Source organism: Arachis stenosperma, chromosome 3, assembly GCF_014773155.1.
Source record: "Arachis stenosperma cultivar V10309 chromosome 3, arast.V10309.gnm1.PFL2, whole genome shotgun sequence".
In the NCBI taxonomy this organism is placed as follows: domain Eukaryota; kingdom Viridiplantae; phylum Streptophyta; class Magnoliopsida; order Fabales; family Fabaceae; genus Arachis; species Arachis stenosperma.
The window spans coordinates 158,960,157-159,031,472 of NC_080379.1; the positions used below are offsets into that span (position 1 = coordinate 158,960,157).

At 35.7% G+C, this 71,316-nt stretch overlaps 7 protein-coding genes and 1 non-coding gene across 9 annotated transcripts; 4 read left to right on the forward strand and 4 right to left on the reverse strand.

The window, feature by feature from the left end:
* Positions 1–2,240: 2,240 nt before the first annotated feature.
* LOC130967734 (glutathione S-transferase DHAR3, chloroplastic-like) lies at positions 2,241–5,506 on the forward strand. Its single transcript, XM_057892723.1, has 6 exons — positions 2,241–2,572; positions 3,079–3,169; positions 3,285–3,428; positions 3,675–3,792; positions 4,529–4,669; positions 5,096–5,506. Exons 1-6 carry the CDS (start codon positions 2,362–2,364, stop codon positions 5,180–5,182), a joined length of 792 nt encoding a protein of 263 aa, XP_057748706.1. The 5' UTR covers positions 2,241–2,361; the 3' UTR covers positions 5,183–5,506.
* Positions 5,507–5,603: 97 nt separating this feature from the next.
* TRNAK-UUU (transfer RNA lysine (anticodon UUU)) lies at positions 5,604–5,675 on the reverse strand. Its single transcript has one exon. It is a non-coding gene; the product is annotated as a tRNA-Lys (tRNA).
* An 8,176-nt stretch (positions 5,676–13,851) lies between these two features.
* On the forward strand, positions 13,852–14,543 carry LOC130967755 (histone H4). The gene is made up of 2 exons (XM_057892752.1): positions 13,852–13,895; positions 13,992–14,543. The coding sequence occupies exon 2, from the start codon at positions 14,029–14,031 to the stop codon at positions 14,338–14,340; it is 312 nt and encodes a 103-aa protein (XP_057748735.1). The 5' UTR covers positions 13,852–13,895; positions 13,992–14,028; the 3' UTR covers positions 14,341–14,543.
* A 2,528-nt stretch (positions 14,544–17,071) lies between these two features.
* Positions 17,072–20,235, reverse strand: LOC130967074 (uncharacterized). The gene is made up of 6 exons (XM_057891895.1): positions 20,107–20,235; positions 19,964–20,013; positions 19,411–19,565; positions 18,934–18,948; positions 18,044–18,219; positions 17,072–17,830 (listed from the first exon to the last, which is right to left on the reverse strand). Exons 1-6 carry the CDS (start codon positions 20,233–20,235, stop codon positions 17,072–17,074), a joined length of 1,284 nt encoding a protein of 427 aa, XP_057747878.1.
* A 2,071-nt stretch (positions 20,236–22,306) lies between these two features.
* On the reverse strand, positions 22,307–25,009 carry LOC130967075 (putative F-box/LRR-repeat protein 23). The gene is made up of 2 exons (XM_057891897.1): positions 24,642–25,009; positions 22,307–23,289 (listed from the first exon to the last, which is right to left on the reverse strand). The coding sequence occupies exons 1-2, from the start codon at positions 25,007–25,009 to the stop codon at positions 22,665–22,667; spliced, it is 993 nt and encodes a 330-aa protein (XP_057747880.1). The 3' UTR covers positions 22,307–22,664.
* A 25,789-nt stretch (positions 25,010–50,798) lies between these two features.
* On the reverse strand, positions 50,799–51,392 carry LOC130967076 (putative F-box/LRR-repeat protein 23). The gene has a single exon (XM_057891898.1). It carries the CDS (start codon positions 51,390–51,392, stop codon positions 50,799–50,801), a length of 594 nt encoding a protein of 197 aa, XP_057747881.1.
* Positions 51,393–54,441: 3,049 nt separating this feature from the next.
* LOC130967627 (HMG-Y-related protein A-like) lies at positions 54,442–55,979 on the forward strand. 2 transcript variants are annotated; one of them, XM_057892572.1, is made up of 2 exons: positions 54,442–54,662; positions 55,132–55,979. In XM_057892572.1, exons 1-2 carry the CDS (start codon positions 54,612–54,614, stop codon positions 55,636–55,638), a joined length of 558 nt encoding a protein of 185 aa, XP_057748555.1. In that variant the 5' UTR covers positions 54,442–54,611; the 3' UTR covers positions 55,639–55,979. The 2 variants fall into 2 exon arrangements, with proteins under 2 accessions (XP_057748555.1, XP_057748556.1); XM_057892573.1 differs by having other exon boundaries at positions 54,448–54,662; positions 55,144–55,979.
* A 6,658-nt stretch (positions 55,980–62,637) lies between these two features.
* LOC130967142 (HMG-Y-related protein A-like) lies at positions 62,638–64,233 on the forward strand. Its single transcript, XM_057891962.1, has 2 exons — positions 62,638–62,892; positions 63,423–64,233. Exons 1-2 carry the CDS (start codon positions 62,851–62,853, stop codon positions 63,900–63,902), a joined length of 522 nt encoding a protein of 173 aa, XP_057747945.1. The 5' UTR covers positions 62,638–62,850; the 3' UTR covers positions 63,903–64,233.
* Positions 64,234–71,316: the final 7,083 nt, after the last annotated feature.

Sequence of the window (71,316 nt, forward strand, 5' to 3'; positions counted from 1 at the left end):
AATTTGGATATCACTTTTAGAATTATAAAACTTGAACAATCTAATTATTCAATTAGTTTAATATTAATTAAAAAAATCTAATAATATATTTATTTAAATTGATGATATATTGCTCTTTATCTTTTATTATTATTATCATATATTTATAACATTTAGAAGACTTTTTAATTTTTTTCTATTTTTTAAAGTTTTGCTGAATTTTATTTTCAATCAAATACCTAATTAATTATTTATTTAAACTGATTCAATTCGAATTTAATCAATTTAGATTAGTTGAAGTCTCTTCATATCCTATCCCAAAAAATATAACCAAACCCAAATGAATAAAATCTCATTTAAAAAATTCAACTATGGCTATATTTTCCTGATTTAGTAGAAATTGGGCATTACGATGGCACTTCAATCTTACTTATCTGGATAAGTAACTAACTCCTAAGATATCTTCTATCTGTCTAGAAGGAAAATTTTAATAACTTCTTTAATAAAAGGGAATGTCCATCCACCATCAAAGATGGAACTACTCTTTAATTATCTTTTTTTTTTTATAAATACACTAACACTTTCAGGTATATTTAGAATCCAATCTACTAAATCTATTAAAAATCGAAAAAAGCTCTACATCCATGTAAAAAATACATAGGTGTTATCCAAGTAACTTTCTCCACACACGCGTTCCCCCACCCCACAGTCATTTGTTATACACGGGCCTCATATAACATATCACGTTTTCGTTCTTCTTCTTCTTCTTCAACCTAATAAAATTTGTCGTTATCCTCTGTTCGCGTTTTTCTTCTTTGCTTGCATTCTTCATTATTGATCTGCATTAAATTCAACGTGATAAGCTCCATCATTTTTTTTTCTTCTTCGTTTTCTTCTTCGATTTACACTTCTAAATGGAAACAATGAATGATTCAACTTTAAATCAATTGAATGAGGTTATTACATTGAGACAGTTAGGGAATGATTGCTGCATGCTATCACAATAATCTTAAATATTGAATAAAGTAAAAAGAGGCCACCGAACCGAACAACATTCATTTGGTGAACCAAAATCACAAAGGCCACCGAACCGAACAATGTACATGTGGTGAATAAATGGTGATCAACTTTTAATCAACAAAAATAGTATTTCTCCATATAAAACGAGGCCACCGAACCGAACAACATTCATTTGGTGAACCGAAATCACAAAGGCCACCAAACTAAACAATGTACATGTGGTGAATAAATGGTGATCATCTTTCAATCAACAAGAATAGTATTTCTCCTCCTCTTCCTCATCCTCCTCCTTCTTCTTTTAAATTTGCGCTCGTAGGTTCTTCTTCTTCTTCTTCAGTTCAGTGGATAGTGTAACTAGGGCTTTGAAATTGGTTGTTACTCTGTTCAGTACTTCTTTTGCATGGAGAAATACTATTCTTGTTGATTGAAAGTTGATCACCATTTATTCACCACATGTACATTGTTCGGTTCGGTGGCCTTTGTGATTTTGGTTCACCAAATGAATGTTGTTCGGTTCGGTGGCCTCTTTTTACTTTGTTCAATGTTTAAGATTATTGTGATGCGTTTCGGAAGAATAATCCAAATCACACTCATTCAATTGATTTTGAAGTTGATTCATTCATTGTTTAAATTCAAAAGTTCAGATCGAAGAAGAAAACAAAGAAGAAGAAGAACCACAAAGCTAATTACGTTGAAGGCAATCCAAATCTATAACAAAAAACGTGAGTAGAGAAGAAGAAGAAGAACAAGAAAGAAAACGCGAGCAGAAGAGAACGGTGAAGTCTATAACGCGAGCAAAGAAGAAGTAACGTTTTTTCATAATGAGCGGGCGCGTGTTTTCACTCTCATTAATGCGCGTGACTCTATTTAGGTCAATTTGGTTACATGGTTACATGGATGTGTAGCGCACCCCTTAAAAATCTGCCTAAAACATTTGTTAACTTAAGTATCGGAACCTCTTATAAGTACCACTTCTCACCTCTTTACAAAAAACTCAAACGACAACACATCGACACAAATCGAATGAACACTGCTTCAAAAAAAATCTAAATCTCATATCCAAGCCCAAATCACCGTTTTACGTCACCTTTAAAACAAGTTCCACTAAAAAAAACCCTCAAATTCAAATCAACCCATACCAAGTAAAATAGAATCAGTTCGGGGTTTTCCAAATGAAGCCAAAACCGACCCGCAACACTTAATTTTGGGGGTGATATGGCAATTGGCACGTAAAAGGTGAAACGTGACACGTAGTTAGACTTAGAACATTTGGCAGAAAACAAAAGAAAACGCAACCTCATCATCATTCTTCTCCATTCTTCTCCCTTCAAATTCCAATAATTCAAACTATATCAGCTTCCAATGTCCACCGTCAGAATCCAAGCTTCGGCGTGCGCGCTCTACTCCACCTTCAACCACCTCCGCCACCGCCCCAACTCCGTCGTTTCGGTCAGCAGGAACGCCAAGAATTCTAGCGCCCTCAAAGTACTCTCAATGTCTTCTTCTCCACCTTCTGTGCCCTTCGAAATCTGCGTCAAAGCTTCCATAACCACTCCCAACAAGCTCGGAGACTGTAAAAACACCAACTTTCACTTTATTTTAGCTTCCCATTGCTTTGCCTGTTCGGAAAATTGAAATTAAATGATACATATTCAGGATGCACACAGACATGTGCTGTGATTCTCCATGACTTGAACGAGCTTGTGTGTTGTGAATAGTGCTGCTTTTGTTTTTGGTTTAGGAGCTTAATTGCATCCATATTAAGCCTTGGAATTGGATGGTCATTGTAATGTAACTTATTTTCGAATTCTATAATTTTGATGAAATTATCTGAGTCCTAGTTCTGAAATAATAAAGGAGGAGTTCAGTTCTGAAACTGTGTTTACTAGAGTGGAAATTTGATGCCTTTGAAGAAAATGGTAGTGGCGTTATCATGTGTTTCGTTCAGTTTGTGTGTCTGGAATCAGTAATTATTCATTTGACTTCAATTGAGGGAGGAAAATATTTATGTTTGGTTTTGACCTTTGAACTTGAGGTTCCTATAATCAATTAGTGACGGTTGTTTGAATTGCCTTTCAGGTCCCTTCTGCCAAAGGGTGTTGCTGACTCTTGAGGAGAAACATCTTCCTTATGACCCCAAGTTGGTAGATTTGACCAACAAGCCAGAATGGTGATCTTCTGGTTCATTTCTTTTTGTTAAGTTCTTCCTTTGTACAAGAGTTTACAGTTTGTTGTTGTTGTTCTTGTTCCTTATCCTTTTCTTATTGTTTATGTTACTGGTTTAGGTTCCTTAAAATCAATGCTGAGGGTAAAGTTCCTGTCATAAAGCTTGATGAGAAGTGGGTATCTGATTCGGATATCATTACACAAATTCTGGAAGAGAAGTATCCTAGCCCACCATTGGTAATCCCACCCGAAAAAGCTACAGTGTATGTATCTATCTTCTAGATTTCCTGATCATTACTAGATACTTTTGTGCTATTATTATGTGTTTCTTGTGCTTGATGTACATGGCTTGGAATATTTAGAGAGAAAAATGAAGCATGGTTGCTGCAAATTAGACAAGCCTAGCAACATTTGCTTTCTCCTCTGTCAGCTTTTTATTCTTAAATGTTAAGTTGAATATATTAGATGTCCTCCAAATGACTAATACAGGCATGAATTTTTGTATGTAGTGGGTCGAAGATCTTTTCTACATTTATTGGATTTCTCAAGAGCAAAGATCCCAATGATGGAACAGAGCAAGCATTGCTAAGTGAACTGAGCTCTTTCAACGATTACCTTAAGGAAAATGTACGGCTTATTTTTGCTTTTCTTTTTCTTCTATTGTTTGCATTCTTTATTGGGTCAGTAATTTGTTGATAAAGTCATAAACATATTTACCATCTTCTATGGTTCTCCTTGATGAACCAAAGTTTGATCTTTGTGCCGTTTCTGTGTATATGTCATGGAGTTATTATGAAAGCTCACATACCCATTCATGATATGCCAAAATCTATTTTTATCTTTATTCTTGTAGACATTCGCTGTAAAATGTACCACTGATATTTTTACTCCCTTTGCATAAGACGTCTGGGATTTGAATTGAGTTGATTGTTGAATTGGAAGCAAGTAGTCCAGAACTTACTCCTGAACTAGGAATCTGTTGCTTGAATCAATCCTGGGAGGTAGAGACATAAGCTAGAATCTCTCAATTCTTTCCCGTGCTCCAGTGTAAACTCTAATGTCATTTCCAGCACATTACTTAGACAAACATAGAGAAACAAGTTGTTTGACTAATCTAAGGGCCCTTTGTAGGCTTGTACTCCCATATAAGTCATTTAGGTTATCTGAGAGTGATTATGGAGAACTCGATTCATAATATTTGTATAGCACCCTTTGCCATTAATGTCACATCTTGTGTGCCACTAATTCACCATGCTTAACTAGCAATTACTCTTTGGTATAATTTGAAGTCTGTAAATTAAAACTTGTGCAGGAAACTTCCTGTATTTTCATTTAACGGATGATTCTTGCAATTTTCATATAGGGTCCTTTTGTCAATGGGAAAGACATATCTGCAGCTGACTTATCTCTTGGACCAAAGCTGTATCATTTGGAGATTGCTTTGGGGCATTATAAGAAGTGGAAAGTTCCTGATTCACTTCAATCTTTGAAGTCTTATACGAAGGTATCTTAAAGCTGATTCTGCCGTCTCAACTTCTATCATTTATTTGTATTTGAGGAAAAACTCTAGAAGCTTCATTAACACCAATAGTTAGTTGTTACCATTTGTGCAAATCATGTGCAAAAAGTATTATGCTGTGATTGTCGAAAAAACCGTAGGCAATGAACGAAAAAGCAATCAATCAGGATGAAGAAATACTTGATCCTTCTATTCAGAGTTCGAGTGTTCACACTAAGTGAGATGCTCTCTCATTTTGATATATAAAATCTCTTGTATGCCATTTTGAGTTTCATATATCATGGCAATGAATCCTTTTGCTAAAATTCACTGAAAGGTTGCAACGAAGTTTGTTGTTTGGTACAATTAACAGTGTATTAAAATGTGTTGGTTCATCTTGTTTGCTATAATCTAATAATGCTGAACATATAGGATATTTTCTCGAGGGAGTCATTCATTAAAACACGTGCACAACCCCAGGATGTGATTGAAGGTTGGCGTCCAAAAGTTGAGGGCTGATGATATGATGTTGAATAATTTCCATGAGACATTGAGGTTCTATGTATACATATAGCAATCCTTAAAGAGTTCATAACCTCTATCCTTTTTTTGTATTATCCTAGGTAATTAAATCACTATCAGTCTATCACTTGCCATATAAGGTTAGTTGGCCACAGATTGTAATATGTTTGGTACTTGGTAGTTGGTAGAGAGGCCAAGAGCCTTGCATGTAAGATTAAAATAAATGTATTCCCAAAAGGAGTCAGCATTACATTGCTTGTTTTTCCTTTAGCTGTGCACCGTTTTAAGAACTGAATGTGAATGCTGGTGGGTTAGTACTTAGTAATATTGACTCCTGTAAAAAGATATATTTTGTAAACAATAATTGAAGGTAAAGCATATAAGGGAAAAACTTATTATAAGAAAAGGTAGAATGAAACGCTGTCTGTGGGGATCGAACCCACGACCACGTGGTTAAAAGCCACGCGCTCTACCGCTGAGCTAAGACAGCTACTTGTTGATTTGTTTGATATAAAAAATATATTGATGCATGACAAAACACCATTTAAAATACAATTTCAAATATAAAAAAAAAAAGATTTATATTCTAATAAATTTTATCATAACAAATTAAAATTAATTTAATATCCATACAAAATAAATTCACAGTTAATCAATAAATTTCGAAATCAATTATTTTGAGAAAAAAATAACACTGTATTATAGATATAACATGTGCAAAATTAATGATGCTATGTTAGAATAGGTATATATTAAAAATTGGTCATCAACTAACTACTATGTGTAAGAATTTGTATTTGACATCTCATAAGTTTTTTTAATTATATTATTATAAATAAATTTAATTAATTTTAGATTGGTTTTTACGAGTTCAATCCAAGATACAAAGAGGGTATAAATACCTCATCTTACACTAATTATCTCTTTGACAATTCTATAAAAGATAAGAGTATTGCTATACATATAAGTTTTTTTGGCATATAAGTTATATAAGTCACTTACATAATGCGCGCATGAAATCACGTTCTTTCTCTTTGTATCCCGTGTTCCTCCTCCTCCTCTTCCTTCTTCTTCTCCTTCTTCTTTACATTTCTCCTCTTTTTTCTTCGTGTGTTTCATCTTCATCGTTGGGTTCTTTTATTACTATTATTATTGTTGTTGTATTTTTTTCTCATCCTCTTTCTATAGATGTTGCAGCATTATGTATTTTTTTTTATGTTTGATTTTTTTCTCCCAAGAAGAATTATGAGAATATGAAATAAGAAGATGAAGAAGAAGAAGCAGCAGAAAATGAGGAGGAGGAAGAGAAAGAGTTTTGAATTATGCAAAACTTATCAGTACACATACACTAAAAATTCTTAAACAATACACTCAAATATTTTCGTGTTACACCCAAATTTGCTGCAAATACAGAAAAATATTTTTTCTAATGCTGTATTTTTTTCTTCTTTTTTTTCTTATTTCTTTCTTTTTTTTAGTTGAATGAATGTAAGTTCATCATCTTCCAAGTAATTTTGTAGCATTATGTGTTTCTTCTTATTTTTTGTTTGATTTTTTTATTTTTATTCTTGTTAAAGGAGTAAAGCAAGAAGAAACTTGAGACGGTAAAATAAAAAGGAAAAGATGAATAAGAAAAAAAGAAGAAGAAGATGGTGATGATGATGAAAAAAAAAAGAAGCAGCAGAAGATGAGGAAGAGGAAGAGGAAGAGTTTTGAATTATACAGAACTTATCAGCACACATACACCGAAAAAATTCTTAAATAATACGCTCGAATATCTTCGTGTTATACCCAAATTTGCTGCAAATACAGAAAAATGTTTCATCTAATGCTGCATTTTTTTCTTCTTTTTTTTCTTATTTCTTTCTTTCTTTTAGTTGAATGAATGTAAGTTCATCATCTTCTAAGTAATTTCGCAACATGATGTGTTTCTTCTACTTCTTTGTTTGATTTTTCTTGTTTTTATTCTTGTTAAAAGAGTAAAACAAAAAGAAACTTGAGAAGATATAACAAGGAAAAAAAAGATGATGATAATGATGATGACGAAAAAGAAGAAGAAGAAGCAGTAGAACTTGTCAGCATACATACACCGAAAATTCTTAAACAATACACTCAAATATCTTCGTGTTATATCTAAATTTGCTGCAAATACAAAAAAATATTTTCTTTAATGCAGAACTTTTACATTACATTCAATTCAAACCATAAACGATGAAATATTATCCACTTACAGAATCATAAATTACTAACGAACAAATTAACTAGAATCGAACCACAACTCAGCCACTTGATTGGATTCAAAACAATAATTAATTTTTTTCTGGTTTAATTGATAATCTAAACTTGAATTATTCATTATCTTCAATAGCGAGATAACTGATGATGGAGGAAAATGAGAAAAATAAAGGAGGAGAAGAAATTCTAATGAAAAAAGAAATATGAATAGGAGGAGGATGAGGATGTGGTATTGGTGACGACGATAACGAAAGAGAAAAATAGCGAAAAAGAAGAACGTTCAAGAAGAAGAAGAAGAAACGTGCAAGAAGAAGAAGAACGTACAGTAACAGCACGAATAAGAACGTGTGCGCGTGAATATAAATGACTTGTTTATTGCCAACTGCTATCAAACAAACGCACATAACACCCATTTAGACGCTTTGTTTAGTGCCAACTGCTGCCATTGGTTCTCTGCCAAGAAACTCATACAAACGCTTTGTTCAGCCTATCAAACAGACGCACATACCACGTCTCACCTTTTGGTCAAGTTATATCGTCATTTTTCTTTGTTGATATCCACTTTACCAAATGCACTTTCCGTTCTACAACCCCAATCTTCACTTCGTTTATTTTTGGGTCAGATGTATCTGTTTTATCAATTTTTAGCAAATCGATGGTGGTTTGATTCTAATAATCTGGGAGTGAAACCTACTCCTCTTTTGCAGGTACCAGTTTTTTATAAGTGCATCAAAGCACCTCGAATTAGACGAGTTTTGAAATAGATATTAAATTAAGATTTGTAAGAGAACAAAATAAATTAAAAATAAAGTTTTCGAAAAATAAATTGACTAGAATAAAAAAAGATTGCATTAAAATTAAACAAAGCGATAAAATGCCTTCGAGTGAATTAAAGGATTTTCGACATGGAAATTAAAAAATGCTAAAATATAAATTTGACAAGGAAATTAAAACTGCTTGAAAGGTAAATTGAACATGGAAAGTAAAGTTCTTGCATAAATTGTCAATTGAAAAGATAAAAATATAGAATGAACCCTACAGAAAAGAGACTCGATCGCAGACTCAGAAATTTGCTGGGGGATATAAGTGTGCTTGAGTGTTTTCTGAAGTAAAGTTCCAACCCTTATTCCCTAAAATTTTCTAGTATTTATAGTCTACTTCTGCAACTAATAATTAATTACATGGTGCAGTCTTGTATGCGCACTCCCTGATAACCGTTTCCGCTCTTTGGATAATAAAACGTTTACTCATTAATTCTTCACGTGGTGGAAGCCCTCAACTCCTCCACTTATGTAACCGTTCGATTCACTTACTCCGAGCGTCCATTCAATTTTCCCTTCGAATATCCATTCGACTAGGCCTACTCAATTTAGTAATGTGTCCAAAATCGAACTTGTGTCGAGTAACTCTCAACTTATACCTGCACGTGCACTTTTCAACATTTCGATCTAATTCATTCCAATCAAAATATTTTTCGACCAACAAAAATTGTCCCCTTGGATTAATGAGTTTGTTTTCGAAATTACTTTTGAAAAACGAAACACTTCATCTAAATTCGATTTCAAATCCCAATCTCCCGAGTCAGTAATAATTACCATTTAACTTCCCATTAATACTGACTCGTTTGACACATCTCCCGTGACTTGCGCTTTCTCTCTCCACCGCTTCACATTCTTCGCAAAGTTGCCTCATTTCCCTTTGAATTCCAAACTGCGATAACGACTACAGTGAAATTCCCTTTAAATTCAACACTTCTATCTTTGCTAAATTTTCTTGAACCTTTATTCTCTCGATTTCTCTTGCATTCATCATTCTCTTACCAACTTCACTATTCAAACTTCACCCTTCTTTGTTTTGCAATGGCCGCTTTATCATCTCATGCCGCTGCTCATGACAAAGGCAAAGGTCCTGTGGTGACACCACCAGCTCTTCAACCCTCCATGTGTTGAATCAAGTCAATGATGAGGTCATTGTCGACCTAGAACTTCAAATCAATGATACCAGAATCCTAATCCCATTCATAGTAGGTGAAGATGTTCATTGCTTCATTGAACCTGTTGAACCCCTAGAAAGGGCAAACAAAAAACTTCCTTTCTTTCCCAGTGCTCAAGGGGAAGATTTGTTGATCAACCAAGCCCTCGAGGGACTGACTTCACAGTCTGGCATCAGCGCGTTGCCCCTACAAAATGCGCTGCTTGGGGGGTTCTGGGGATTCAGGAACTCTTAAGGCTTTCCCACTTCTCACCTTCAACGCTCCCTTGGATGTTTGGAGCTGTAACCTGTTTTTGGAATAGTACAACCAACAATTTCCACCTCCCTTGTGGAATGATTGGTACGACTCTTTTGGATGTAGCCGCTATTACAGGGCTTCTGATAAATCCTCCAGATTGTACTTCTGACATGCAACCCAAGCACCAATACAATATTGTCTCCACCAATTCTTATAGTGATTTCATTGCTCATGACATGGGTGCAGAGGGCACTGCTATTATAGATGACGAGCATGTAGCCTTTCTGTTCTATTGGCTAAATGCAATTATTTTCTGTTCCCGAAGTGTTCAGATGTCGAAGTTTTTCCTTCCCCGGCCTGCTCTGCTTCATGAAAGAAATACTCTCAATTTGGCCAAACTTCTTCTAGGACATATTTTTGAAGAGCTTGGTCAATTTGTACATTGTCTCCGAGACAATTGTCTTATCAGTACTGGTGGCCCTCTCTGGCTTCTACAACTATGGCTTAATACCGTTTTCGAAAAATATATGACAAAGTCTGGAGGTGGTGCAACTGACAAACAACACATTGAAGGCTTCCGATTGGCTGATTATAAGCCAAACTTCCCAGATACACAATCGGACGAAGACCGATTTTGGGCTGTTTTTTCTCTCTTCCATTCATGTAAAGACTTTTACAATGAAAACCTCAATTTTGCTCCTGTCATGCGTCGAAATTGTGGCCCTACATGGTTTGATCGCTTACTATTTCCGAATGACACCGAGAAAAATGACCTGGCTAATCGAAATTGGGCGAATTTACTGGCGGTTCAAGTAATCCCTATAGGGCTGCCCGAACACAAAAAAGAAAGGTTCAAGGTGACCCTGTACGCCCTTCACTTTACAGCAAGGCAACTGGGCTTCTCACAAGCCTTTCCAACCCCTCTTTCTCAAAACAACAAATTATTTTGCCACATCACTCTGACTTCTCAAAGTGAACTTGATTTTTGCCTCTTACAAAATCAACAACAAAAGGAACATTTCAATTTCCTCATGTATGATCGTAGCTCATATATCACCAAGTCTTGCTTCGAATGGTGGACTGCTTATTATTCTAGGTACAGTCGTACTTTATAGAAAATTCAGCAATCTGTCATTCGAACAGCCCCTGCTGCTGAAGGTTCTCCGAAAAAATCTCAAAAAAGAAAAGCTGACACCACAACTTCCTTACAACAACCACAACACAAGAGTCGAAGGACTCCCACAAGAACTTCCAGAAGGGTAACTATTTCTACATATACCTATGCACTTTAAACTGAAATACTTCTTAATCACATTTACTTAACAACTCTTGATTTCAATCTTTTCATCAGTTACGGTTGCAACCATCGAGTAAGAGCTCTGATGGAAGTGAGCAATCCATTTGAAACATCCTTGCTGCGTATTCTCAATTGGAGGACACAGCTGATTCAGATTCGGGTCCTCAATTCATTCGAAAGCCAAGACTCATTCTGGTAACTTTATCATTTCTACATATTTCGATTAAGTCATAATAAATCTTAACTTATAACTGTGGACCTTGTGTGTTAGCCCACTACTACTGCTCAATCAACTACCTCACCTCTGGCACCTACTTAGCCACTTCAACAACAATAACCTGACCAGGGACAATCCACATCTCATGATTCAATCCAAGCCACTGAGTTTGATCAACTACTACAAGATGCTTTTCCGCTTCCCATCAGGACACAAGTGATTGATTTAACAAAAGAACAAACTTAGCATAAACCAACATAGACTCTGATCCTTGGACATGCCTCCCCGATCAATCAAGCTGCACTTTCTGCTGAATATCAAGTAGCCCCTGACTCTAATTCCCTCTCTCGAATCGCTGAAACCACTACTTCCGATTCTCCTCCATCCAGAGTCCCGGAGACCTTTCCTTCTCCTCCAAGAGCATCTAGTTCTCCCTATAAAGCTGAATTTCAAACTCCTCCTGATCAAGGACTGGGTGTTTCTTCTAAACCTACAAGCGCCACTTGGCTAGCCTGATCTCAATCTTAAATCAAGCCATTCAAGAATACAAAGTGCCTATTCCTGCCCTGGTACTCCCCAGACCTTCTACATTTAGTCCTTTATTCGAGTTTAGTGTTGATACTCGAGAACAACTTTGGTCACTTTTTAAACTCTTGGATCATCCACCTGCTGCATGGATCAATGATGCAATTCTCAACCAGCTTTTAGCTGATCTATTGAATTTTTCCTTTGAACTTCTGACTTCTACTCCATATTCTGCCATAATCCACCAATTCAAACAACTGGCCAACAACAGCGTAACTTTCCAAAATAAGCTCCAAGAACTCGAACACGAGGAAGCTGAAATCAAAACTGAAGTGGAAGGCTATACTGCAGCCCTTCAACCAGTCAAAGCTTCCTGTGAAGAGTTCGATTTGAGAATTTTCCAGACCATCTCTATCCAAGCTCATTATGACAGGGAAGAGATAAAACTTGTAGCAGAATTGGCCCAAATTAATGAAAAGCTTACTAAAATTTGCTAGAGAAGAGCTGATATAGCCACACCCCTGACTACTGCACTCATCCAAGAAATTGTTTCTATTGAGATCAAGCAAGAAGAATGTGGAAAACAACTTGACAACGTCCAATATGAAAAATTTAGACATATTGAGGCACTTTCAGCTCTGGACAACGAAAGGGCAAGGCTAAGCTCAGACTTGGCAAAACTCTTGGCACCTTGAATTTCTGACATCTACTTCCCCTTCCTAAATATCTATCTTTTCACCCTATCTCTTTTTTTTATCTCTTCATTATGCAATCACAACGAATGGTATTGTTGAACAATCATACAAAAATACTCTTTGAAACATCTAGGAGTAATAAAAGAAATAATAAAAATATTACACAAATAGTTGATGGTAGCACAAAATTATCACTTACAGTAGAGATGAGTTGAAGGCAATGAAACCACCAGAGCTTCGTTCGAGTCAACAATATTGGTAGCAAGAAATCAAATCACGATCTCAGGTAGATGAGGATGCAGAAACCCTTGTAGATGTTGGAAAGGAGTTTGATTGCGACATGTATCTAAAGCTAGGCGATGAACCAGAGGCAATGATGTTGGACTGTGGGGACTTTGGAGTAAGAGGCGATGACAATCTATTTGGATACGAGGACTATCCGTCGAGTTTTGTTCCTCATTTGAGGCGGAAGGGAGAGGGAATATTAGACTGAGCGCAGGTAGGGGTGGCAATGGGTAGAGTAGGATAGGGTTTGGAGCCAATCCTAACCCTACTCACGGATTGAGAATTTTATATAAACTCAACCCTATCCTACCCTACCGCGGGTTACAAAAAAAGATGGAACATTATTATATAACTTGATGATTATTTAAAATAAAATTGACTTTTATGTAAAAAAAAAGTTTATTAAATTATCAATTAATGATATTCTTTTAATGATTAAGAATCTTTTGCATTTAGTGAGAGGTCTTTGGTTCAAAATTCACTTAAAACATATTTTTATATAAATATATAATATATACATATATAGGATGTGGATTGATCGGGTAGGGTTGAGACTCAACTCGTATCCTATCCGACCCACACGAAAATCCTACCCGCACCCTACTTTACCCGTTGCGGATCGGGTTGGCAACCCTACCTGTGGAGTCGGGTTAGGTACCCGCAGGTAAGGTACATGTTGCCACCCCTAAATGCAGCCTCGAATTGAAGGTTGAAGTTCAAAAGAGGGGATATAGATTAACACTTTTAATAAAAAGAAGAAAAATTAATTAATATTAATTTAAATACAAAATAAATGTAATAAAAAATATTGTTCAACGACTACTTTTATTTATAGCCTTTTTTTTTGGGAATGAATGTTCAGTGTTTGGAATTAGGATTTAGGACTAAGAAAACAATTTCGGAATTTTGTTAGTATTTGGCGGCATAATTCCCAAAAGGTTTAAAAATCCCGCGAGGACCAAAATACCCCAAAGTGCATTGGCGCCAACGTCACGTGCATCTGAAGTCTGAACCACTCGCTCATCTCAACCACGTCATCGATCTGCAACACACTCGAACTTCGAATCCAGACGGTCCATCAATAGATCAATCAACCGTCCAGATCGCCTGATCAAATCATCCCGCGGATCCACGTTCCTTCAACAAAACCCGAACACCACACATATAAATACAACACACATCACAATTCATAATCATTGCGTAGCTTACTCTTCCTCTCTTACTTGGTAATTATCAATTTCATTATTCTTCATCCCATCCTTAACTCTAACTCAACTCCAATATTATTCTAAGCTGCTGTTTTGTTTCTAATTGTTGTGCAGATTTTTGTTTGTGCTAATTGGTTTCTGAGACAGCAAGATGTCTGGTCGTGGAAAGGGTGGCAAGGGATTGGGAAAGGGAGGAGCAAAACGTCACCGTAAGGTTCTGCGCGACAATATTCAGGGTATTACGAAGCCGGCGATTCGTCGTTTGGCTCGTAGGGGTGGAGTGAAGCGTATCAGTGGTCTCATCTATGAGGAGACACGTGGAGTGCTCAAGATCTTTTTGGAGAACGTGATTCGTGACGCCGTTACATACACGGAGCACGCTAGGAGGAAGACCGTTACGGCCATGGACGTTGTGTATGCCCTCAAGAGACAGGGAAGGACTCTTTATGGATTTGGTGGTTAGGACTAAGAGGGCTTTACTCTCCGGTTTAGGGGTTAGAAAGTTTATGTGTATGTTCAGCAAGTTATCTACCTAAGTTTCAATGTCAATTATTCTGGAATGTAATCAGTAACTACTCATTGCAATGTATTAGCATGCGTTTTCCTTTACTAAGTTAGGGGAATTGAATGCGGAATTATTGAAACAAGTAAGCCCTTTTTATCAAAGTCAGTTGCTTTCGAATATATAAAGCCACTCATTATATATACACGTCACTACGTATATGCGACCACAGCAGGGATGAAAATTTCTTGAACAACATATGATATGGTTCATTTGCTTGCAACTGCCGATTCACTGAAAACGAGATTTGAAATGTTCCGACAATGTAGAAAAGATTCCTTAGGGTGCTTACGCATTGATTTAGAAAAATTAAGCAAACAAGTGGTTAAATCGTTGAGAGCAACGAATGTCAAGTTGAAAAAAATGCAAAAAGGCAGCTTTGAGCGATTGAGTCCAAATAAAACGAGAAAACAGAGTTAGTGTAAAGGGTTAACTACAGAGTAGGTAGCTCCCTGTTAAAAGGGATTCGGGTACCCTTATTATATAGGTGCTCCTATGTCTCTCTTAACATTAGTTTTTCCATTACTTTGGGCTACTTTATCGCTGCTGTTCAGCAGACTCACCCTCAATTCTTTGATGATCAAATAAACAGAATGGAAGGGTCGCTAAACATAATCTGCTTAACAAAATATGCAAAATATGTACGGAAAACATTTCGGATTTTAATAGCACGGAGAATGATAATGTAATTCACTTGTAGCGAAAGAAGTTTCAAACACATGTTAGTCTGTTGAATCAAAATGAATTTCTAGCAAAGTAGCAATAATCTTAAACGGATTCCGAATGCATGATTAGTTCACTCAAACCTTGCACACAAGTTTGTTATTGACAGTGGATGAAGTGTGGGGAGAGGGAATGTGAACACTGAGCCTCATGAGAGGGTCCACGGAGATGCTGACCAGTTTGAGACACCCTACGGTTCCAACATGTTCGAGAATCATGCCACTTCGGGTCGCTGTACCCTATGCCCGTGGCCATCGAAATTGACGCAAGATTTATATAATTTGACATGTTGAAACCCAAAGGGAAAAAGGCTAATGAGTGTTGAAACTTGAAACACGTTTCAATGTTTCTTCATCGACTCAAAATTGACATTACTTTTATTTATTTATTTATTCATTTTAGCCGTTTTCCCTTCTATTTTATTTTGTCATACCTTATTGAAACAGAGGCTTAATCTTATCTTTTTTTTTTATTTTTTATTTTTTGTGTGCGCGCGTTATCCTTTTTTGTTTGAGAAACATTAGAGCAATATAACCTTTTGGAAAGAATGTTAATCATTTTTGTTAGAATCAAGCAAAGGCTATATATGTTCAAGTTACATTTTTTCTCTAATTTAAACGACTCGTGTATAGCATTGAATATGTCAAATTGAAAAGTTTGAATAACAATTCTCTTCCACCTAAAATCAGTTTAGAGATATGAAATTACTAATACCAAGTATCCCCTAACGTTGAAGATTATGGAATAAAAATGTAAAATATACTATACCTTCCATGAGTCAAGAAGCATGTCTCAAGTTGCCGATATTCATTAACAAAAAGACATACACAAATCTGATGAACACAAAGCCCAAACGGCTGTTGCATGTTTACCATGAGTATCTATTATGGAAAGAAGTCAATTCCCATCTCCATAATAGCATTCAGCAGAAAATCAACACGAAGAGTAAACTCATCATCACAAGATTGAGCAAGATATTCGTAACGAAACCGTAATTCTTTGATTTGCTGAGCAGATCTTTTCCACAAACTAGTCTCATCCAAGTTAAGGTTGAAACAGCCTCTAAAGTCAAGCGATTTGAGGCGAGAGCATCCATTAAGAATTAAAAATCTCTCTTTAACAGTAATTTTTCAATTACTTTGGGCTACATTAATATCAAACAACTACTCGAATGAAAATGGCAAAAACATCTTTTTATAAAGATGCTTTGTTCTTTTTTGGGTGACTAAATAGAAAAGAAAGAAAAAAAAGAGACAAAACCAAATTAATTGGCTAGGGTCATATCTAAATTTATTAGATGTTGAAGCTCACTCCATGGTTGGTTCCAATTCGAGTGAATGTCCGCGACAGAAGCAGCTGCTTTAGCCATACAATCTGCAACACTATTTGCAGTCCTCTGAATTAAAAGAATAGAGACTCTCCAATTTCAATTCATAACCTCCTGAATATGCTTTGCCAAATCCCATTCCGGAATATCCTTACTAAGCTTTCTTTGGTTTACCAAGAAAAGAGCTTCTAAACAGTCTGTTTCACAAATAACCTCACGAAATCCACTCTCCTAAGCAAGAAGTAAACCTCTCCAAATTGCATACAATTCAGCAAAAAGAACACTGCACACTTCGACTTTTCCAGTGCAACCATTCAACCAACATCCATCAGGATTGCGAATAATACAACTAAAACCAGCATAGCCAGAAGGAGCAAACCAACTAGCATCACAATTCAATTTAATAGAATGAACTGGAGGTGGAACCCAATGCAAACAAAGTGAAGGAGGAGACAGAGATTGATGCATAGCAAAAATAGTGTGAAACTCCCTTACTGAACTACGAATCAAACTCACCACTTTACTAGCACTCCATGAATCATCTATATTAAATAAGTCATGATTCCTGCTTCTCCAAATCCACTAGATGGTCGAAAAGAAAAGAAAAGCATCTCCACTCCTTGCACCTCTATAGAGCCAATCATGTAAATTCGAGTTATCTGATACAGGCCTAAAGGGTCCAGACCTCCTTGGCACTAGGGCACTCCGAAGACAATGAAGAATGGATTCAGAACCATTCTGACACCGATGACAGGTGCTAGATAAAGCTAAACCACGACCCAAACGAAACTCTGCCGTAGGAATAGCATTATGAAGACTGAGCCAAATCAAGAACTTATACTTCTCAGGAATATGCAGACGCCATACCCACAACCAATTATCATGCTTATTCCAGTCAAACTTTCCTTTGGCTAGCCAACTGTACCCACTCCTAGCTGAGTAGAGTCTAGAAGATGCCACACCCCACGACCAACCCGAACTCTCTCCAGCATTCAAATCCGGATTATAAGCATTCAAACGCTGTTTGACATCTTCTGGAATGATAGAGAAAATATCATGGAGATACCATTGACCATCTTTCCAAACGTCTCTAATAGTTAAATCAGAGTCAGATATATGTACAAAAGGGACATCTTGAGCAATTGGGCCCTCAATACTCCAATTGTCAAACCAAAAGGATTGATCAAGTGACCCAACGCACCAAGAGAAGGCATCCTTAAGAGCACCAAAAGCCTTTGAGATACTCTTCCAAACATGAGAAGCATTGCAAGGGACAGGGCCATCTAAAACTCCCTCATTCCTCAGATACTTCGCCATCAATAGAGCAACCCAAGGCTTGTCCTGACAATGAAAAAGTTGCCACACCAATTTACCAAGTAAAGATATATTAACACACGTAGGGTCTCTAACACCCAGGCCACCAAATTTTTTTGGAGTGATCACGGTCCTCCAATTAACAAGAGAAAGACCTCTACCATCAATTTGACCCTTCCAAAGAAACTGTCTCATCATAGAAGATAATTTATCGCAAACCCAATTTGGAAAAAAAGATACCTGCATATTATAGACAGGAATGGATGCTGCAACAGAATTGATCAGGCAAAGTCTCCCTGCTTTATTTAGAAGCCTTCCTTTCCAATTAGCTAATCTTCCCCTCATCTTTTCAATCACCGAATGAAAAGAAGCCCTACTGGTACGGGAATGATTAAGGTTAACTCCAAGATATCTTCCTAAGTCCAAAGCAAAACGTATTGAAGAAACACTAATAAAAATATCTCTTCTACGAGCAGTCACATTTTTAGAACAAAAAGTTTTAGACTTTTCAAGATTCACTTTCATGCCAGATGCCTTGCAAAAAATGTTAAGAGAATGCATGACCATTTAGACCTGACTTTTTGTAGCCTGGCAGAAGAGTAAGAGATCATCTACAAACATCAAATGAAAAAATTTTGAGCCACCCCTAGTGACAGAAAGACAATTATAAAGTCAACTTTGTAATATCCACCTTAATATTATTGCTGTAGTTCTGCTCACCTTCAACTCTTGAAGCAAAATATATTACAGCTGCTCACTCTAATTTTAAGTTAGCAAGGCCCTTTTGGAACCCAAAGGGAAAAAGACTAATGAGTGTTAGAGAGTTGAGACACGTTTTTCGTCGACTTAAAGTTGATTTTATCTTTTCTTTTATTTATTTATCTTCTATTTTCTTGATGAAAAGTTTAAATATTATGTATAAAATACTAAAATTAAGACATTAATCTACCATAGTTTATTACAATGTCTTGTAATTTTTGCTAGAATCAACCTAGGCAAAGGCTATATATGTTCAGCTACCTTTTTTTCTCTAATTTAAACAACTTGTCTATAGCATCGAATATGTGGAATTAAAAAGTTCGAATACCAATTCTCCTACACCTAAAAGTAGTTAAGATATATGAACTTACCGATACTAAGTAGCCCTTAAAATTCAGTAACAAAAAGACAAAGCACAAATCTGATGAACATGGCATACAGCAGTTTCTACTCAAGAAAGAAAATCACTTGCATCATATTACCCCAAAGTTAAGACCATCCAAATCAATATTAAGTCAGGCTCATCATCAGAAGATTAAGCAAGATACTCATTTGAAAGTCGTAATTTTTTTATTTGCTCAGCAGATCTTTCCCACAAACTAGTCTCCTCCAAATTAAGGTTTAAACAGCCTCTCAGATAAGGGATTCCAAATGAGGGCATCCTTAAGAATTGCAAGCTAAGTCAGCATTAGTGAGCCTATTTTTCAAGAGTATGAGATGCTGCAGATTTGGCATAACTTTTGGTATTGCCAAGGCATAGTCATCACTCATCACACTCAATGCCTTCTATTTTCTTCCTTTTCTTGACACCTTTAGAAGAGGGCAGCTTTGGCCTATAGTTTCGATACAATTCATAGAAAGATCGGCACCTAAAATCTCAAACTCCTCCAACACTGCAAGTTTCTTTGCAGCTTCTCTTAATCCATCATCTGATACACCGGGGTAAGTACAGATAAAACTAGGGTAGCAACGTTCTAGCCTCATACCCCTTAAATTGCTTCCACTGTGAAATACAAAACACCAAGAAACAAAAAACTTAGATTAAATAAATGGAAGGGATAAAAATAGATTATGCTACTACTCATCTACCATCTGATCAGTTCGTCAACGAATTATACCGTTCTTGTAACCAGGCATCAGAATTTTTCCATAAGATTATTGTTTGATCAATTATTTATTATAAATATTATGTATACCGAATTTCATTAAAATTAAACGTTAAAAGCTGTAATTAAAAAAAAAAAGAATTAAAATTGTAGCGGAACCATAAGATTTAGGGTTTATGCTATAACATGTATACGCTTGAATAATTTAGTAACTATATCTGAAACGATTAAATAATTTTTTCGGATGGAATTCACTACTATTAAATATCGGACACAAAGAATTGTAATAATGAACATGAAGCCTGAGAAAAGAATAATGGTACTTGTTAGCAATGCGGTGGAGCACTGATAAAGTAGGCCAAAGCTGAGGATTTATAGAGATGCAGTGCCACTGAGTGCACAAAGCTGAGCATTCTTCATAACGTTAACGAGTCTCACCATTTGGAGAATCTTGCTGGTCAACTCCGTTGGAAAATCCAGCCAGTTTGGCGATTCTGCTGCCATGGTGGTTTCTTCCACTTTTGCTTCGCTAACTTCCCCATCAACACCGGCTGACGTCGACGCCATTTGAGGGAAACCAGTTCTAAGTTGTATTCAGAGCGAGAATGAATTGTATTCAATGAAACCGTTGAAAACTATCTCAAAGTAATACGATACATGAGGAGCTATAAGCTCTTAACAGAAAACAGAATTTGTAACTAACTTCTGTCAGTTGACTAATTCAAGAAGCAGTCTTGAGATAATACAATTATCTTGATCTAATCTTGATCCATTCACTATTATCATTCTTCAAGTATGTGTTCACTTCCCTTTAAAATCCAACCTCTGAATTTTTTTTAACAATTAAAAGAATAAGATGTGATTTTTTACTATTAATTTTATTAGTGAGACTAAAAATAAATATAAAAAAAATAATAAAAAATAAAAAATTATATTTTACATTCTCAATTTTTTTTAACAATCGAGAGAATCCATTATTCTTTTCTTTTGCGTCTCTCTTAAAGGCGGAGACCAATATCAAAACACTTTTCTAACATTTAAATTCCAAAGAACATTAATATTAATAATAACCTTTTCAAATTCTATATTTTCATAAATATCTTTCTAGTCACTTAATAATATTTTTTTATTTGCATAATTTTTAAAATTTTCTAATAGATGTATTATAAAAGTTTTGAAAATTTAAAATTACAAAAAATTAATTAAAAAATTAATTATTTATATAAAATATATATTAAAAGAGTAATATTATACCATCGTTATAATTTATTTTTTTTTGTATATTAGTTAGCCGATAATTTATTTATCATGTGCTTAAGCTGAACCCTTAAGTTAATATAAGGTATTTGTTACGGTACGATGATAAATTCATACGTACCAATACATTTAAAATATAGACAAATAATAACAAGACATGTGGAATTTATTTTTTACGTTAGCATTTAATTTATTTTTAAAATATATATTATATCACCACTTTTATTAAAACACTCCTTTAATTAAATAAAAATAAAAAATATTTATTTTTTTAATTTTACAAAAAGACTTAAACATCCTTTCTTTATTTGATTAGACAAAATACTCTTTTAAATTAATCAAATTTTAGAATTCAATTAATCCTACTTTTATAGCTTCAAATAATTGAAACAACAAAACAAAAATATATTAAAAAAACAAATAATCAAAATTGTTCTTCATCTATGTTAAACTTATTAAAAAACAAAAAATCAAAATTATTCTTCGTCTGTGTTCAGAAACTCTCTCGTTCACACCTATAAATATTTAGGGTTTAGAATTTAGAGTTTCAGTATTTTTCATCTTCTCTTCGCAGAGAAAACAGAGAGAGAGAGGATAGAAAGAGGATAATTGTAGAGCTATCGACAACATTGCGATCGCCGGTGATAATTATCTGGTTGATTCCATCTCCAACTAGCATCAAGTGTTTCTTGTTCTTCGCAATGCACACATACTCTTCATACACACCTTTCTTGATGAAAACAAGGAAGTAGCCATAATTGGAAGCCGTGTTATATGGCTGCGTTGATGGTGAAGTTTTCACTTTCGTCCTTGCTAATAATCACCATGTCCCTTACATCTATGTTTTGCGAGAGGGTTTCTGAACTTCATAAAGAATAATTTTGGTTTATTTTTTATTTTTTTTAATATGTTTAATACGGATGAAGAACAATTTTGATTTTTTGTTTTTTAATATGTTTTTGTTTTGTTGTTTCAATTATTTGAAATTATAAAATTATGATTAATTAAATTCTAAAATTTGATTAATTTAAAAGAATATTTTTGTCTAATCAAATAAAAAAAATATTTAAGATTTTTTATAAAATTAAATAAATAAATATTTTTTATTTTTATTTAATTAAAAAATATTTTAGTAAAAGTGGTAATATAATATATATTTAAAAAAATTAAATGCTGATGTAAAAAATAAAATTCATATAATTTATTATTACTTGTTCATATTTTAAATATATCGATATGTATATATTTATTATCGTAGCGTTGCAAATAAAATAATAAGCAGAATTACCGTATTTGTTTTAAGTTGCCACATGTTACAACAGAAAATATCATGATTCAATAAAAGCTGTGTTTGAAAACTTAAGGCAATATTTATATTCAGTAACGAAAAGGGGTGAGGGCATAAATAACTTCCATATAGATAAGGTTCCTGGTGATGTTTACTAGTTCACAACTAAACATATAGCCTTAGACATAACTCTACTAAAATAGGAGCTTTTAAAAAAGGGAAAATAAAAGCCTTAAAAACATTGCAGCATTGTAAAGTAGTCACAACAAATCATTTAAGAACATTGCTCGCAACTACAGTATTACATAAAATTCCACCACCATTCTAAATGCAAATGCTTTATCATCTTCACTTGACTCTGAGTCCACAATCACAACACATATCACAAAAAATGTCGGCATATGGATCATCCTTATCATCAGAAGTTGCTTAAGTTAGGTACCAGGATCGATCAAGATACGTACTCATCCGGACCCTGAAACTCTTCCCCAATTGATGACAACAATTCTTCCTCCCAAAAATCACTTGATTCTTCTTCCATGAAGGGAACAGCAGGATTCCGAAGATCCGTTGTAGTAATGTCAAACTCATTGTCAGAAGATTCAGCTAGATACTCATGCGGAAGCCGTAATTCTTTGATCTGCGCTGCACAGCTTTTCCCCAAACTGGTGTCCTCCAAGTCAAGGTTGAAACAACCTCCCACGTCAAGAAAATCAAGGTGAGAGCATCTATTAAGAATGGCAAGCAAGCCAGCATTAGTAAGCCTGTTTCGCAAGTGTGTTAAATGACGCAGATTCGGCATAGATTTCGCTATGTGGAAAGCCTCTTCGTCGTCACACTCAATGCCTCTGATATTCTTTTTCCTCTTGATAATTTTCAAGACTTTGAGAAGAGGACACCTTTGGCCTATAGTTTCAAGACAACCCATAGAAACGTCGGGATGTAAAAACTCAAGCTCCTCCAACAGCGGAAGTTTCTTAGCAGCTTCTAGTAATTCACGATTTGATAAACCAAAGTAAAAACAGAATGAATTAGGCGAACAACGTTCTAGCCTCATACGCCTTAGATTCTTTCCACTGTGAATTGGAATACACCAAGAAAAAAAAAATGCTACATTAAAAGAAAGGGAACGGGAAAAATAAATAAATAAGTCATGTTAGCTGCATCAGTTCGTCTACGATAATCATACCAATTAGGGGTGTAAGTTATCGAACCGGACCGAATTTTACCGCAAAATCGAACCGAAATTTATAACAACCGAAAGAAAAATCGAAAAAATCAGTTTTTTTTGGTTTTTTTCGAATTAAACCGATCAGTTCGATTCGGTTTTCGGTTGACTCAGTAAAAATCGAACCGAACCGAACTGAACCGAACCGAAATATTAGTTAAGAAACCTTGTTTTTACACATTTATCCTTTAACCTTGTTGTTTTGCTAGACATTTTTAATTGTCTTTGTTTTATGTTTAATTAAGTTAAATTTGTATTGGATTTGGATGTGATAAATTCTTGTTTTTCTAGTTTATTGAAGGTTTTAAATTTTATTTTATGGCATTTTAAATTCAGATAAATAGGTGTAAAAAAACCGAAAAACGACCAAATCAAATCGCTGTTGGTTCGATTCGGTTCGATTGCTCAAACTGCAGCCAACCGAACGGTTGATCTCTTTGAAGAATCGATCAGGTCGGTTCGGTTGGTTTTCGATCCAAAACCGAACCGAACCGAACCGATTACACCCCTAATACCGATACCGTTTTTGCAATCGGTCATCCAAATTGACCCAAAATTGAAACCAATAAGTTTGTTAAAATGAATAATCATTTCTACAAAAGTGCCCTTTTTCATTATTTTCCATAATATTATGTCTTAAAATTATAAATATAACTTATACCAATTTCTTTGAAATTAGATGTTAATAAAACTGCAATTTAACATTCGACATTCATATATTTTAAATTTTTATATTATCATTAGTTTTAAGTTTAAACAAGTATGTTATTCATATCATCTTAAAAAATAATAAAAAATCTCCAGAATTTATTTTTATTTTTATTTTTAATCATCACTTCAATTCCAATCTAACAATTATCCTAAACATCAATGTTAACGTCGGATTAAAAATAATAAATTTTTACGGTCCTATAATAATTTTTAATAATCTTACATATTATACTAAATTACTAATACCTTACTATAAAATTTTAATAATCTTACATATTAGTACTTCCGACTTCATTAACAGTTGAATGCAGGAAAAACACTTAAATGGTAGAAGAATCATAAGATTTAAGTTTTATGTTATAACATCGATAAGTTAGAATTATTTATTAACAACTCCTAACCGATCACTTTCTTATGCTGGAATTACTACTAGGGAAAACCTGACACAAAGAATTCTACCAATGAAGCCTGACAAAAGAATAATGGTACCTGTTAGAAATGTGGCGGAGTATTGATGCAGTAGGATAAGCAATACTAATGTCCTCCAATTGACTACAACTTCGATTAATGGCTTTAATAGCATAAAAGCCATGTTTCCCGACAACGAGGTCGAGGTAGGTTTTGGGAGCGGTTACGCGAATAGTGCGCCAGAAGAGGGGATCCATAGAAATACAGTGCCACCCAGTGCATACAAACTGCACACTCTTCAGAACATCTACGTGTCCCACCTTCTGGAGAATATTGGCAGTCACAGCTGTCGGAAGATCAAGCCAATTTGGAAATACTGCCGCTATGGTGGTTTCCTCCACTTTGGCTTCGCTAACTTCCCCAGCAACACTGACTGACGTCAACGCCATTCTTCAAGTATGACTTACAGAGTTACAGACTCATACTAATTCACTTCTCTTTTGCGTGTATATAGACGTATCTCTGAAAGGCGGGCCGGGGACGGATATCAAAGAACTCTTCTAACGTTTAAGTTCCAAATTAACCTTTTCAAATTCTATGTTTTCATAAATATCTTTCTAGTCACTTAATAATGTTTTTTTTTATTTCTAAAATTTTCTAATGAATGTATTATAAAAGTTTTGAAAATTTAAAATTTTTACATTATTAATAACGATCATCAAGCTTTATTATTGTTATTATTATTGCACTCTGTATTTTAATTTTTCCCAGAAACAAATAAAATAGTAATATTTCAAAGACAGTACTCTAATCAAATTAATATTCTTTTTTTTTTTATAAACATCAAATTAATATTCTAATTCAAGGAGTTTTTTGTTGGGGAAAAAATATTTAAGACTTCTAAGCTTCGATGTTTTTTAAAAAACAAAAAGGATGAATTTATAACATCCCTAGGTCTAGTAAGGCTGTTTGGCTCAAACAATTAGAAGCCACTAAGATAAGACCATGCATTTTTCGCAATGAACTCATCTTAATTTTTATTTATAATTCAACTGTCTTAGAAAAAAAAATTATATTTATTTTTATGTCATAAACAATAAATAAAAATTTAAAATATTTTTTTTATTGAAGAAAAATAGCTTTAATTTCTTTTGTAATCTCACTTAATAAATTAAAATAATTAAAATTAATGTAGCTACTATATTTTTTATAATAATATTATTTAAATTTATAAATTAAAAAATAATTTATTATTAAAAATATTAATATTAAAAATATTCATATATAACAATGAGATACAATATATAATTTAAGATTAAATTAATTTATAAAATTACTTAATATAAAAAAAACATAATTAACTTTTATAGTTGACGACAAACATTGTGAAAGTGGCATATGTATTCAATCAAATCCTCTTTCAACTGTCTATGCTGCTGTTTAGGGATTGGCAAGCGGGAAAGCCCGCCCCGCCCCGCCGCGCCAGAAGCCCGCTCCGTCCCGCCTAGTGAGATGGTCCCAGAATCCCACCTTGCCCTGCCTAACGGCTGGCTGGCGGGCTTACCAAATACCTTCTTTTTTTTTTTACTTTTAATTATTAAATAATATATATAAAGGTATAAAAAAAATTTCTTTATTTTTTACTTTTTTTTTTACTTTTAACTATTATAATTTCTAAAGATATAAAAAAGTTATAATTTTTATATTCACAAACATTAAAGTCTTTGTAATTATAAATATCTAATAAATATAATTATAAACTAAATTTTTATCCAAAACATAATTATAAATATTGTCTCCAAAGCAAAATAAACATAATCCAAAACATAATTATAAATATTGTCTCCAAAACAAAATCAACATAATCCAAAACCCTCAATTTTCATCTTTATTCTCTTGTAAGTTGGGTTGGAAAAAATTGGATTTTGGCAAAAAATTACAAAAATACCCCTTGCCAAAAAAAATACTAAGCCCGGCAGGAAAGTCCATCCAGCCAAAGTCCGTCAAAGCCCTCTTTTTAAGTGGTGCAGGTTATGCGGACTTTTACTATTTGGCGGTCCCAATTTTTCAGCCTAGCCCACTTTTTTTAGCGAGTTACGTGGATCGACCAGCGAGTTTAGGCCCGTTTGCCACCCCTACTGCTACTTATTTTTTTGGTGAAATTGTGAGTATGATGCAAAATCTTCCTCTCCCAACTGAGGTTGTGATAAGCCGTTTTCGACATCGCCATACTCTAAGTTTTGAGCAAAATTTCCTGCATAAGTGTCTCTTTCATCCTCAACAATCATGTTATACAATATAATACAAATTTTCATTACGTTTGCGAACTTCTTCTTTTTCGAAAAGCGCGTTAAATCACGTATAATTACAAAGCGTGCTTGGAACACCCTAAATGCTCGCTCCACATATTTTCTTTGTCATTCTTGATATTGTGCAAATAACTTACGTTTCTCCCGTTGTGGCTTTAAGATTGATTTGACAAATGTAGTCCATCCAGGATAAATATCATCTGTTAAATAGTATCACATGGTATAATTATTACTATTTATAGTATAATTTACCTTTAGAGCACAGTCATTTAAAATATCATCAAATACTGGTGAACGATCTAACACGTTGATATCGTTATTTGAATCAGAAACTCCATAGAACGCATGCCATTTTCAAAGGTCTAAAGATGTTACAACTTGAATTACTATGGTTGCAACCCCATGATAACTACTCAGATACATGTCTTTTCATGCCTTTGGACAACTTTTTTTATTGCCAATGCATGCAGTCAATGCTACCCAACATACCAAGAAAGCCACGACCCTCCACCATTTGTAGCAGGCGTCGTACATCATTTGGATTTGGTTTTCGCAAGTATTCATCCTTGAACACCGAAATGACACCTTCATAACGTAATAACAATAACATAGTAACGACTAATTTTAAATGGCTAATTTTATAACAACTAGTTTTGCAACGGCTAATTTTATATATGGTTAGCATTTTAAATTTTATAAATAAAAATAAAAAACCCATCCAAAAATTATTTTGTAATGTATAATAATTAAATTTATTTTTTCATGTAAACAAACTTATTAATATAATTTTTTTATATTAATCATGATTTAATAATTAATATAAATTATTAATTAAATAATTAAATCATAATTAATTTATTTATAATTATTAATTAATTATAATTTAATATAATTATTTATTTTAAAGATAACTTATCACATGACAAATTATCATTGGACATCATAAGTCCCTCTGAGGAGGAATTTCCTCTCCTCGATCATCAACCATCATAAATATAAAATATATATTAAAAATAAATTAAACAATAATTTTTTATATAGAGATTTCTATTTTTTTGACCAAGTTTTCTTTTCAACAATTTACCTAATTTTTCAAACACAATCTTTTAGAATATTTGGATTATGACTTCTTAAATACATTTTCAACACTTCACTTCAAAATTTTAAACAAAATCTTATATTATTTTCTAATATTTCTTAAGATTTCTTCTAATAAAATAGTTTTAAAAACTTAAGCAACTTTCTTAGGAAATCTGTTCCATCCAGTTCAACAAAAATTCTAGTTTAACTATGGATTTTCGATCTACCAAACCACTTGACCTAAATTCAAGGGTGACCCGTGTGCCACCTCACGTCCTGCTAAAAAAACTTGAACAGTTAGCAGAAGCTTCCAGGCAGATGGGTCCAAGCGAAGGGGCCTACCTGAGTTCAGAGTATAAATAGAGAGGGACATTTTTCTCTTCAGAGGTACGTCACTTTTTTAATCTAATTACTGTCTTTTGGTACAGACAATAACTTAAGCATTAAAATGCCTTGCAGGTTGCCCCATGTAAATTTCATTAAATTAGTAAATAATTAGTTAATAAATTAATTTTTGATAAAAAATTTGAAATGTGAATATTATATTAAATTAGGATAGAGCTCATCAAAACGAGAATTTTGATACTAATTTTGAAGAAAACGGCCCATGTTTGGGCTGAACGGGCCAAATCGGTTGAACCGGGCCCAAAACTGGGCCCGAGAGTCCAACCGGCCAGCATTTAAGTGAACCCAAACCCTCTTCTCTTTCCCAATTCAACGGTGCTTCTGCTAAAAGCCAACAGGGTAAGGAGAAATGAAAATTACCCTAACCCTTACGTCAACTTCCAATCCACGTATCTCCTCCGTCCGAGCTCCGATCACCGCACTGTTTGCAGTCACGCGACCACCGCGTCGAGCTCTACGTTTCTATTGGAACAATTTCATTGGTAAGTCATTAATCACTCCCAGACACTTTTTTCCCCCAATTTTTCAAAAATTGGAAGAGATGTTGAATTTCTTTGATTTTTTATATTTTAGGATCCATTAGCTTGAGAAAAATGTTCAATCTTACTTATGTGAAGCTTGTGTAAGGTGAGGATACTATAATTCTATTTTAATTTTACTGAAATTGAGCTTTGGATATTAAATTGGGTATATATGTGTTATGAATGTGTATTAGGTTGTGAATAAATAATTGGAGCTTGAAATTGTGGATATTGGAACTTGGAAGAAGCTAAACACTAGAGTTTTGTTGAGGTTTTTGGGGCTGTGATTGGTTTTAATAAGTTGCCTTAATCATTACGAGGAAATCGGCTAAGGTATAGTTTAGGTTTCTTGCATTTAATATATAATGTTCTGTGAAAACTTAGGTTAGATGACCATAGGATAAGTTTGAACGTATGTGTATATTGTGGTTTAGTATCTTGATGTTACATTTGGATTGGTATGGTGCTGATTAGTTGAAGGATTGGTAACTTGTTAATTATTGACTTGAAGATATTATTATGTGATTTGTAAGCTATGGTTTGGTTGTGAAACTTGGCATGTATATATGATCATTGTTGGAGTATTTGGCATGTATATATATGCTTATTGTTGGAGTGGAGAATGATTTTCATGGTGGTTGTTGTGTCGAGGGAGAAGGAGCAATTTGGTGCTTGTAAGTGTAAGAGGTTGTGTTGGTATCATGGGGAATGTTTGAATAAAAAAGAGGTTTTAGCAAGTTTATGAAATTTTGATTTTAGGCTAAACTTCGGCGAGCTATAATTTGGCTTTCGGAACCCCAAAATAATTCCAACTTGTTTTAAATAAAAATTGGGTTCGTGAAGTTTATGCCGTTCGAAGAACGGAAGAAAAACGATTGAGTTATGCTTGTCGGAAATTTTGTTGTGGAATATGTAACCATGCAGGGGGCACTTTATGATTCTGCAGCTTTGCTACTGAGTCTGCTTTATTTAAAAGAATGTACGTCCACGCGTACGTGTGACATGGAATTTTGGCGATGCGTATGCGACTGGTCCCATGCGCACGCGTGACATGGAGTTTTCACCCACGCGTGCGCGAGCTGCAGTTTCACACTCCCACGCGCACGCGTGGCCTCTGTTCTAGCAAACATGATTTTTTAGTTTTAAACTTTATTTCAATCTTCTAAACCTCTATTTTCATTCCTTTAGTCAGGAATAATAGTATTAAACCTGATAATCAGATGAAGCTAGAAAATGGGGATAACTTGGAGATGAAGTAAAGCTGAAAAGTGGTGAATTGATTATGAAGTGTTACGGATGATTATGTATGATACTTGGATTGGTAATTGAATGAATGATAATATATGATACTTGGCTTGAATGATTAAATGATCTGAGATACGAGATTCCTTGGATAAAGTACCGTCGCTTGCCACCACGTGTACCAGGTTGAAAACTCGATACTCTATTGACCCTATGACGTAAGGGTGACCAGACACTTATAAATTCCCGGGAATGTTAAACGCCCATTGAGTAATATTAATTATTTGAGAAAAAGCTATGCATAGACTCTTGGGGATGCACATCGAGGGACATCTAAGGTTTTCAGACTTGTCGGGTTGGCTGGATAACTGACAGATGAGCCTCATCAGCCATAGGACAAGCATGCATCATATGCGTACTACTTGAATTACTTGTTTGTGCATTAACTGAGTGTGCTTAAGTGTACTTCCCATGTTAAATGTATATTTGTTACCTGCAGTAATTGTAACCTTCTTGTGCTTGCCTTTATCAGTTTATTTGTCTGTAAAATTCTGACGGATATAGAGGTATGGAGGAATGGCCGTATGGGACTTAGATTTAAGACTAAGTTAAGTTAGGCTTAGATACTCTTAGAAAACCACCTTTTATGGCTTCTGTTAATACTTTAAGCTCTATAATCTGAGTGTCGGTGTTCTAGGATTGCCTCTGACATTCCCAGGGCCTTATATGTTATGTGTGCGGCACCTTTACCATACTGAGAACCTACAATTCTCATTCCATACTATGTTGTTTTTTTCAGATGCAGGTTGAGAGGCATCTCGTTAGGCGTCTGGGCTCCTGAAGCAAAGTGGTTACTAGGTTATTTTGTTGAGTGGTATATATATATATGTACTTAGCTTTCTCTCTGCATAACTCGTTCTTTTTTATCCTCTTAGAGGTTTATGGAGAGACATGATTTTGTTTATGTACATTTGGGTTTTGATTATATGTGTGTGTGTGTGTGTGTGTGTGTGTGTAAACTTTTCGGCTAGTCTTGACTTCGTGGGTTGAGTTAGGAGCTTGTTACTTGGTATCTTTGACTCTCTGTTCCTGTTTTAGGTTACTTTACACTTAACAACTATAGCTTTCTTAGTATGCAAGCTAACTCGTTTCTTGAGCATTGCGCTTTTATTTCACAATTTTTATTTCATCTATTTTTCAAGGCTCCTAGTTTATTATATTCTTTCTGCTAGTATGTGTATTTATTTATTTTAGAGGTCATAGCACCTCGCCACCTCTGTTTTACATCCTAGGTATAATGCTCTGTGTGGTAGGGTGTTACACCCCACCCACCAACCCGGTGGTAGCCCAGATGATTACCTTAACCCTGAAGTTCGTGCTCAGGTCTAGATCCTTCCTCATACCCAGTTGCTCCAATATCTCATCTTCACCCGTTCTGCCACTCACCTGAACAACTGAACGTTGGCGCTGTCTGTGGAGATCTGACGCGAGTATGGATCTTTTTCCTTACATAGAGGAAGTACGAGAAAAGGGGGAGCCCGCTTGAGAAGTAGGATAAGCTCCGCGACCTCCTTCTAAGAACGCTCGATACCACTGTAACGTTGGGACGACCTGTCTTCCAGATCTCCCGGGAGACGCCCATTTGGTGGTACCGGCAATGACAACTTAAAGATCATGCAGTAATTCCGACACCAAGTCGAAAACTTGGAAAGAGAGCTAGCAGCAAGGGACCGATACCGTCCCGAGCACAGAAATATCTGAAAATAACGAAAAGGTTGTGTGAGGGTTTTTAAGAAGTGGTGGTCCAGCATGTGCCGAGAGAGGGAAACGCAAGCTAAGAGCTAACCTCCAATCGAAGTTTGTGAGCACCCTTTGTATAATCCAAGTCCCAAGCACCCTTTGTGGATCAACCCAATTCGATGTTTCATCGAAGATGGCACACTCCCTGGGAATGAAAAGGACGCTAACGTGATAAGAATGGAAGCTGCCAAGTACGTAGTAATACAGGGGCAGCTCTACAAACAAGGACTTAACCAGCTTACGGCCCGATAAGACGGGCTATGTTCTAAACAAAGTTCATAGGAGATGTTGTGACCACCATATTGGAGAAAAAACACTAGCTAGGAAGCTTGTTAGACCAGTGTACTATTGGCCCTCTATGATGGCGGATGTCCAAGAATTTCTAAGGAAATGCAAAAAATGTCAAGAGAATAAAAATTTCTACAAGTCCCCGGCTAAGAAGCTAAGTTCTATATTGGCCTCCCGACCCTTTTTCCAGTGAGGAGTCAACCTTTTGGGGGGCTATTCCCGGTAGTCCTAGGACAGGTTAAGTATCTTATAGCGGTCATTGATTTCTACACCAAGTGAGTAGAGGCAGAGCCGTTAGCCAGCATATCGTCAGCAAATTGTCAGAAGTTTTTGTGGAGACAAGTAATCTCCAGGTTTGGAATACTGGAGATCATGATCCCAGACAACGGGATGTAGTTCTCTGATAAAAAGATCAGAAAGTTCTTATCTGGGTTGGGGATCAAGCAAAAGTTTTTCTCAGTCAATGGACTAAAAAAGCACCTTGATTAGTGTTCCGAGAGTTACCTGAAATTGTAGGTCGATCTCGGACGAGATCTTCTGTACTGGTCAGAGTTGTTGTGTCTGACTTGATGATGGTGGCCAGAGCCATCGCGTCCGACTTGTTGGTTTTGGTGGCCAGAACTGTCGTGTCCGACCTGTTGATTTTGGTAGCCGAAGCTGTCGTGTCTGACTTGTTAGACTGGCAATGCTGTTGATCCTTCGTCACCGGTGGGTGGTGGTACCTGCAAGGGACTTCGATGCTTAAGTTGGCAAGGGTATTAATCAGGTTTTTAGTAGAATCAGAGTATGAGTTATACCTGGGTGCTCCAGTGTATTTATAATGGTGTGGAATGACCTTTCTGGAGATAAGATAGTTATCTTATCTTATCTTATCTTATCTTTGAGTGAGATCATCTTATCTTCAAGGGAACCACCTTTATCTTTTCTGGGCTTTAGTTGCCTTTAGATTGAGCTGTGTTCCTTCGTTTGGGCCTACTTGGGCCTCTGTGGCGTTTTGTCTGAGCTCTTTGTGAAGAGGTCGGACATTGGCTGAGCTCTTTGAGAAGAGGTCGGATAGTCTTACCTGAAGAAGTTGGTCGGCTTGTCGCTAAACATCCCGGGTCGGACAGCTTGACCCAGGGTATGAATAGTACCTCTGCTTGAGTTCGATCTTTCCGTGAGATCGTGCTTTTCAGAGCTTCGATCTCTTTGGAAGTCGTGCTCAAGCATCTCTCTGGCTTGTTTCTTCATTGCTTTGCAATTTTTGCAGATTTTCTAGAGGTTTGGTACTTCACAGTCCAACCTCTTTTGAGTGGTAGTGTGGGTTTTCTACCCTTGCCTTCTAGATCACGCCTTGCTTTAAGTTTGTGTTGACAACCCTCTGCTTTGGCGAAGTTATCCTTGCGGCTTGATATCCGGGCTTTTAGTGACTTGTCCAATGACTTTTTAGTGTTCTTTATATAGAACCTTTTTTAGTCTCGGATGATGTTCGTAGCCCTGTTTGAGATTGTGCCTTCTCTGAGTGGAGTTGTATCCCTTTTGGCTAAGCACATTTGATCCTTAAGTTATTTCCCAACCTTTTGGCTTGTTCTTTGTTGAAGTCATACTTGCGCCTCTTCTTTAGCTGACATCGACCTGTATGACTTTGCCCTTGCTTGAGTTCGGACTTTTCCATGAGATCGTGCTTTCAGAGTTTCGATCTCTTTTGGGGAAGTCGTGCTCAAGCATCCTGACTTTGGTCGATCTTGGGTAGTTTCTCCTTGTGCGAGTCTGGTATTACCCCTTTTAGTTTGTTGAGAGGGCTTTTCAGCCTTTCTTCTGACTTGTTTGTCTTCACTGCTCAGGCTTTTTAGTTATAATCCAACAACTTTTTAGGTAGTGTTTCGGTGGGGAACCTTTTTATAGTTTGTTTGGATGACTTTTTAGCTCCGTCTTTGAGACCGTGCTTTTCGCTTTTTAAGTAGTGTCTTTTTTCAAGACTTTGTACTTTTCAGCGAATCACTTCTGGCGTTGGTCTTTTGACCTTTCCTTGGCCTTTGTAAGATGTTTATAGAGTGTTGGTACTTTGCTGTCCAACCTCTTTTAGATCCTTTTTAGTCCGTCTTCTGTTTAGGCGGGATGACCTTTGGGGCTAACTTGTCCGACAACTTTTTAGTGTTCTTGGTAGAACCTTTTTAGTTGGTCTGAACAATTTTGATAGCCTTGTCGTGAAGTCGTGGCTTTTGGGCGGAGCTATGTCCCTTTTTGCGCACGTTTTTTGTTGGTCGACTTCTCTTTGTCGATCCTTCTTTAGCTTTTGTTGGTCCGACTTCTCTTGTCGGTCCAAGCTGTAGCTTTTGTTGGTCCGACTTCTTCTTGTCGGTCCAAGTTGTAGCCTTCGTTGGTCCGACTTCTTCTCGTTGGTCCAATCTGTAGCCTTCGTTGGTCCGACTTCTTCTCGCCGGTCCAATCTGTAGCTTTAATTGGCTCGGGCCGACTTCTTCATGTTGGCCTCTTCTAAGTTATCTTTTAGTAATCCATTTTTAGTTGGACCTTGCCAGGTCTCTTTTTATGGATTACTTTTTATAACCGTGTAGCTTTGTCGGGCTGACTTTATCATGTCGGTCCCTTCTAAGTTATTTCTAGTAATCCTCTTTTTTGGACCTTTGTCAGGTCTCTTTCAGGGATTACTTTTTATAACTTTTTGTTATAGGCCGACCTCATTGTGTCGGACCCTTCTAAGTTATTTCTAGCAATCCTCTTTTTTGGACCTTTGTCAGGTCTCTTTTAGGGATTACTTTTTATAACTTTTTTGTTATGGGCCGACCTCATCATGTCGGGTCCTTTTAAGTTATTTCTAGCAATCCTCTTTTTTGGACCTTTGTTAGGTCTCTTTCCGGAATTACTTTTTATAACTTTTTGTTATGGGCCGACCTCATCATGTCGGGCCCTTCTAAGTTATTTCTAGCAATCATCTTTTTTGGACCTTTGTCAGGTCTCTTTCAGGGATTACTTTTTATAACTTTTTGTTATGGGCCGACCTCATCATGTCGGGCCCTTCTAAGTTATAGTAATCCTCTTTTATAGGGCTGGCCATACCTCTTTCCAGGGATTTACTTATAACTTTGGTTATTGACTGGACCGACTTCTTGGTGTCGGCCGGTCTTTAAGTTATTATTTAGCAATCGATTTTATTAAGATCTCGTCAGGTCCTTTCTATAGATCACTTTTGATAACTTCTTGCATTATTCTATTTTCATTTTTGCCGATTTTGTAGAAATTGGGTTTAATCCCTGTTTGGTCGACCTTTTGATGAATTTGGTTTTCATCTCCGTTGGTCTTTATCGTGATCGTGTAGTGAATTTGATTTTTACTTTCTGCCGATCTGTAGCTTTATAATCGGACGATGAATGTTTCAGATTAATGCGGCTTGATTGAGCAGTGAATTTGATTTTTACTTTGTCGACCTTTGTCGTAATCAAACGATGAATTCGGTTTTCATCGTGGTCGGGCGGTGAAGTTGGTTTTCACCTTGCCTACCTGTCGCTTTGAAATCGGACGATGAATTTGGTTTTCATCTTGCCGACTTTGTCGTGATCGGTCGGTGAATTTGGTTTTCACCTTGCTGACCTGCCGTATCGGGCATCTTGGTAGAAAACTTTTTAGGAAATCTGCAATCTTTTAAACAATAAAATGAAGATAAGAGTGTGTACATGTTAGTACTTACCCTTCTAGGTCGGGCAATATTTTTGGATCTCGGCCTGGCACCCTTTTTAGATTGCAGGCATGCCATGACCTTGGTAGCTCTTGCCCCTTGAGGTCGGATACTCTGTCGTAGCCTTTCCCCAATACTTCTGAACACTTGATATGGTTCTTTCCAGTTGGCTGCTAGTTTCCCTTTCCCTAACCGACCTGTTCCGATGTTATTTCAAAATAGGATGAGATAATTATTGGCGAAACTTCGCTGGATTACCTGCTGATTGTATCTTGAGGCCATTTGACGATTTAACGTTTCCTCCCTAATCCGAGTAGGTTGAGTTCTTCCCTTTGGATTTAGGAGTTGACCTCTTTATTGTAGAGGATCATTCTGGGAGATCCTTCTTCGATCTCTACTGGGATCATTGCCTCCACTCCGCGAGTCAATCGGAAGGGTGATTCCCCCGTGGTGAAGTGTGGAGTTGTCCGATATGCCCATAGGACTTGTGGGAGCTCTTCAGCCCAAGCTCCCTTTTGATCTGAAGAACTTTGGTTCTTTCTACAAAAAGTTTGCGTCTTTGATCATTTGTTGTGACTTTTCTTTTGTTGTTCGCCTTTGAGGAGAATGTGTGCTTTGCTTAGGATTTGGTTGCTGTTCCTGTTTCTTTTCATCGTTGCCTGACTCCTTTTGTACAAAAGTTTTAGCTTTTGTTTTGACCTTTTGTTTGAGAGGTGTTCGGACTGTTTGGGTATAGATTGTCGACTTCTCTTCTATGTGTTCTTGCCCTGTTGTTGCCTCCAAAGGGTGCACCTAGACTTTCGTGTGAGATGTCTACTAAGATCCCGGACGCCATGTCTGATTAACTGGATTCCATAATTTTAATGCGTGTTACTGTGGCTGACCTTGAGTACTGTGTGCGACTTAGGAGGTTCCGTAGAATTTGTAGGGATAGGGATGAGGAGAAGAATTATGAGTAGGTGTCGCCGGACCCTGAGGAGAGGGTTTGTTTTACTTTCTTGTTGTGGTCTTGTAATGTAGCCTGGATGAGGCTTCTGTTATTGCCCCCTGGTTTGGTGTTGGCTAGTTTTGAAAATGCATCAGCTCGGACATTCTGCTCCCGAGGTATGTGTCGGACTTCATATTCCCCAAATTGTCTGAGCTGTTGGTGCTGGCTGATTTTGAAAGTACATCATCTTAGGCATTCTGCTCCTGAGGTATGTGTCGGACTTCATATTCCCCGAAATGTCTAAGCTGTTTTCTATTTTTGTCCAGGGTGCCCCGAATTGTCCAAGCTGTTCTCTGGTTTTGTCCAGGGTCTCCTGAATTACCCGAAGTATTTTTTTCATGGTGGTATCCTCAGCTTGGTTGCTCCCTTCTATTTGTGAGGTGACTATTTGTGAATTACTGAACACGGTAAGCTCCTACCTTCTTAGCTAGTCTTAAACCAGCCAGTAGTGCCTCGTATTCAGCTTGGTTATTTAGCTTGATTTGGCTTCCCTGATCGCTTTCTATAATTACACCTGCACCACTCCCGGTTTTGTTTGAAGAGTCGTCCATGTAGAGATCCCATTTTGTAGGAGTTCCCGGGGTGTAAGTGTACTCTGTAATGAAGTCGGCCAGATACTATGATTTGATGGCTGTTCGAGCTTCATGTCGAAGATCGAATTCGGATAACTCAATTGTCCACTGTAGGATTCTTCCAGCTAAGTCTGTTTTCTGTAGGATGCCTTTTATGGGCTGGTTGGTCCAAACTCTAATAGTGTGAGCTTGAAAATATGGGCGGAGTTGTCGAGAAGAGAGTATGAGGGTGTAGGCGAACTTTTCTATCTTTTGATAATTTAGTTCGGCCCCTTGTAGAGCCTTGATGATGAAGTAGACGGGTTGTTGCCCACTTTTGTCTTTTCTAACTAGTGATGAGGCTATTGCCCGACTTCCCACTACGAGGTATAATATGAGCTTTTCACTTTCCCTTGGTCGGGTAAGAATGGGTGGTTGCCCCAAGAATTTTTGAAATTTCAGAAGGCTTATTTGCACCCCGTTGTCCTATTCAAACCTCTCTCCCTTCCTTAATATACCTCTTTGAGGTGTCCTTTGCGAGATGATTTAGAGATCCCTTCCCATGCGAATCCTCCATTTATCATATGAACATGTCTCTCAGGGGTGTGAGGTGGAAACTCGTCCGACCTCTTCGGTGTGTCTGACCTCTTTGGTGTGAGGTGGACCTTCAACTCATCCAACCTCTTTGCATATCTCTCGGTAGACATCCACAAGAGACATCCTAAGAGGGGTGTAATTGTGGTATTTTCTAGGCTTCTCACCGGGTTGATCTTCTTTTTTCTTGGACTCTTTATCCTTGTCCCTTGGGGGGTTAGGAGAATCCAGTTTTTGAGCTGTCTCCCAATCAGGAGTTCTTCTCCATATTGATATATTTTTCTACCCTTTCTTGAACCTCGTTTAGAGATGTTGGGTACTTCTTGGATATTGAGTGGCTAAAAGGCCCTTCTCGTAAGCCATTAAAGAGGCCTATGATGGCCACTTCTGTGGGTAGACTTTGTATGTCTAGGCATGCCTTGTTGAATCTTTCCATGTAGCTGCGGGGACTTTTCCGATCTCCTTGTTTGACTCCTAGTAAACTTGGGGCGTGCTTGGTTTTGTCCTTTTGGATAGAAAATCTGGCTAGAAACTTTTTGGCTAGGTTGTTGATGCTTGAGATGGACCTGGTAGATTGTCGAACCACTTAATCGCCGTTTTTGTTAAGGTAGTCGGGAAGGCTTTGCAGCGGACTACGTCTTGAGGCGTCAGTGAGGTACATCCGACTCCTGAAATTACTGAGGTGATGGCTGGGATCTGCTGTGCCATCATATAAGGTCATATCCGGGAGTTTAAAGTCCTTTGGGATTTTGCTCTTCATGATCTCCTTGGTGAATGGATCTTGGTCCATGCGGGAGCTATCCTCATGAGAGGATCGATTGGCTTTGGTCTTGAGATCTGCTTCGAGTTTTAGGAGTTTGTCCTCCAATTTCTGGCGTCACCTTATTTCCCTTTGTAGGTCTTTCTCAGCCTTTCATTGATGTAGAGCTTCTTTTTCAAGTTGTTTCAAATGGTCTTGAAGTGCTTCCATGGCTCCCGTGTTTGGAGAATTCTTTTCGTTGTTGAGTTGAGGAGTATCCTTTGGTGTAGTGTCCGCATTTTTGTGCGGCATTTTATCCTCTGAGTCGTGGTCGTTGTCATAGTCATCCGCCATGGTGATGGGATGACTTCCAGGTTCCCCGGAAACGGTGCCAATGTTCCGAGGGTTACCTGAAACTGTGGGTCGATCTCGGACGAGATCTTCTGTACTGGTCGGAGCTGTTGTGTCTGACTTGATGATGGTGGCTGGAGCCGTCGTGTCCGACTTGTTGGTTCTGGTGGCCAGAACTGTCGTGTCCGACCTGTTGATTTTGGTAGCCGGAGCTGTCGTGTCCGACTTGTTAGACTGGCAATGCTGCTGATCCTTCGTCACCGGTGGGTGGTGGTACTTACAAGGGACTTCGATGCTTAAGTTGGCAAGGGTATTAAGCAGGTTTTTAGTAGAATCAGAGTATGAGTTATACCTGGGTGCTCCAGTGTATTTATAATGGTGTGGAATGACCTTTCTAGAGATAAGATAGTTATCTTATCTTATCTTATCTTATCTTATCTTTGAGTGAGGTCATCTTATCTTCAAGGAAATCGCCTTTATCTTTTCTGGGCTTTAGCTGCCTTTAGATTGGGCTGTGTTCCTTCGTTTGGGCCTACTTGGGCCTCTGTGGCATTTTGTCCGAGCTCTTTGTGAAGAGGTCGGACATTGGCCGAGCTCTTTGAGAAGAAGTCGGATAGTCTGACCTGAAGAGGTCGGTCGGCTTATCGCTAAACATCCCAGGTTGGACAGCTTGACCCAGGGTATGAACAATTAGTGAAAGGGCTTTTGGGTAGACAAGCTAGCCTCAGTGTTATGGTCTTACAGGACAACGCCACAGTCTTCCACTGAAGAAACACCTTTCTAACTTACTTACGGGGTCGATACGGTCATCCCTTTGGAAATCGAGGAACCAAGCCCAAGGCTACTCCTCGACAGTGGTACTGAAGCAATTGAAAAAAATCTAATTGACAAAATAAAGGAGATGTCCCACTTATCAAAAGTTGTGCTAAAACAGAGGATAGATTTGTGCTACAATAGCAAAGTACTGAACAGGAGCTTCTAGGAAGGTAACTTGGTGTACGTGGACCTCAGGAAAAGGTAAACGAACAGCTAATTGAAAAGGCCTGTACAAAGTAAGATAAGTCCTTGAAAAAGGTGCTTGCAAGCTAGAACAGTTGGACGGGAACAATATCCCGATTATGTGGAATGTGGCAAACCTGAAGAGGTTCTACTCTTGAAAGGCAGTTTCATGACCTAACAGTTTTTCCACACTTCTCGTTTTAATTGTTTTTCTTTTCCTTTACTATCCTTATGTTAAATACTTTGGTTTCTTTTGAATGTCGTGTTTGTACTTTCGTTCAAATGTTAAAAAGGTGTTCATTATTGTTGTAAGGGGTTTTAAGGGGACATGCTTTTAGAAATATAAGTAATTTAGCTTATTCTGTCATACTTGTGGCTTATTATTGTTGTATGGAAATTCGGGACTAATCACCTCGGAAGCCATAACGATTGCAATTCACGGATACCCAGCACATAGCAGTTTACGGCCTGCCGGCCAAGCAAAGAATCAACAAGAACAACCGAGACATTCCATGAATGAAAACGGTAGTTTAAAAGTAAAAAGTCACAATAAAGTCGACAAAGAAATTATTTCAAAATTACAAATTCAAAGGCACCACATCGACCCAACAAAATAAATAAAAAATATAAGATCCACATTTATTACAACGGAGCTTCACTTCCTCGGGATGTCGACAATCTTCCCATCCTACACCATATTGAAAGCTCCAGTCAACGAAATGTCAAAATCGAGAGCGAAGAGGGAGACCTGAGCCTTGATTCCTTCTTCAGTAGCCTTGACCACCGCTCGAGCATCCTTGACAATTTTTTTATTCTTTTTCTTTAAAGCTAAGGCATCTCGTTTGGCGGCCTCATCCGTTCTTTCGGCCTCAGAGAGCTCCTCCTCTAGCTCCTTTACCTTTGCCTCCGCGATGGCAGCTTGACCTCGGGTGGTGTTGAGGTTGTTAGAGAGAGAGAGAGAGAGAGAGAGAGAGAGAGAGAGAGAGAGAGAGATTGCGTTCCACCAGACGGTTAACCTCGGTGGTGCTCTCCTCAACTTTCTTCTCGCTCTCGGCAAGCTGGGTCTTCAGAGCTTCCTCCCAGGTTTTCAAGTCAGTAATATCTTTTTGGGCAGCCCGAAATTTCCCCTCCAAACCCTGTCCTTGCGCAAGGATGGGTTCCACCTTCCTTGTAATTGCAGAGGTCTAGAGGGGACTACGGTAAGTCCACCTCGCTTGAGCAGCCAGATCTTCCTCGCAAAAGAACTCTTCCAAACCCGGGAGAAGCTGTGATTCGATAAAATGCCCAGCATTAAAATTTTTCTCCATCATGGTGAAGGTCTTCTGGACTTAAGAGTCTTCCTCTTCTTCGGATTGGTAATGAGGACCAGATCGTGGAAGAAGTGGGTAATCAAATCAGCCATTATGGTGTTCCCAGCATCCATGGCAACTACAAAAAGTCAAGATACGTTAAGAAGCTGGGAAAATATGAAAGTTTTGAAACAAGCAAAGTGATAAACCCCATTTGTAGAGTTTATCTTGTGCTTGATTTAAGGGATTTTAATACCTTTTACCCACATTTATTTAATGAAATAGCATGGTTTTGTATATTCTTCTTTAATTGTGCTTAAGAGTGAAAACATGCTTTTTAGGTCTTAAAATAAATAAATTTAATTCACCATGATTCCATTAGATGCCTTGATATATTTGTTAAGTGATTTAAGGTTTAGGAGGCAAATATTAGATCAAGGGAATGAAGAAAGAAAGCATGAAAGGTTGGAGAACTCATGAAGAAATGAAAGAACCGGAAAGCTGTCAAGCCGACCTCTTCGCACTTAAATGACCATAACTTGAGCTACAGATGTCCAAATGATGCGGTTCCTGTTGGGTTGGAAAGCTAACATCCGGGGCTTCAAAACGATATAAGATTTGCTATAGTTGCTACACGTATGGTGGCGCGCACGCGCCGTTGCTGCCACCTGGTTCACTTAAAGCAAAACGTGGCCAGCGAATTCTAAAGTCTTGTGGGCCCAATCCAACTCATTTCTGATGCTATTTAAGCCAAGAATTAAAGGGAAATAAAAAAACTTTTAACCATTAGTTTAGTTTAGTAGTTAGAGTTAGTTTCTAGAGAGAGAAACTCTCTCTTCTCTCTAGAATTAGGATTAGGATTAGGTTTGGTTCTTAGATCTAGATTTTAATCTTTGCTTTCTTCTACTTCTACATCTCAATTCCTTGTAGTTACATTCATTCTTCTTCCACTCTTTTGTTGTAATTTTCTTTATGTTGTTCTTATATTTTGTTGTAGATCTAGTATTGTTCCTTCTACATTCTTCCAATTCAATAAGAGGTAATTCATACTAAATGTGTCTTCTTTGCTTTTCTATTGTTGATCTCTTGTTTTTGTAGTTGTAGATTCCTTTACTTCTTGCATTTAATAATGATTACTTCTATTGCACTTTATGTGTTTGTTGAAATGTCTCTTTTAGTATTAGTGTAGATTTTGTTCCTCTTGGCCTAGGTAGAGTAATTAGTGACACTTGAGTTATCTAATTCCTTTGTTGATTGATAATTGGAGAGATTGCTAATTGGTTTGGAGTGCACTAAAGCTAGTATTTCCTTGGGAGTTGGCTAGGACTTGTGGCTCAAGTCAATTCATCTACTTGACTTTCCTTTCTTTAGTAAGGGTTAACTAAGTGGTAGCAATGAACAATTCTCATCACAATTGAGAAGGATAACTAGGATAGGACTTCTAGTTCTCATATCTTGCCAAGAGCTTTGTTAGTTGTTAGTTTATTTTCTTTGCCATTTATATTTCTTGTCCAAAAGCTTAAAAACCCCAAATATAACTCACAACCAATAACAAGACACTTCATTACAATTCCTAGGGAGAACGACCCGAGGTCCAATACTTCGGTTTATAAATTTAGGGGTTTGTTTTAGTGACAAACAACTTTTTGTATGAAAGGATTAGTGATTGGTTTAGAAACTATACTTGCAACGAGAATTCATTTGTGAATTCTAAACCGTCAAAAATCCAATCATCACAAAGCAAGCATGCTAATTGTGAGAATGGAATGACAAATAAATTTAGGCTTTACCTACACACTGATGACCAGTAGGGTTAATATTTTTGGTACCAAAGATCGCTAACAATAAGTCTGCGATCTGACGATCCTCCGGGATTAGCCAATGATCATATCCTCAACATGATCATCAACTATGCTCACAAGCCTCTTTTCACCAAATACCTCCATATGACTCTAATCCTTATCCACCACACCAACCTCCTTTTGAACCATATGAGCCATACATGGAACCACAATTCCAAGATTACTACTCCCAAGAACCACCTCAATACACACCACCACCTTACCAAGAAGAACCACCTTCCTATAATAAACCCTTTCTCCAAGACAATGGACCCTCTTATCCACTCCAATCCTCAATGGATGAAATTCTTAGCCTTATACTTCAAGGGCAAGAAGAAATGCAAAGGAAGACACTAGAATCTATGGCTACCTTGACCAAGGTAGTAAACACTTTAGCCTGCCAATGCTTGAGCACTCAAAGCACTCCCATGGTCACATGTGGAGAATCAATTAAAGAGCATAGCATGAAGGAGAGATTGGAAACTCCGGTGGAAAATGAGGAATGCCACTTTGTATTAGAACAATTTGAGAAGCCTATGATTATTGAAGAAAAGGAAGAAGTGGTTGAAGACTTAGGAGATGCGGAACTTCCATGGGAAGCTAAAATCAAAGAAAATCCCTCCAAGAAGAGTAAATTTGATGTTGAGGAGGAATGTGCACAACCTCCAAGGCATATTCCATATGAAGACTTGGAAGGAGTGAAGCAAGAATTGAGTTCCCTTGGTGATGAAGATCATGCATCCAATCTTCTTGGTGGTGAATCCTTTGAATTTGAAAAACCTTCTCCCAATGAATTTGAAAGTGATGTGGAGGTAGATTTTTCTCAACCTCCCAATTATGACTTGAGTGATGGAGAGGAGTTAGATGAAGTTGATGAACAAAGGATTGAGAATCAAGAAGTTTATGAAGAGGTGGTGATTGACAAGGAAGCAAACAAGGGAGTAGAGCTTGCAAGCACATTGGAGATACCTTTCCCCAAGCCACCACCATCCACTCTCTCATTCAAGTGGGTAAATTCCTTATACTCAAGCTTTATTATTCCCCTTGAATATGGTTTGCTTGAAACGGATGGTCAACTTAGATATATTTGTGGCTCTAAGAGTAAAAAGGAGATGGTTAGTGGTTGGAAGCATCATTCTAGGTTCATTATGGTCACATGTCCAAAGCTTGATAGCAAAGGTTGGTGTATAACTAGGGTACATGGGTCTAGAAGGATGTTTGGTCACTTTGTTGAAAATTCACCTTGCTCACCACCCACATGGATTAATGATAATCAACTTGGAGATGGGTGTGAAGACAAAATATGGGATCCGGGAACACATGAGGATCAACATTGGGAGCCCATGGTTTGTGAAGAACTCCATCAACACTTGGCTCAACCCATAGGAAATCTTGGGGCACAATGGAGAACCAAGCATTGGTGGGAGTTCCAAGATGAGTACAAGCACAAGCCACCTTGATGAGGAGCTCCCCATAAGTCCAACTTAAGGACAATAAACAAAAGTGCTAGGTGGGAGACACCCCACTATGGTAAAATCCTTTCATTTTCTCTTTTGTACATATTGGTAGAACTAGTTTAATTGCATGTTTAGATTAGTTGGTTAAGTTTAATTAGTATTTTATCATGTTAAATAAGGTTTTAGGGTGTTTTGGTAGATGCTTGGAGGTTTAGAATGCTTGGATTGGTGCAAAAATATAGCAAAAATTTTTTTTTTTTGAAAAACAGAGCACCATCCACGCGTACACGCACTGCGTGCGTACGCGTGCATCAAGCATTTTCGACCATCCACGCGCGCACGCCATGCGTGCGTACGCGTGGATTGAGAAGTTCCACATTCCATACATTTTCCAGAGAGTTGTGCCTGCGCCGCGCCAATGTTGTGCCTTTGGCACAAACCCCACTTGCGCGCACGCGCACATGACGCGTACGCACCACTCTCGAAATAAGCCATCGACGCGCGCGCGCCATGCGTGCGTACGCGCGAATTTCCTTCCTTCACCACATTTCTTTTCTTCTCCTCTCTCTATTTCTTTTCTTCTCCTTTCTTCTTCCCTCTTCCTACCCCTCATCCAATACTTCCAAACACCATGGATAACCATTTATTTTAGTTAGTTAATTAGTTAGTTAGTTAGTTTGTTAGTTAGTTTTAGTTTAGTTTTCATTTTATTTTCTCTCTTTTCATCATAAGTGTTGGATTATTGACTTTGTTTACTATGCATTGCTTCCCCCTTATTGCCTAAATGCTAATTTAGCATTAATGTTTTTAGATAATCTTTGTTGGATCCTATGATTGAGGTTATACTTTGCTACTTGGTCTTGAGTTTTTCATGCTTATCTTTTGAAAAATACCAAGTGATGAGAATTGCCTTCGAGCTTGTAATTCTTTTGAATTGCATGATTTGGCCACCATGTGATTTGAGCCTTATTTTGTGATTAGGCAACCTCTTGATGATGGATGATGATGTGCATTTACCTTAATGCATGGTGTTTCATGATCATATGCATCCATATGTGTTTGACTTGAATGCTTTCATGCTTCTTTAATGCTTGTTTTACCTTACAAGTTTACTTAAAGCATCTCAAGCATACTATAATGAGTAAAGTGCATGCTTCTTTGGTGACATAGCTTTTTATGCTAATGTGTGTTCTAAACCGCGCAATTTAGAATTCACACACCTAATATTTCTTAATGTCACACTAATTCACTCACTCAATTCTAGTGATTTACCTCATTCCAACAATGTATGCTTCCTTGCTTTTATATCTTCTCATCTTATGGTGTTATATTTTTGTTTTTCATGATGAATGCACCACGAGCAATAACGGAAGCAAGACTAAGAACACGTAGCAATCCGGAGAGTCGCCGTACCCCCTTGCTCATCTTTGAGTGCACCGAGGACGGTGCAAACTTTTAAGTGTGGGGAGGTCATCCGACCGTTCGGCGATTTTGGGTGACAAGTTTCTAATCCCAACACTTTTGCATTTCATTCTAGGATTTTAGGATTTTTACTTGCATTTTCTTATTTTTGCATACATATACACAATAAGCTTAGTCAAAATAATGAAATTTTTCAAGATTTCTATCTATAGGGCACCTTAATTGATTTGAGTGAAAACTTTTCATAGAACTTGCTTGAAATATATATATTGTGGATCATATTTTTGAGCTAAGAACACAAGCAAGTGAGATTTGAGCCTAATGGTGTGGTTACATCCTATAACCACTTATTTTCCTTCTTGTGTGCATTATTCTCTTTCTATGAATGTAATCTTTGATTTGTTTGATTCTTTATGTCCATTATTTTGTGTATACATGCATTTATATGATTGAGGCCATCATTTCATTAGCTCACTTATCCAAATAGCCAACCCTTTTATATTCCTTTGTTAGCCAATTTGAGCCTATGATTAACCCACTTGTTCTTAATTTTAGCACATTACAAGCCTTAAAGCGAAAAACAATAAATGTCCTTATTTGGATCTTTGATTAGCTTAGGCTAGAGTGTGTGAGCATCATTCAAGTGTGGGAACCTTGGGACATTGGGTGAATAAAAGGGTAATTTTGTATTGTTATTGAAAATATTGGGAATTAGGTACATACTCATGTATTGATCAAATGTAAAACCTTATGCATTGAGATTCTTGTATATAGAAAAAAAATGAGAAAAACAAAAGAAAAAGAAAAAAATAATATGGAAAAGAAAAAAAATATATAGAAAAAGAAAGAAAAAGAAGAAAAAAAAGAAAGGAATAAAAAGGGGACAAAATGTCCCAAATCAAAGTATAATCCAATAAAATCAATGCATAGGTGTTGTGAAATTAAAAAGGAATACATGAGTATGTGAAAGAGTGAAAAATGGGTAGTTAGGTTGGAATTTAATTGTATAGGATGTCATAGGTTAGGTGGGAAGTTTAAACTTATCAAAGATTCAAATTTCAAACTCACTTAACCAAATAAGCATCCTACCTTGACCCTAGCCCCATTACAACCTAAAGAAAAGACCTCATGATACTTGTATGCATGCATGAAATATATGTCGATTGTTAGAAGAAAAACAAATCTTAGAAAGCATGATTAGGAGAGAATTGAGTGAATCAACCCTAAATACTTGAGCGAATAGAGTGCAAATACATCCGGTGAGGGTTTGATGCTCAATTACATGTTTCCACCAATGATCATCTCCTTTCATGCAAGTTTGTAAAAATATTTAATAGCTCAATTCAATTGTGGTTTGGCATGGTTGTTAATACCTTTTGCCCTTGTGCTTATATATGCTTCTTGAGAATTAATTTATTTTGACCAAGCAATTGCATTCATGTAGATAGTTGCATATAGGTAGATTGCATTTAGTTAGTTTTCATTGAATAAATGTTGATCCCTTTGCTTTCTCTTGGTTTTAGCATGAGGACATGCTTGGTTTAAGTGTGGGGAGGTTGATAAACCCCATTTGTAGGGTTTATCTTGTGCTTGATTTAAGGGATTTTAATACCTTTTACCCACATTTATTCAATGAAATAGCATGGTTTTGTATATTCTCCTTTAATTGTGCTTAAGAGTGAAAACATACTTTTTAGGTCTTAAAATAAATAAATTTAATTCACCATGATTCCATTAGATGCCTTGATATGTTTGTTAAGTGATTTAAGGTTTAGGAGGCAAAGATTGGATCAAGGGAATGAAGAAAGAAAGCATGAAAAGTTGGAGAACTCATGAAGAAATGAAAGAACCGGAAAGCTGTCAAGCCGACCTCTTCGCACTTAAACGACCATAACTTGAGCTACAGAGGTCCAAATGATACGGTTCCAGTTGGGTTGGAAAGCTAACATCCGGGGCTTCGAAACAATATAAGATTTGCCATAGTTGCTACACGTATGGTGGCGCGCACGCGCATAGTACGCGCACGTGCCGTTGCTGCCACCTGGTTCACTTAAAGCAAAACGTGGCCAGCGAATTCTGAAGCCTTGTGGGCCCAATCCAACTCATTTCTGATGCTATTTAAGCCAAGAATTGAAGGGAAATAAAAAAAACTTTTAACCATTAGTTTAGTTTAGTAGTTAGAGTTAGTTTCTAGAGAGAGAAACTCTCTCTTCTCTCTAGAATTAGGATTAGGATTAGGTTTGGTTCTTAGATCTAGATTTTAATCTTTGCTTTCTTCTACTTCTACATCTCAATTCCTTGTAGTTACATTCATTCTTCTTCCACTCTTTTGTTGTAATTTCCTTTATGTTGTTCTTATATTTTATTGTAGATCTAGTATTGTTCCTTCTACATTCTTCCAATTCAATAAGAGGTAATTCATACTAAATGTGTCTTCTTTGCTTTTCTATTGTTGATCTCTTGTTTTTGTAGTTGTAGATTCTTTTACTTCTTGCATTTAATAATGATTACTTCTATTGCACTTTATGTGTTTGTTGAAATGTCTCTTTTAGTTTTAGTATAGATTTTGTTCCTCTTGGCCTAGGTAGAGTAATTAGTGACACTTGAGTTATCTAATTCCTTTGTTGATTGATAATTGGAGAGATTGCTAATTGGTTTGGAGTGCACTAAAGCTAGTATTTCCTTGGGAGTTGGCTAGGACTTGTGGCTCAAGTCAATTCATCCACTTGACTTTCCTTTCTTTAGTAAGGGTTAACTAAGTGGTAGCAATGAACAATTCTCATCATAATTGAGAAGGATAACTAGGATAGGACTTCTAGTTCTCATATCTTGCCAAGAGCTTTGTTAGTTGTTAGTTTATTTTCTTTGCCATTTATATTTCTTGTCCAAAAGCTTAAAAACCCCAAATATAACTCACAACCAATAACAAGACACTTCATTACAATTCCTAGGGAGAACGACCCGAGGTCCAATACTTCGGTTTATAAATTTAGGGGTTTGTTTTAGTGACAAACAACTTTTTGTATGAAAGGATTAGTGATTGGTTTAGAAACTATACTTGCAACGAGAATTCATTTGTGAATTCTAAACCGTCAAAAATCCAATCATCACAAAGCAAGCATGCTAATTGTGAGAATGGAATGACAAATAAATTTAGGCTTTACCTACACACTGATGACCAGTAGGGTTAATATTTTTGGTACCAAAGATCGCTAACAATAAGTCTGCGATCTGACGATCCTCCAGGATTAGCCAATGATCATATCCTCAACATGATCATCAACTATGCTCACAAGCCTCTTTTCACCAAATACCTCCATATGACTCTAATCCTTATCCACCACACCAACCTCCTTTTGAACCATATGAGCCATACATGGAACCACAATTCCAAGATTACTACTCCCAAGAACCACCTCAATACACACCACCACCTTACCAAGAAGAATCACCTTCCTATAATAAACCCTTTCTCCAAGACAATGGACCCTCTTATCCACTCCAATCCTCAATGGATGAAATTCTTAGCCTTATACTTCAAGGGCAAGAAGAAATGCAAAGGAAGACACTAGAATCTATGGCTACCTTGACCAAGGTAGTAAGCACTTTAGCCTGCCAATGCTTGAGCACTCAAAGCACTCCCATGGTCACATGTGGAGAATCAATTAAAGAGCATAGCATGAAGGAGAGATTGGAAACTCCGGTGGAAAATGAGGAATGCCACTTTGTATTAGAACAATTGGAGAAGCCTATGATTATTGAAGAAAAGGAAGAAGTGGTTGAAGACTTAGGAGATGCGAAACTTCCATGGGAAGCTAAAATCAAAGAAAATCCCTCCAAGAAGAGTAAATTTGATGTTGAGGAGGAATGTGCACAACCTCCAAGGCATATTCCATATGAAGACTTGGAAGGAGTGAAGCAAGAATTGAGTTCCCTTGGTGATGAAGATCATGCATCCAATCTTCTTGGTGGTGAATCCTTTGAATTTGAAAAACCTTCTCCCAATGAATTTGAAAGTGATGTGGAGGTAGATTTCTCTCAACCTCCCAATTATGACTTGACTGATGGAGAGGAGTTAGATGAAGTTGATGAACAAAGTTTCTCCTTATACACAGTTTCTCCAATCTCATCTTCACCCGTTCCACTGCTCACCCGAGCAACCAAACAAAATCTTAGCGAATTATTATTTAAATAGAGAGAACACCAACAAATAAAATATAGAGAAAAAGAAAAAATAATGCTATTTGCAAATTCCCATTTTACACCCAAATTTTGTAATTTACGTTGTCATCGTTCTTTTGTAGGTATTCTGTATTTCTTCTACTTATAATTAATAAGCAGTCTTTTCTTAAAAATTACCACATTTTTTAAGTTAATATAGTTTTCAGGAGGTAATTTATCAATATATTAAGCAGGATTACCATATTTGTTTTAAGTTGCCAGATGTTCCAAGAAAAAATACCATGATTCAATAAAAACTGTTTCTGAAAAGAAGTGAGGGCATTAATCACTTCCATATAGATAAGGTTCCTGGTGAAGTGGTGATGCTCAAACTAGTTTGTAACTAAACATATTGCCTTAAAAACAACTCTACTAAAATAGGAGCTTTTAAAAAGAAAAAAATTGCCTTAAAAACATAGTATTATACTAATGTAGCATCAACAAATCATTTAAGAACATTGCTTGCAACTACAATATTCGATAATATTCTACCGTCATTCTTTCTGCAAATGCTTCATCATCTTCATTTGACTCTCTGAGTCCACAATCACAACACATATCCCAAGAAATGTCGGCACATGGATCATCCTTATCGTCAGAAGTTTCTTTAGTTAGGTACCAGGATCGATCAAGATGCTTATCCGGACCCTGAAGTTCTTTGATCTGCTCAGGGCATCTTTTCCCCAACCTTGTCCCTCCCAAGTACTGAATACCAAAACAGCCTCTCATGTCAAGCGGTTCCAGGTGACGACATCTGTCAAGAATAGCCACCAAGCCAGCAGTGTTCAAATGGTTTCCCACGAAGTTGAGATGGCGAATATTTGGTATTATTTTCGCAATGGCAAATGCTTCATCATTGCATTCATATTCGTCTCTTATCTTCCTCCTTTCCATGATAATTTTCAAAACAGTGAGATGAGAGCAGGATTGGCCTATAGCCTCAATGGAATTCTTAGAAGAAACGCAGCTATATGAAATCTCAAGCTCCTCCAGCTGTGAAAGCTTCTTAGCAACTTCAATCAATGACTGACTTATAATATCCGAGCAATATGCAAGCCTCATGCGCTTTACACAGTGTTTCCACTAGGAAATAAAATATAATAAGACAAACTTATTAGTGCTTTAATAGAGAAAGGGAAGGGGATACTAAACAAATTATTATGCGTTTAATTTGAATATATGCAACCTCTCTTTAAAAGAGGCAGTTATATTTAATCAACCCAGAATCAAAATGATCTATAATTCTCATGAATGCAGTCATCTAATAGGATAGCTAGGTTACCCCATATGATTCTGGGTATTTTAGGTGACGGTGAATCGGATCGGGTGGAAAATGCGATGCGAGAGGATGATTCGAACGATGTACTAGCTCACATCTTAGGGGACAGTGACAAGGATACTCCTAAGAACTCACCTGAACATCAGGGGCCATCCAATTTCGGGTCACAGCAACACTCTCCGCATTTTTCAACGCTGAACTTGGAAGCCGTCAACCAGCAACCGGACATAGATTCTACCTTTGTAGGTCAAGGATTACACGAGGGAAATTCTTCTGGAGAATTTCAAATTGGCCAATCTTTCCAGACTATGGAGGAAGCTGTGTTGAGCATAAAGGATTATAGCATCCGGCGTGGAGTTGAGGATAGGGTGATAGAGTCAGATCATCTTAAGTATCAAAGGAGATGCAAGGAGTTCAAAAAAGGTTGCACGTGGATGATTCGTATCACACTTCGACAGCGAAAGAGTACTTGGGGTTAGAAGGCACAACATACCTCACACTTGTTTGGCCACATCGATTTTGAGTGATCATTGACAACTTGATCGTCATATCATTTGTGCGAGGATATTTCCCTTGGTTAGAGCTGATGCCGCAGTTATGATAAAAGTGTTGCAAGAAGTTACAGAGGCAACCTACAGATTCAAGCCTAGTTACAGAAAAGTGTGGATGATAAAATAGAAGACAGTTGCACAGATTTACAGGAATTGGGAAGAGTCGTATGCCTAGTTGTTTCGTTGGATCTTTGGTGTGCAATCCACGATGGATGAAACCGTGGTGTTGTTGAAGATTTCTCCGGTACGTGTCGATGATCAGGTTGATGAGTTTATAGTGTACTTTCATCGTCTTTTCTAAACATTTCCTCCATGCATTGAGGCACTTAGATATTGCAAGCCACTAGTCAGCATCGACATGACTCATTTGTATGGAAAGTACGACGGCATTTTGCTTCTGGCTATCGCGCAAGATATTGAACTTTTACATAAAATTTTGAAATATATCTTAATGTATTTTAGAACAAGTGAAAAATGTCCAACTTTTAAATTCATAAGTCCTACATTATAAAATTTAAAATAATAGAACTTAAATTTAAAACTTAAATCTTAAACTTAAAATAATAAAATATAACCGTTAGATTCTATTTCTAAAATTTAAATTTTAAATTTTAAATATTAAATTACAAAATTTATAATTTTAAAATTTAAAATAATAAAATATCACATTATCAACGTTAAGTTATATTTCTAAAATTTAAGTTTTAAATTTAATATTTAAAAGTTAAAATTTTAAATCTTAGTTTTCAAATACGATATTTAAAAAATAACCCTACAAGCTTTAAACATTGTAATTAAAATTTTAACCCTAAATTTTAATTACAGGAGGATAACCATTCTACTTAAACATTTGATCCTATCTTTAAATTTTAAATTTTAACTTTAAAATTCTAAACTACAAATCTTAAATTCTATATTCTAACTACTGCACCATAATACTACATTTTATGTCATATAAAATTCAATAACTAAAAGAAAACAAACTTACTTCTTCGTTGATGTTACCAGCAATGTGCGCAACGCCGTTGAGTTGGTACAGACTGCGTTCGTCCGCCATGGTTCCACGCATAAATGATTCTAAATTCTCAAATTCTCTCTAAGCCTTAAGAGCCTTCCCTTCTCAATTCACAATTTCCTCTCTCTCTAAAACAAAGTTTAACTTCTCTCTCTACTTTTGCCAAATGATGAAAACTGAATAATCCATAACTCCCTTCAGCGTATTTATACTCATACATAAATTGTTACACCTCTTTAGCAGTTTATGTATTGTTGGATTTCATGAAAAAACCGCTTGAAGGGTGTCACAATTTTTTTCTTTTTTTTTTTGTGTTGGAACCCTTTAACAATTTATGTGTATTGCTAATCCGTAGATCTCCTATCGTAATTTCTATAATAATATAAAAATTGTATTGCGTATACAATCAATAAAAGTTATAATCTAATAAAATTAAAATGCAAATGATTTATTTTATTAACTTGGCATTTGTAAGTGTTTGTGATTTTAGTACCCGGATAAAAGTGTTATTTCGTTAAGTATACTTATGACTAGACCCTTGTAATAACCGCTTACTTGTTTTTCTAATTCCGTTAACAGGCTAAAAATCTAATATATTATATATATTTATTGTTTTAAAAACATACAGCAGACAATTTTTCCTTGTTTAGAATGAATGATGATTTAAAATTGTACTAGTATATCATTAGTCGTATGCTTATTGAACCTAATCAACCTATATTAATTGACCTCACTCTCTTTCAGTCACTTGGATGGAACATCATTATCATGAGTGTCAGTGTGTGACACCTTCTTGTTGGTGGTGTTGTACAAATAAATCTCTGGGGGTAGCTGCCACTTATTACTAGTGACTAGTGAGTGCGGAGTAGTGACTACTGACTAGGGAACAACCATATCTGAATCTAACGGACTCAGAACACACGTGATCCTCCCCCCATAAAATCCTCACCGTCGGCTCTCTTACATCAATTTGGATGCTACATCTGTTGAGGTCACGAAAACAAGGAGCTCCCATTCCGGTTTTGGGCTTCCAATTGGGCCCCACCTTTCTACCGAGTTACCCCGTCCACCTTCAGGGACATCTCTGTACTTTCACACTGTATTATTAAAAACAATAAAAAACATAAGCCACCTCAGCGATCCGTGTGTTATTCAGGTGGCAATACCCCACCGTCTGATCACTCACCCTTCTCCAAATCCCAACCGTTCGGATTTTTCCCGAAAACATCAACAACAGCAATTGCAAGAAAAGAAAGAAGCTCTTGCATTTTTTTTAATTAATTTATTTTTTATTTTATCTTTTCGTCCTTCAAATCAGATCCTCAATTCTTTGCAGGTTCTGCCCAAACGAACGAGACAGTTGTGTGACAGAAGAGAACCTTGAATCTTGGAAGTTGTATTTCTTTACGGGAACGAGAGTTCTGCCAAACCTTTTAATGGCGACTCCAGAGGTTAATAAACCTCGTTCACTCCCTCCATACCCCGAGGTAACATTTTTCCCTTCTTCAAATCTCCATTTATCTCTTAATACTTTACCTAATTCAAAGTTTTCAGTTATTATTTGATCCTAAAACTTTCATCTATGTTTTTAATTGTTATTATTTTTAGATTTTTTAGATGATTTCAACTGCATTCAGAATCTTCCCTTCTTGCTTTTTCTTTCTTTATTTTCTTGTTTAGGTTTAATCTTGATCTGAATTCTGAATATTTACAACTGTTCTTGCTATGCTTCCATTGGAATTTCAAAAACTTGGAGAAATGAAAAAAAAATAAAGATATTGATTAATTAAGTATCTCCCCCGATTTTGCATTTATAGGAAGCTAGAGAATGGAAATGAAAATTATTTCACTGTATTACGGGTGGAATTAACTAAACAAAAACGACTATAGATTATTTTAAATCAGTGGAGACTGGGTGAGCTTTGTTTACGCGAGTTTTTGTTTTAATTTTCTCAGATGATTTTGAAGGCAATTGAAGCTCTTAATGAAGAGAACGGTTCGAACAAAACGACAATATCAAAGTACATAGAATCCACGTACGGAGGTTTGCCTCAGGGGCACAAGGCACTGCTCAATGTGCACCTTGCAAAGATGAGGGACAGTGGTAAGCTAGTCTTTTGGAAAAACAACTACACCATACGTGACCCCAACACGCCGCCACGGCGGGGCCGGGGCAGGCCCCCAAAGCCCAAGGACCCTCTCTCCCCGGGCACTATCGTTGCACCCTCCAGGCCCCGGGGAAGGCCCCCAAAGGACCCAAATGAGCTGCCACGCCCACCAAAGGCTAAGACCTCGGGTGGGAGTGGCAGACCGAGAGGGCGGCCAAGGAAAATGGCCCGGCCCTCTGGGGGATTTGATGGCTCGCCACCGCCAATGGTGGTTGGGGGTTCGCCTAGTGGGAGGGGGAGAGGGAGGCCTCCCAAAATGAAAGGTCCATTGGCGGAAATTAGTGTTGATCAATAGGGTAACGCTTTTTTGTTCTTGGTTGTTGAATCATGGTAATGTTTTTTTCTTCCAAGTGTTGGGGTTAGAAAAGTGTCTTTGAGTGTTACGGATGAATTGTTATGTACAATTTGTGTAGCGTTAGTTGATGATGAAGCTTTGGTGGTTTGTAAACTGTAACTGTGAAAATAGGACAATCAACCATGGATAGGACTTGATGGACTCTAAAATCTCTCATGACAAGAAATTTCTCGTGTGTGTAGATTATTCAGTTTAAGATTTTTTTTAATCTGAAATTACTAATAATTAAGTTTGTATAAACAAATTGTGAATTCAATTATATAATATTATTTTTCAAGGCATGTAGTTTGTTGGCGAAACATTGTTTGAAAGTTGAAACACATTTTTCTGATTTCCAAAGCAATTTATGATTTTTATGTGTTAGAATATATTAGGATAATTCTAGTAAATGTTAACTGCTCTCAGAGTAAAGTATTGTTTTTATCCCAACGTTTGGGGTAAATCTTAAAATTGTCCCTAACGTTTCAATCGTCCTATTTACGTCCCTAACGTTTTAAAATTGACTCAATGTTGTCCTGCGGTTAGGGATCCGTTAATAAAATTAACGGCGGGACAAAATTGAGACGATTTTGAAACGTTAGGAACCGTAAATAGGACTAAAACATTGGGGACAAAAACGATACATAAAAATAAATTTTAATTTTATTCTTCAATAATATCAATTTGTTACTGTATATAGTATTCAATTATTTTTAATCATATTTACACTTAATTACCTTATTTTCATTCTAAATAAATTTATTTTTTCAATTTTACACTTAAAGTAATGTATTTTTTATAAATAAATAAATTTTACACTTTTATTCTAAATAAATAATGTAATGTGACTAGAATGAAAGTGTAAAACTATAAAAAAATATAAGTAATGTGATTAAGTAATGAAAGTAAAATTACATTATTTATTTAGAATGAAAGTATAAAATTTATTTATTTATAAAAAAATTATATTACTTTAAGCGTAAAATTATAAAAAAAATAATTTATTTAGAATGAAAATAAGGTGATTAAGTGTAAATATGATTAAAAATAATTGAATACTATGTATAATAAAAAATTAATATTATTGAAGAATAAAATTGAAATTTATTTTTATGTATCGTTTTTGTCCCTAATGTTTTAGTCCTATTTACGTCTCTAACGTTTTAAAATCGTCTCAATTTTGTCCTACCGTTAATTTTATTAACGGATCCCTAACGGCAGGACAACATTGAGTCAATTTTAAAACGTTAGGGACGTAAATAGAACGATTGAAACGTTAGGGATAATTTTGAGATTTACCCAAATGTTGGGGACAAAAATAATACTTTACTCTTGCTCTTAATATATTCTAATATTATGGATTATTGATTTTTGAATAAGAAACCAAAATGACCACACTAACAATCTTTGCTAGTAACTAGTTTGGGTTGTTCCATTTATTTAATTTATTTGTCTATTTAAGTAATTATTAGGAGTTTGAATTTTGTTTGTGTATGTAACAATTAATCTTTAATACGTTGGGTTGGAAATGTCGTGTGCATGCTTTTAAGTCATTTAGATTAGAATAGGTTGCGTGATTAAAATAGTTATATTCTTTTCTTTCTTTAAGTATAATTGTGGTTTTAGATTACAATTTAAAAATATATGTAATAAGTAGTTTAAAATTATAATCTCGCTACGTTTTTAATAGTATTTTTGTCAATTTCTGCCAACTCTTGTTAATGATTGTGCTTAATAAAAGTATTTTTATGGATGCATCTAATAAAAATATTTTTTTTGTACGACTGTATCTAATAGAAGTGTCTTTATATAGATATTTTTTTTATATATGTGTTTAAAATATAATAATTAATTATTATTGACAATAAGTTGGCAGATAATAATTTATTCTCAAATTATGATTCACTACAAAATTTATTCTCAAATTTTAGTAATTTTTCATAGAATTTAACAAATGAAGAATCATAGTTCCCTTTAGGCTTTCACTATTTACCTTTTCACAAAACCTACCTCATAAATAGTGGGTCATATCTTCTAAAGTTTTCTTTGTAAAAATAAAACTTATTTTAGATTTTTATATATTATTAATCTATTTAAAAATGCTAAATCATGTGTTAAGGCTCAATTTGGGTAAATAACTTAAATAAGTATTTATAAAAAAAGAGTTTAAAATATAAGGACTTTTATTAATAGCAACTTATAAATAAGTTATTTTGTATTTAAATTTTTAGTTATAGAAGTATATATTTTAAAGTTGTAGCGTTTGAATAAATAATTTAAAAAATACCATTTTTTACATAAGAAAATAAAAATTAAAATAACGATGATAACAAATTGAATGTTTACATAATCTAATCACTAAAATTACAATCGTTTAGCCAATTGATTCTTTATTTGCTCTCTTGTTAATTTCATTTTTTAGACAATTGGTTTTTTTCACGTAATATCATTAGAAATTAGTTCTTCTACTTCACCTTCACTCATAACGGTGTTTTTATATGTAGTGAATAATAATAAAATTTTAATTCACGATAATCTTAACGACAATGCCAAAGAAATTATTGTGTAGTTAGTGTTTGCTGTTTGATGGTGTATGATATGGTAGGTGAACGTAAAAAAACAAATATAAAATGTGTGTCAATGTATATTTTGTTGTTATTTTTTTACTTTTTTATACTTTTATTAGCCTCCTCCTTTATTGGGTCAAGAACTTATTATAACTAACTATAAAAATAAAATCAAATATGAAAAAGAAATTAAAACTGAAATTTCATACCACACAATTAAATATAAATTTAATAATAAAAATAGAGTGGTAAAATAATAAAAAAATAACTGAAAAGAATATATGCAGTAAGTGGTTCGTTTTAAAATGGTGGTGGAAAGTCTATTTTCAGCAGATAAATCATTACGTAAAAATGGTGGTGAAAGGACACTGCTTCTAAGAGATGGAACCTTGCGTGAAAATAATGGTGGATGGCCAATATTTCTAGAAAAATAAAAAATAGTTTTACATAACTAAAAATAAAAATATTTTTTTTTGTTTTAAAATCAATTTATTTTAAAAAAATGATAGAATGACTTCTCATAAATGAGAAATCATATAATTTTACTTTTTTAAAATATTGTGAATTAACATCTTGAGAAGTTAAAAATTTATTTTTAAATAATACCAAATATGCATATTATGATTTTTTATAATTTAAAAGTTAAAAAAGTAACTTCTGTTATTTTTTAAATGGGCTCTAATAGTAATGTAAAGATTGAAAATATAATTAATAAGCTCTTGACTCAAGAAAAATAATGTAATGAAAAAATGATTTTAATAGAAAATCAAAGGAAAGAAGGTTGAAGAAGAACATTTTGATTCCTGGTCGAAAATAAAATAAATAAAAGAGTTGGTCCTACAGTTACCAAACCAGCCCAGTCAATCGAACTGAAAATCCGGTTATTTGATCATTAATTTGAATTGAGTCATTATTTAAATAGGTGAAGTAATTAATTTAATTGAATTTAGTCAAATTCAATAAAAATTAGTCAAATCTAATTAAAATTAATTAAATTTGGTAAAATTCAGTTAATTAAAAAATAATTTCTATACATAAATTTTTTTATTAAATATATTATATAAATATAATTAAATTATATTTTTAAATTTAAAAAATAATATTTTAATAATTATAATATATTTTTTATTTATATGATTATTATTTGGATAAAATATATTTTTTGTTTTAAAATTTGTTAAAATATCTTTAAATTTTATTTTGTTTTAATTTTGTCCCATAAATTTTACATTAAATATATTCTTGGCAGCAATTTTTTTTTAAATTTAGGACCAATTCAACAATAATTTTACAAGAATAATTTTTAACACCTATAAATTAGATATAGTTGTCATATATTATTATTAGATTGGTCCTAAACTTTCTAAAAATTTAGCTGTCAAGTATATACTTGATGCAAATTCAAAAATTTTTAGGACAAAATTTAAATAAAATAAATCTAAGAGTATTTTTGAAATTTTTTAACAAATTTCAAGAATAAAAAAAATTATTCTTATTTTTATTTTTTTATATATACTTAAAGAGTATAATAAATATAAATTTATAAATACTTGAAGAATATAATAAATATAAACTAATTGATGAGTTATTAAAATTTAAAAATAATAATGAATTTAATACAAAATAAAACTAAACAGATATTTATTATAAAAATAAGAAATAAATTTATTTTTATGTAATTATTTAATTATAATCAGATCAATCGATTTAACTTATAACTTATCGATTGAACCAATAATATAATAATTCGATAGTCTAACTAATTTAATTGTTTAATTATTGGTTAGATTTGATAACTATAGTTGGTTCATAATAGGTGTATTAGTGTATGTGTTTGGCTATTGTAAATCTTTATAATTTGTGACATGCTTCAAGAGTCATTGTTGATTGTTGTTCGTCGAACAATAGCTGTATTTCTTTTGGAAGAGTAAACCGTAGATCACATTCACCATGTGTGGTGTAGGTTTTGCACTTTTGTGATAATGTAAATTGTGCAAAAGAGCTATGATTTCTTACTTGTATTTATAAATTGTTGTTTTTTTTTAACGATTTTAGGTCTATTTTTCTGTATCAAGATTGTAGTTAAACTCTATTAAAAAGGATCAACTATTGGGAATAAATTTTTACATAAAATATATTTTTTAATTTCTAATTAAAACCAACATTTATATATAATTAAAAAAATATACGGATGCTGCGAACTTTTCACATTTAAAAACCTCCAAAAATAACTGTGAAAACAAGGAAGCTCCAATTTCTTTTGTTAGTTTTCTTTTTGTTAGTATTTGATATTTATCAAAGTGACAGATTTCTTTTTTCTTTTTTTATCTTTATTCTTATATATTTCTTTTTTACAAAGCAATACAATTACATATCTTTAAAAAATATATACAGATAGTCAAATACAATCACTTTTTTATTAGGAGAATTGCAAAACATTGTATTTATTTTAATTTATTTGTGTAAAAAAATTCTGAGAATCATTTGTGTTTAAAATAAAGAGTGAATATCTCATCCGACCCCTGACAATTACCTCGAAAGGACAACGATGCCCCAAAAAAAAACACACCCAATTTGGCTCTTGATTTTTTTTTTTGGGACTGATTAGCCTTTGTGCCAAAAAAAATAACCTGGATTTTTTTTGTACAGGAGTCTCGTTATCCTTTCGAGGTAATTGTCAGAGGCCGGGTTAAGTTTTTTTTTTTTAAGGCCTCGTTGTCTTTCGAAGTAATTGTCAGGACTATTTTGGGTTTTATTCGAAGTAAATTTTTTTACTAATGAATCAAAACTTTTGGAGCTTACAACGGATGCTCTTATTACAACGGATGCTCTTATGATTCAAACCTAACTCCAAATATGGCCTTCGTATATGGTTTTGGAGAATCTAAAAAAGCCAGAAAAAAAGTGGATAGCATGTTTCTCCAATAAAAAACAACATGAGTGTTACCTAATTGTTGCTAATAATCTGTAGACTATGTGTAACGGTGACAAATTTTGATAATAAGAAAAGAAAATGGATTAGTGTGTTAGTGCTTTTCGTAAAATATTATTATGTTAGTTGGTCATATAGTGTGTACGTAATATTCCCTTCCATCTTTTTTTCCCCTATTTTGTTTAAGAAGTTGGGGAACACAACACTATAGCTAGAGCATATGGAAAGTAAGATACTAAAATTTATAATAAAAAATAATATAAAAGTAACTAATTACATTTCAAAATTAATATCACATCAAAAGAGCATATGGCTATGCTAGAAGCGATTCCTCACATACATAAATCTTGGGTGGAAAATTATTATTAGGTGCGAAGTGCGAACAAATTTTATGACTTACAAATTGTCTAATTGATTAATTAAGAACTTAAATTTTGACATTTCAAATAAGATTTGTATGAAGGACTCTAACTAGTCCGAAAACTGTAGTTACTCTCATCTTCTTGAAACCGCATTCTTGTTTCCTTGCTCATATTGTTTGAGGCACCAAAACTATACGAAGTTCCAATGATATTACTTCTTCATTTTTGTGTCTCTTTATATGGTAAATCTAAGTTGCTTTTTCCTGTTTTTCATTATAAACCATGGAATTCTTTATCTTTTATTGAATAAAATATTAAAGTAATAACTTTTTCTTTTTGTAACATCTTATGATTCTTATCACTCGACTTTACACTCTTTTAAATTATAAATGTTTAAAATATTTTTTCCGAAAAATTATTGTAATATTGTCTATTAAATTGAATGTTATATTATATCTTCCTGTATTTTTCTTATATTGTATTTTTCTAATATGTATATTAAAAATTTGATTAAAAGATGAATCAATTTGTCTGACAATAATAATTCTCAAAAATTTATAAACAATAAAAATTGATCGAAAACTAAAATAATCTATTTAAAATTATTAGGAACCAATTTGAGTATTTATTTATTTGTTTTAAGTGTTGCATAGTTAAACATATATGACCACATTATTCTAAAACCGAAAGTGGCATGTTTTTGTGGCATCATAATATTCCCTACTTTCATATCATCATACTCAATTTTATAAAGGAAAAAAAAAACGGAAAGAAAAAAAAAGGGGTTAGAAAACAGAGAAAAAAGAAGAGAGTTAAGAGGGTCACTTCATCCAAAAACAAAGCCCAAAGAACAAGGGGACCTTAAAAAAGATCTTTGAACTTCAACATAATTGCCATGTCATCGATCAAGGTTACCCTGTAACAACGGATCCATCACCGTCCGATCATCATCCATCTTTTAAATCCGAGCTGTCCATTATAATCCCCAAAAAGGATGAAGGAAGAAGGTGGGTGAAAAAGGGGAACTGTTTGCATCTTCTTTTTTTATTTTATTTTTATTATTTCCTCTTTTTCTCTGCTTTGCAATTTTTTTTTTAATTTATTTATGCTGCCTATTACCTTTATATCACACCACTAGATCTTTGCAAGTGCCACCCAGACCAAAAACTGTTCCTTTGGGTGAAAAAAAATTGAACCCTTCCTCTTACAACCCCAAAGTTTTCATTTTTAATATTTGGGGTTAGTGACTTAGTGGAGTGTGCACTGTGCCAGCTAGCTACTCAGCTGCCTCATCAACCTGCAACATACATCAATGGCGACAGAAGAGGATACTAAACTTCCTCCATACCCTGAGGTAAACTTAGCTATCTTTTAACCTAGCAATTTCTTCCCTCTTTTTAAACCCTAATAAATATATAAATCAATATCCAAAGAATGTTCATAGTGAAGCAAGTAGAATCTTATGAGTATCAAGGTTGTTTGAATTTAAAAAAAAAAATTGGTTTCATTTTCTTTTTTTGCCTACATCTTCATTTGAGTTTCAATGTTCCCTAATCGTTATAGGCTGATTTGGTTTTGTTCACCAACTTGAATCTACTTAGTTGAATTAGAAGGCATGTTTGGAAAAAGAATTTAGGGTTTGTAGAAATTTTAACAAGAATGCAACACCCCAAAGTTGTAATTTTGACTGGGAGAAATATTGTTTATCGTTATTATGGGATCTGAGAGTTGAGACTCACTTCATGCAATTTTTACACTTCCCATATGAACATGTCAGAAACTCATCAATTTTAGCTATGATTTTATTTTATATATGTTATTTTTGAAAAATACATGTATGAAGTTGTATCTTTTTGTGTGTGTTGGGATTGTCATATGGTGCAGATGATAATGAAAGCAATTGAAGCTACGGGGGACAGCAATGGCGCAAGCAAATCAGCCATATCAAACTACATAGAGTCCACCTATGGGGAGCTGCCAGCAGGGCACACCGAATTACTCTCCCAACACCTCAACAACATGAAGGAGAGTGGCGACCTCACGTTCTTGAAGAACAACTACATGAAGCCTGACCCTAATGCTGCACCAAAGAGGGGCCGTGGCAGGCCTCCAAAGCCCAAGGCCCCTCTCCCTCCGGGGACAGTCCTGTCCTCACCAAGGCCCCGGGGACGTCCCCCCAAGGACCCTAATGCCCCACCTACTGCAAAAGTGTCAAGTGGCAGGCCTCGAGGCCGGCCCAAGAAGGTTCCTAGGACCACAGACGAGCCTTTGTCATCGACGTCACCTTATGCTTCCTCCACTGGAAGGCCAAGGGGCAGGCCTCCTAAGATGAAGCCTCACATGGCAGAAGTGAGTGTTGAATAATGAGAAATATTTTGTGTATTTGTTTTGTTGAGTATGTCAAACTAAACATACATTTGGTTACTTTTAAATGAGGTATGGATGGATTCTATCATCCTATTTGAGAGTAACCAAGTGTATAACATCAAATAAGTACGAGGAATATCCCCAGTGAACAATTGAGATATTAGAGTTGGCCCTTTCTTGGGGTGACCAGCCATGTAGGACAACTTTAATTTCCTCTTTAGTAGTAGATGTGGACTTAATTATTAGATTTGTGTTTAATTTGCAATGCTGTTTTGTAAAATTTGTGTAGTGAGTGATTAGCTTTTGAATGACGCTTTCGTTCTTGGTCTCAGATTGTTAGCCAATGAGGACAATGACTAGAACTTGTTAAGCTTTCGTTCCTGTCGATTGTGGTGTTATAAGTCCTAACATCTAAATTATGATAAAAATGGGTGCTGTTATTTTGAAATATCATCAACGTTAGATGAATTTAAACACATTTAAAGTTGAACAAATATTTGATATACGGTATCTACATATAACAATGTTATATATAAACCTTGTTTATCGTTTGGCTGGAAAAAACTCATTTAACATTATGGATAATGAGGATCAGGAGTTAGAGTAAGAATTATGACAGGCAAGAAGCGGGAAACGATGTTATAAAAAATTGTTTGACGATGAAGTTTGGTGGATATTAAGATGTGGTGTGCAACTGCAAGAAGTAATTGCTCCTAATCTGTTCCCTTTAATATGGTCCCAGCTAGCAGTGTTGAACGACATTAGTGAATGAATTGGTGTCACGTCTCGCAACACATCTGATTCCCTATGGTAGTAGACTTGTAGGGACTGGTCAAACCTTTTTTCTTGACTTGGGACTGGTCAATTTGTCGTTGCTAAATTTAGTATATAATGGGAACTTTTTAAGTTGAGACGGATTGTTTAGATTGTTTCCTTGAGTACGTCTCTGTTTTTTCTTCTGGGCAAATCAAATAAACAACCCATTAGGATTTATAATTTACGTAAATTTTATAAATATAAGGAGTGGACGTGAATTTTCGAAATTTATGTAAACCGAATCCATATAATTTGATTTGCCTTCATTTTATGTAAATTGAAGTAAGCTAATTTGATTTATTTTGGTTTCATGTATATAGGAGTTATTACATTCGATTTATCAATAACACTCATAATTCGATTCGATTTATGTAAGAGACTCTTAATGGTTAATCCATGTAATTCGAATAAATATGATTCTATTTATACGTAAAACCTAATCATGCTATATCGAAGATGGTAGATTTATTTGCAACACTCATAATTGTGCATCTTCTTTAGCATCCGTTACCTATAGTAGTAGACTTGGAGGGACCAGTCAAACCTTTTTTTCTTGACTTGGGACCGGTCAATTTGTCGTTGCTAAACTTAGCTTATAATGGAAATTCTCATGTTGAGAGGGATTGCTTAGTTTGTTTTCCTGAGCACAAGAGTACATTCTCTATTATTTTTCTTTTGGATAATCACATAAACAATCTATTAAGGTTTATAATTTACGTGAATGTTCTAAATATAAAGATAGACACGAATCTCCTAAATTTATGTAAATCAAATCCACATAATTCGATTTACCTTCATTTCATTAAGCTAATTCGATTTATTTTAGTTTTATGTAAATCCAAGTTACTACATTTGATTTACTAGCAACACTCGTAATTAGAATCATATTGATTCGATTTAGTCATACGCCTATAATTCGAATCTTGTTAGATCGATTTATATGTAAACCTAATCATGATAAATCGAAGATAATAAATTCAATTTATTAACAAAGTAATGTATATGATTAAATCAAATTGACTCAATTCAATTTACGTAAGGACCTCGTGCTATATAGGATCATAACGTGAAGTGTTGAATAGAGATAAATTCATAAGGGTTAGTAAAGAGAGTTTTATAGTTCTTGTGCAATAGAAAGACACGACTAAAAAAAAAATATTTACTGATAAGGATCTGTTGAGTGTTTTTATCAGACCTTCTACGAGCCTTGTTGATTTTCAGAATACCGTACTACAGAAATTATAATTACATGGAACGAAACAGATAGAGAAGTTATATTATAGAATTCCAAGTTATGTTGTTCGCGATGGGGTGAAGTACGACTCATTTCTGATGGACAGTGAGCGAGGATCTGCAAGTTTTATTTCACTGTCGTCGCCAGTTTTCGAAGGTGGAAATTTCTGAACTATTGGCCAAGCTTGTGGATGTGGTCTCTAGCTCAGAAGATCGAACTGGAATAATCAATCAGTAGCAATGGCAACAGCCTCCAGTTCAACCTTGTTGTTGTGTCTTCATCTATGCCTGTACTGGCATCTGTAGGAGATTTGATGGCATCTCCGTCTTTCGCATCTGATCCACATCGCAATGAGATTGCGGAAATAGGTGCTAACATGAATACTATTGTTATGATCCCAATTTTTGGAGAGATTGGAGAACTAGATACGGTGGAAGACGTGCTAGGGGATGATGATAATGTTGAACCCGCCATGATTGACAATGACAGCGATGATGACATATGGAGGAGTATTCCTATTGGGGCTGCTGGAGCATCAAGCTCGGAAACTCAACAGTACCACCACACTTTTCGACTCTAGACTTAGATGCCATGAGACAGTAGGGTTTCCGGATGTAAAAGTTTGTTTTGGGGCCAAAGATTCACAGGACACTCTAAGTCTAGCTGAATTCCAAGTCAGTCAATAGTTTTAGAATAAAGAGTAAGGCGTCTTATGTGTGAAGACTTATTGTATCCGCCATGAGATTGAGTACAAAGTGCTGGAATCGAACCATGTCAAGTACTACAGAAAAGTATATGAAGTTCAGAACAACTTCAGATGGTTGATTCGGATCACTTTACGACAATGGAAAGGTATCTGGGAGGTCAGACGGTATAACGGACCTCATACATGTTTGGCCACCTCGATCTCCAGTGTTCACAGGAAGTTTGACTATCATGTGATATCTACTTTCATCCTTTCTATGATCAGAGCTGATACGGCTGTGTCCATCAAGGTTTTGCAGAATACGACGGATGCACATTTTGGGTTTAGACCTACGTACAAGCGGGTATGGTTGGCTAAGCAGAAGGCCGTCGCGCAGATATATGGGGATTGAGAGGAGGCCTATAATGCCTTGCCAAGGTGGGTACTTGGTGTGTAGATAACAATGCCAGGTAGTGTTGCAGTTCTGAAGACGAGTCATGTATGAGTTGGAAGCCAAATTAACGGGTCATCTGCATTTTTCCATTGACTTTTTTGGTTATTCCCATCATGCATCAAGGCATTCAAGCATTGTGAATCGTTGGTCAATATTGAGTATTGACGAAACCCACTTGTACGACAAATATTGGGAAGTATTATAATCTCGCTACATACGGTAGCCACTAAATATGTATGAATGTACTAGACTTGTCACCGAAGAGCTGTGTGGATAATAGCATCATGATTTACACTCTGGCGCACCTCCTGACTGTCTCCTTGTCTATGTCATGGAAAGGTGACTGAATGTCTCTTGCATCCAAGTGCACTTCACGATGAAGTTGTTGATGCAGTCCGCCGGAGGTAACACACCCAATAACTCATGGAACCAATCTCATGCAGGTTAGCCACCATCAATATACCGCTCGAAATCCGTCAGGCATCCACTGACGTACTGTCTATTGATGGGAAGGCCTATCTAGTACACAACATCCTGTAGCATAATTATGCACTCTCCGAATGACATGTGGAAGGTATGCGTCTCAGGCCGCCACTGCTCGACAAATGTACTGAACAACGCCTCATCTAACCTAAACCAGTGGTCGTTGAGTCTCGTGAGATGGGCTAAGCCAGCCATCTGCAGTTACGGTATGATCCTGTCGTCTAGGGGCATATCATGCTATTTCCTCATGTTGGTGATACATCGGTGGACTACACGATGATGGAAAAATTCTTTTCGAACCATGACAATTAACAAACCAATTCACCAATAGGCCATTAAGTAATGCAGACATTTTTCAAGAAAATCATATCAAAGTTTTATCAAAAATCACCTAAAGCGAACAACTCTATTAAAAATAAATATTAATATAAACTATATTTCAATCCTGGACACAGATAACCTAACGTTCAATAATTTAATTAAATTGCATTAAACTAAATTAAATTAAACTCTAACGGTACATAGTTAATCTAATATTCAAGACATAAATTATAAAATTAAACTAAATTAAATTACATTAGTTTAAACTCTAACGTTTAAGGATTAAATTAAATTAACTTTAAATAATTAAACTAATTTAAATTATTTTTAAACAAATTAAACTTTTACTAAATTAATCCATTATATATATCTAAAAGCAAAAAATTACCACATGGCATCTCCTCATGGTACCTAAATTATAAACATTTCCCGCTTTTTTACTCCAATAGCAAATTTATGGAGAAATGTTTCCCGCTTTTTTACTCCAATTACAATCTCCAATTGCAGATTGAGATTAAGTGCTTAACAAAAATCTTCTTCCAATTTTACCCCTCTTTCACCTTCGAAGTTGCTATGCGCTGTTCCTCCTAAACCTTCGTTTCCAATAGCTTCCGCAATCTTCAGAGAATGCTGCTTGACGAGTCACTTCACTGAGTCTTCTTTTTTGATTTCCAAATCGCAGCAACGCCCTCTACCACCAACTGAGTCGCTCAATCATCTGTTTTCTACCACTGTTGACGATTCAATTCACCACCTTACCACTGCATTAGCTACTTCGGTTTCATTTGACCAAATGTGTAATCCTTTTTACTCTTACCTTGATCCTAATATGATTGGAGAGTGGGTTTGTTCATAACTCTATGCTTATATTCAAGCAAGAGATTGGTCAATTACTTTACTTTCTTCCACTACATAGTACATGCTTGATGAATGTGAACTTAATAATCAGTGAAGTGCTTTACTTCTTTTTTCTTGCACATTACATGTTTGTAGGATTGCTAGGCCTAAACTTAGTTGCTGATTTTTTTAAAGTATTACTTCCTTGCACATTACATGTTTGATGAATTGCTTCGTATTATAAATATTAGGTAGCAGAACTTAATAATCAGTGAATTGCATCACTTTCTTTCTCTTGCACATTACATGTTTGTTGAATTACTAGGCCTAAACTTAGTTGTTGATTTTTTTATAGCATTGCTTCCTTGCACATTACATGTTTGATGAATTGCTTTGTATTATAAATATTAGGTAAGGAAACTTAATACTCGGTGAATTGCATTAATTCCTTTTTCTTGCACCTTACATGTTTGTTGAATTGCTAAGCCTACCATAATTAGTTACGGCCAGAATGGTGCCACCGCTTATCTTACTTCTATTCCTTACTCTTCCTTTGTCCTTATTTTTCTTCTTCTTTCAAAAACAAAGAACACTTAACAAGAACAAAGTCTTTCCACCAGGTCCTAGAGGCCTTCCAATAATTGGAAATCTTCACCAATTAGATACTTCTTCCCTTTATCTTCAGCTATTCCAATTCTCAATGAAATATGGCCCTATATTTTCCATTCAATTAGGTCTAAAGTCAACAATTGTTATCTCGTCCCCTAAGTTGGCCAAAGAAGCATTGAAAAACCATGATCGTGAATTTGCTGGAAAACCAAACATGATTGCTCAACAAAAACTTTCCTATAATGGATTGGAGATATTCTCTTAATTTTATATTCTTATAAGCACACTATAATATATTAATTCAGATTGAATTTTATGTGGACCTAACCATTGTGGTGTATTGCATTACATGATATAAATTGAAACTTTAATTATCACATAAACCTCAGTTCAATCTATTATACATGTTGTAAATCCCGCTAAAATCGGTAAATAATTAGTTAATAAATTATATTTTAACTAGGAAAGCTAAAAATGCAAAACTAATATTAAAATAGGATAGAGCTCATCAAAACAAGAATTTTGATATCAATTTCGAAAATTTGGCCCAAAATCAGACCAAAAGGACCAAACCGATTGAACTGGGGCCTAAACCGGACCCATAATATAAAAGAAGCATCAACTTCTTCTTCCTCACTTCATACACCATGCAGCAAACAGAAAGTGGAAGAGGAGGAGTGGTGCACAAAATTGTGATCACTACTTTTCACAACTCAAATAATCCCCGGTAATGAATCCAAAAACTTGGTACTCAGTACCATGGCATAAACACAACTTCGCACAACTAACCAGCAAGTGCACTGGGTCGTCCAAGTAATAAACCTTACGCGAGTAAGGGTCGATCCCACGGAGATTGTTGGTATGAAGCAAGCTATGGTCACCTTGTAAATCTCAGTCAGGCAGACTCAAATGGTTATAGATGATATATGAATAAAACATAAAGATAAGGATAGAGATACTTATGCAATTCATTGGTGAGAACTTCAGATAAGCGTATGAAGATGCTTTGTCCCTTCCGTCTCTCTGCTTTCCTACTGCCTTCATCCAATCCTTCTTACTCCCTTCCATGGCAAGCTGTATGTTGGGCATCACCGTTGTCAATGGCTACAATCCTGTCCTCTCAGTGGAAATGTTCAACGCACCCTGTCACGGCACGGCTATCCAGCTGTCGGTTCTCGATCATGTCAGAATAGAATCCAGTGATTCTTTTGCGTCTGTCACTAACGCCCCACAATCGCGAGTTTGAAGCTCGTCACAGTCATTCAATCATTGAATCCTACTCAGAATACCACAGACAAGGTTTAGACATTCCGGATTCTCTTGAATGCCGCCATCAATTCTAGCTTATACCACGAAGATTCTGGTTAAAGAACCCAAGAGATATCCACCCAATCTAAGGTAGAACGGAGGTGATTGACAGTCACACGTTCATAGGTGAGAATGATGATGAGTGTCACAGATCATCACATTCATCAAGTTGAAGAACAAGTGATATCTTGGAACAAGAACAAGCTGAATTGAATAGAAGAACAATAGTAATTGCTTTAATACTCGAGGTACAGCAGAGCTCCACACCTTAATCTATGGTGTGTAGAAACTCCACCATTGAAAATACATAAGAACAAGGTCTAGGCATGGCCGTGAGGCCAGCCCCTCAGTGATCAAAAGATTCAAAGATCTCCAGATGAAAAATACAATAGTAAAAGGTCCTACTTATAGGGAACTAGTAGCTTAAGAATTACAAGGATGAGTAAAAGACATAAAAATCCACTTCCAGGCCCACTTGGTGTGTGCTTGGGCTGAGCATTGAAGCATTTTCGTGTAGAGACTCTTCTTGGAGTTAAACGCCAGCTTTTGAGCCAGTTTGGGCGTTTAACTCCCATTCTTGTGCCAGTTCCGGCGTTTAACGCCGGGCATTCTTGAGCTGATTTGGAACGCCGGTTTGGGCCATCAAATCTTAGGCAAAGTATGG

Bases quoted from the DNA above. Each gene is read 5' to 3' on its own strand.
- LOC130967076 (XM_057891898.1), bottom strand. From the start codon at position 51,392: ATGAGGCTTGCATATTGCTCGGATATTATAAGTCAGTCATTGATTGAA.
- LOC130967142 (XM_057891962.1), top strand. From the start codon at position 62,851: ATGGCGACAGAAGAGGATACTAAACTTCCTCCATACCCTGAG. The intron at 62,893-63,422 runs GTAAACTTAGCT...CATATGGTGCAG, and splicing joins AACTTCCTCCATACCCTGAG to ATGATAATGAAAGCAATTGA.
- LOC130967627 (XM_057892572.1), top strand. From the start codon at position 54,612: ATGGCGACTCCAGAGGTTAATAAACCTCGTTCACTCCCTCCATACCCC. The intron at 54,663-55,131 runs GTAACATTTTTC...TAATTTTCTCAG, and splicing joins CACTCCCTCCATACCCCGAG to ATGATTTTGAAGGCAATTGA.
- LOC130967734 (XM_057892723.1), top strand. From the start codon at position 2,362: ATGTCCACCGTCAGAATCCAAGCTTCGGCGTGCGCGCTCTACTCCACC. The intron at 3,429-3,674 runs GTATGTATCTAT...TTTTGTATGTAG, and splicing joins CCACCCGAAAAAGCTACAGT to TGGGTCGAAGATCTTTTCTA. The intron at 4,670-5,095 runs GTATCTTAAAGC...CTGAACATATAG, and splicing joins CTTTGAAGTCTTATACGAAG to GATATTTTCTCGAGGGAGTC.
- LOC130967075 (XM_057891897.1), bottom strand. From the start codon at position 25,009: ATGGCGTTGACGTCAGTCAGTGTTGCTGGGGAAGTTAGCGAAGCCAAA. The intron at 23,290-24,641 runs GTACCATTATTC...TCCAATTCACAG, and splicing joins CTCCGCCACATTTCTAACAG to TGGAAAGAATCTAAGGCGTA.
- LOC130967755 (XM_057892752.1), top strand. From the start codon at position 14,029: ATGTCTGGTCGTGGAAAGGGTGGCAAGGGATTGGGAAAGGGAGGAGCA.
- LOC130967074 (XM_057891895.1), bottom strand. From the start codon at position 20,235: ATGGCGTCGACGTCAGCCGGTGTTGATGGGGAAGTTAGCGAAGCAAAA. The intron at 20,014-20,106 runs GTGAGACTCGTT...CTACTTTATCAG, and splicing joins CCAGCAAGATTCTCCAAATG to TGCTCCACCGCATTGCTAAC. The intron at 19,566-19,963 runs GTTCATTATTAC...TGTATTTCACAG, and splicing joins ATTCTTTTCTCAGGCTTCAT to TGGAAGCAATTTAAGGGGTA.